The sequence below is a fragment of the Dipodomys merriami genome, unplaced genomic scaffold (assembly GCF_024711535.1).
Source record: "Dipodomys merriami isolate MVZ:Mamm:240054 unplaced genomic scaffold, mDipMer1.0.p SCAF_25, whole genome shotgun sequence".
In the NCBI taxonomy this organism is placed as follows: Eukaryota; Metazoa; Chordata; class Mammalia; order Rodentia; family Heteromyidae; genus Dipodomys; species Dipodomys merriami.
This window is the reverse complement of record NW_027203937.1, coordinates 24,705,434-24,776,344: the sequence shown is the minus strand read 5'-3', so window position 1 is coordinate 24,776,344 and position 70,911 is coordinate 24,705,434. Positions and strand designations below refer to the sequence as shown.

At 42.5% G+C, this 70,911-nt stretch overlaps 2 protein-coding genes and 1 non-coding gene across 3 annotated transcripts; 2 read left to right on the top strand and 1 right to left on the bottom strand.

Moving 5' to 3' along the window:
- The first annotated feature begins 4,793 nt into the window (after positions 1 to 4,793).
- Positions 4,794 to 15,145, top strand: Eif4g2 (eukaryotic translation initiation factor 4 gamma 2). Its single transcript, XM_070035401.1, has 23 exons — positions 4,794 to 4,837; positions 5,435 to 5,886; positions 6,415 to 6,541; positions 6,730 to 6,795; positions 7,377 to 7,517; positions 8,015 to 8,117; positions 8,642 to 8,773; positions 8,852 to 8,918; positions 9,022 to 9,173; positions 9,468 to 9,578; positions 9,753 to 9,836; positions 9,933 to 10,031; positions 10,114 to 10,255; positions 10,568 to 10,728; positions 11,072 to 11,185; positions 11,733 to 11,858; positions 12,099 to 12,203; positions 12,285 to 12,500; positions 12,591 to 12,849; positions 13,149 to 13,353; positions 13,474 to 13,685; positions 13,775 to 13,896; positions 14,319 to 15,145. The coding sequence occupies exons 1-23, from the start codon at positions 4,794 to 4,796 to the stop codon at positions 14,382 to 14,384; spliced, it is 3,306 nt and encodes a 1,101-aa protein (XP_069891502.1). The 3' UTR covers positions 14,385 to 15,145.
- Positions 11,238 to 11,380, top strand: LOC138836669 (small nucleolar RNA SNORD97). The gene has a single exon (XR_011374988.1). It is a non-coding gene; the product is annotated as a small nucleolar RNA SNORD97 (small nucleolar RNA).
- Positions 15,146 to 31,154: 16,009 nt separating the features above from the next.
- Positions 31,155 to 63,051, bottom strand: Ctr9 (CTR9 homolog, Paf1/RNA polymerase II complex component). Its single transcript, XM_070035318.1, has 25 exons — positions 62,818 to 63,051; positions 61,049 to 61,147; positions 57,001 to 57,240; positions 55,974 to 56,091; positions 55,241 to 55,330; positions 54,295 to 54,443; positions 51,327 to 51,434; positions 49,673 to 49,780; positions 49,349 to 49,585; positions 49,060 to 49,149; positions 48,824 to 48,952; positions 48,530 to 48,713; positions 46,454 to 46,542; positions 44,060 to 44,245; positions 43,891 to 43,978; positions 43,561 to 43,709; positions 40,079 to 40,195; positions 39,786 to 39,931; positions 38,215 to 38,286; positions 37,580 to 37,715; positions 37,315 to 37,461; positions 36,234 to 36,391; positions 33,948 to 34,044; positions 33,603 to 33,715; positions 31,155 to 32,201 (listed from the first exon to the last, which is right to left on the bottom strand). The coding sequence occupies exons 1-25, from the start codon at positions 62,860 to 62,862 to the stop codon at positions 31,763 to 31,765; spliced, it is 3,534 nt and encodes a 1,177-aa protein (XP_069891419.1). The 5' UTR covers positions 62,863 to 63,051; the 3' UTR covers positions 31,155 to 31,762.
- Positions 63,052 to 70,911: the final 7,860 nt, after the last annotated feature.

Genomic DNA, 70,911 nt, shown 5'->3' with positions numbered 1-70,911 from the left:
CCCAAAATTTCACAGTAAGTGGAAGAGAAGATATTTTGAGCTCCACTGGTCTGACTCCTTTTCCTTATATTAGGAAAATAACCATTTACATACTGAATCGGTTGATAGTTAACAATTCAAAAACAACTCAAGCCAGGTTGCTGGGTACTTATGGCTTACAGATGGTCCCAGCTACTTGGTAGGCGGAAAATGGGAGGATTAAAGTTCAAGGGCAGCCTTGGCAGAAAGTTTTCAAGACTCCAAAGCTGAGTGCACAGCTATGTGCCTGTTATCATAAACTACATGAGAGGCTGGGATTGCCAGGATTGTACTTTCAGGTCATTCCACTCCATAAGCTGGATTCAGAGCCAAGGGTCTGTCATACTGGAAATTACCATAAGTATAAAATAGGCATATCACAGTCCAGTGACAAGCCAGTGCAGGAAGCTAGACTCATAAAATAGCCACAAATGGCTGGAATCGTAACTTAGCCTGCCTTAGGGGTGAGACCCTTAGTTCTAGCCTCAGAACCACCAAAATAAAGAAAAAGCAAGCCAGGCATGCATGGTGCATACTTGTAAGTCCCAAGCTATGGGAGGCCGAGGCAAGAAGATCATGAATTTGAGACCTGCCCAAGGAGATAAACAAAAAACCCTATATCTCAAAAACAAAAGGACTAGGGGCATGACTCATGTGATAGAGCTTTGCCTAGCATTCTTGAGGCTCTATCACAAAAAAGAAAAATATTAAACTGTCTATAAAAGCTAGAAGAGGCTGGGAATGTGGCTTAGTGGTAGAGTGTTTGCCTAGCATGCATAAAGCCCTGGGTTCAATTCCTCAGTACCACATAAACAGAAAAAGCCAGAAGTGGCGCTGTGGCTCAAGTGGTATGGTGCTAGCCTTGAGCACAGAGAGGCTCAGGGCCAGTGCCCAGGTCCTAAGTTCAAGCCCCAGGACTGGCAAAAAAAAAAAAAAAAAAGCTAGAAGAGAGCACAAACAAATGAGTGGAATAAAACAGATTTAATTGTGGAAAAGTTTGTGTGTGTGTGTGTGTGTGTGTGTGTGTGTGTGTGTGTGTGTGTGTGTGTGTGTGTGTGTGTGTGTGTGTGTGTGTGTGTGTGTGTGTGTGTGTGTGTGTGTGTGTGTGTGTGTGTGTGTGTGTGTGTGTGTGTGTGTTTTCCTGGGGCTTGAGACTGGAACCCAGAGCTTCAGAAACAAGGGCAAGGCTTTTGCCATCCAGTATATCCCTATCCCCTTTAGGGAAAACATCTAGAGGAGGCAAATGCTATTCAACTACAGCTGAATGTTGCCCTATGATAATGCCCAGATTTTTTTTCTTTCATGAAAAGATAAAAATTGCCTGGAACTGGTGACTCATGCCGTAATCCTAACTACTCAGAAGCTGAGATCTGTGAAGCATGGTTTGAAGCCAGAAAGGAAAGGAAGGGTGTGAGGCTCTTACTTCCAATAAACTACTCAAAAAAGACAGAAGTGGGGCTGGGAAGGTGGCTCAGTGGTAGAGCGCTTGCTTTGCATGCCTGAGGCCCTGGGTTCGATTCCTCAGCACCACATAAGCAAATGAAAAAAAGCCGGAAGTGGCGCTGTGGCTGAAGTGGTAGAGCGCTATCCTTGAGCTGAAGAGCTGAGGGACAGCGCCCAGGCCCAGAGTTCAGACCCCATGACCGGACCCAAAAAAAAAAAAGACAGAAGTAGATTGTGATTCAAGTGGTACAGTGCTGGCCTTGAGCTTTAAAGCTCAAGGACAGTGCTCAGGCTCTAGGGTCAAACCCAAGGACCAGGAACCCGCCTATCCAACCCCACCCCCCCCCCTTAAAAATCCAGATATACACATAAAATAGCCTATGTGAATGTCAACTATTCAAATGTTTAAAACTACTGTGTGGCTGGGCACTGGTGGCTCATACCTGTAATCCTAGCCATTCTGGAGCCGAGATTTGAGGATCAAGATTGGAAGCCTACCTAGCCAGACAAATCTGAGAGACTCTTATCTCCAATTAACCAGCAAAAGGCCAGAAGTAGACTTATGGCTCAAGTAATAGAGTCCCAGCCTTGAGTGAAAAAGTCAAGCTAGAGCATAAGACCTTGAGTTCAAGTCCTAGTGTGTGTTAGGGAGGAGGGGGAAGATTACTGTGTGGCCTAAACAAAATAAGGCTGCACATTTGCCTCTCTAATCAGTAAACTGTTGGAAATTCAGAAGTGGATTTAAAATGAGAAATCTAAGCTTGAGATACCTGAATAGCGAATCCTTAAGCAGAGGATGCTGGATGCTCCAGTGGGTGCTAGAATAACAACTAGTAGCTTATGGTGGTTCATGCCTGTAATTCCAGCACAAGGATCATGAATTTGAGACCAGGTAATCAAAGCTACAATCTCTTATCTCCAAAAAACAAGCATTTAACATGATTACTTAAAACAATGCAAAAATATATTTAGTAGGAAAATTAGTTTTTCAGACTTATAGAAAAATGACAAATGTAAAAGCAGCAGTTTGAAGTGAGTATATTTAAAATTCAATTTTCCATGAGCTTAAAGCTAAATTCCAAATGGTGACTTGGATTTTCAGGTATTTAAGATGTGATAGAAACATTTCAAAATTGTGAATTTTTATCTCTCACTGACTACAATGTAATTGAAAGGTTTTATCTTTAGTTTTACTTGTTCTAATGTTGATTACTCCCTTTTAGCCATGTACACAGACCTGCAAATCCCACAGCAGAACGATCCACAATTCATAAAAGATTGAGTGGAACCTCTTTTAGTTTCAATCATTGGAGTTTCAGGTTCCTTAGTTATTATAACAACCAGGTATTAGGGTGACTAGTCTCTAACATTTACACTAGCATGATTTTTTTTTTTTTTTTTTTTTTTTTGGTCCGGTCACTGGGCCTGAACCCTGGGCCTGGGCGCTGTCCCTTAGCTCTTCAGCTCAAGGCTAGCGCTCTACCACTTGAGCCACAGCACCACTTCCGGCTTTTTTTCTTTTTGCTTATGTGGTGCTGAGGAATCGAACCAGGGCCTCAGGCATGCAAGGCAAGCACTCTACCACTTAGCCACCTTCCCAGCCACTAGCATGATGTTTTTAAATACCACTCTTTCTCCCATACAAATGTATTTTGTAGATCTGAGCAATGTCAGCCAACTGTGTAAAAATAAAATACCATAGATATGAAATTTCTCATATACTGTTTACAAACAGTAAAACCCTACAGAAATTATACTCTAATATTATTTTGAAACCAGAAGTGTCCTAAAATTACAAAGTGAAGCCTCCTGTATCTGAAACAAAATTGGTCCTTTCTCAAAACTATTATGTTCCCTTACTATTTGTTATAGTAACTAATTCCACGAATAAACTTTCCCCCCCCCCTTTTTTTTTTTTTTGTCAGTCGTGGGGCTTGAACTCCGGGCCTGGGCGCTGTCTCTGAGCTCTTCAGCTCAAGGCTAGTGCTCTACCACTCGAGCCACAGCGCCACTTCTGGTTTTGAGTGGTTTTTTGGAGATGAGTCTTATGGACTTTTCTGCCCCGGCTGGCTTTGAACAGCTCCGGGATCCTCAGATCTCAGCCTCCTGAGTAGGATTACAGGCGTGAACCTCTGGCGCCGGCCCCCACTTCTTAAAGTTCAAATAAAATTGACTTCCTAGCAATAACTATAGTAAACCTAGTAAAATGAGGGGAATAACATATTCTATGCTGAAGATCTAAGGCCGTGGGAGTCTTAAGAACCACACCACACCTTCCTATTATCAGATTTAAATATCTGGGAGAGTGCTGTTCTCCTGAAAATATATGAACTGCATCAATTCAAGAGGTGTTCTGACATGTCAAACTAAGTTTGGGCTTTCGAAAATCCGGCCCTTTATTGAGCACTCCAAGTCATGCATATTAACACACATTTTGTTTTGGTTATATATTGTATCAAGAACTGTAGGTTCACGGTGGAGATAGGAATACTTCTTGTTTAAATACATGAAACACGACTCCATTTTTGCAAAGCTATGTCACAAATGATGGGACGCATGTGCCCATGCTTTAAAATATTACCTGAGAAGTATAAATAGCTGCGTGCGCCAACGTTAAAGACCCCTTTTTACAAAAAGGGCCCTTCACATAAAATGATAACACAATGCCAAAGACTGAGCGTGCTTGTTAAAAAATGAAAACAACAAAAACCAAGAGTTAGCAATGTAAAATCCTCCAAACGCCCGCGCTCTGCAAGCACTTTTCAGAAGTCTGGCATGACATTCTCTGGGGGAAAGCGTTCCTGACCTGAGGAACAGAAGCAACCTAACTGACCCTTGGTCCTTTCCCCTCGGTCTCCCGGGTCCTGCCGGGCTGGATCAACAGCAGCCGAATGCGTTCACACCTAAGAGGTAGGCCCGGCTCCTCCACCCCATCTCCTCCAGGCTCCTGGCTCGAGGGCTGCCAAAGCCCAAGACCCGGCGGCTGGTAGCTATTCCCCACGCTGCGCCCCGGGGGCGCCAGGCCTTGCATGCAGGCCCGGTCCGCGAGGGCAAAGGAAAATCAGTGCTGACACTCCAGAGACCGAGTCACATCAGGTAAGAGAAAGCGCGCTCTCTTCCAGTTCCCCGAGAGAAAGCGAGGAAGGAGGAGGAGACGGAGCTTGCACAACCCGAGCCTGGGAAACGGACTCAGGAACAAAGAGCCAGTGCGAGATGACCGAGGGGCCACAACGCAGACTCTTAAGGGCTCTGGGCTTTACGCAAGCGTCCCGCAACGCGGCAGCGCTCCGCTCCCCTTACGCCACTGGCTTGGCCCCAGAGCTTTCGCGAATATGGCTTTGCGCACTGCGGCGGGGCTGCGCTGCAACCGAGCTTGGTGTGTGGCTCCTCCCCTTCGCCCCGTGCGGATTGGTGGCGGACGGCATCCCGGCTGCTGATTGGGCGAAGAAGGAGCCACTCGGGGCGGCTCTGGTGGGTTCGTCTGCCCCAGAGTGATAAGTTCGGCTTCAGACACGCCTCAGCGCCAGCAGCGAGTTGGAGCTCTATGGAGGTGGCGGCGAGTATCGGGTGGTGGCTGCAGCAGCGACTCCTCTGAGCTGAGAGTTTCAAGCCGTCCCCGACTCCTTCCTCCCCCTCCCTCCCCTTTTTTGTTTTCCGTCCCCTTTCCCCTCCCTTCCCCGTCCCCGACGACCGGATCCTGAGGAGGCAGCTGCGGTGGCAGCTGCTGAGTTCTCGGTGAAGGTGAGTGGAGTCGCCGCCGCCGCCGCCGGGCGGAGCGCTCTAAAATGGCCGCCGTCCCTGGCCGCTTCTTCTCGAGCGATACAAAATGGCGGCCGCAGGCGGAGCCGGGCGGGGCGGCCCTTCTTAGCGCTTCCTCTGCGCCTCGGGGGCCTGGAAATCTGTGGCCTCTGCTCCCGCGCCCCGTTGCGGGGGGTTAGAAGGGGAGCCGCGGCCGGGGCTGAGCCGTCGTCAGGTCGTGGCCGGGGGCCGTCGTGGCCGCGGCTGGACGGGTCGACGCGCGGTGTGCCGGGACGGCAAGCGTGGCGGGGCGCGCGCCCGCGCGGGGGGAACGTGGCCCGCGGCAGGGCCCGGCCGTTGGCGCGGGACCAGCGAGGCGCAGGAGTCCCGGAGCCCGGCCTCCGGCGGGGCGGAGGTGTGCAGGGCCCCGTCCGGGGAGGCCAGGGAGGGCTCGCCGCCTTTGTGGGCCCCGGCGGCGGTGGCGAGGCGGCTGTCACCTCGGGGATTTATGGGCGGGAGGGGCCGCCTTCCTGCCCCGAGAACAAAGAGCCGGGCTCGGGGCCGGTGGGGGCGGCCTCCGCGACTCGCGGCCTCGAGGCGCGCCCGTCGACGGCACTTCCCTAACTCGGGCCTGGGTGTGGAGGACTCGCCGCTCTTTTGTTCCCAGGAAGGGAAAACGGGGCGGAGGTTCGCTGCCATGTTGCGTCCCTGGTCTTCCGGCGGCCGGGCCAGGGCGGGCGCGGGTCCTGGGCCTCCACGGGAGGGCGGGGGATAGAGGGCCGTGCGGGTAGCCGCCCGCCGCGGCTGAGCCCCGGTGAGCCGGGCGGCCGGCGCCGAGGCCGCACCAGTGGGGCGGCAGACATTTTTCCACCGAGGCCGCCGCCGCCGCTGCTGCCCGCGCTCATAGTGAGCGTCTCGGTTCAATTCCAAAGGCCGTATGAAGGGGCTTCGGTGCAGTTTGGATGTTGTATTTCTCTGTGAAAGCCGTTCTTGGCATCATTGAACAAGTGTTCCGTCTTTGGGAATTTCTAAGTGGCTAACAAAAGATTTTGTCCGTTTGTGTCTGTTGAGTGCATTCTATTTTGGTTTTATGAGCTCTGCAATGCAGTGGAAGTTAAGTAAACTGCAGTGCCAAGATAGGAGATAGATTGTGATTGAAAGTTTTAAAACCTGTTTGTTAGCAGTATCTAATTTTGGCGCTTTTTCTCGTTCTAGGTTTTTCAATTCTCCCATCCCCTCCCCTCCCCACCCCATCCATTACTATTATTCTTTTGAAGATTCTTCGTTGTCAAGCCGCCAAAGTGGAGAGTGCGATTGCAGAAGGGGGTGCTTCTCGTTTCAGGTATGTAGAGATTTGTTTTGGAGGTGCTTTTGTAAAACCCAATGACAAAAACAAGTAAGTGTAATTGGGTTCTAGACTCAACCTCAGTCATAAATCAGTGGTGCAGATTTTAAAGTACAAAGTAATCTTTAGCCCTTTTGAAATTAGACATAATTGGTATACTAAAAAATGACTTATTCTTCAAACAGTGCTTCTTCGGGCGGAGGAGGAAGTAGGGGTGCACCTCAGCACTATCCCAAGACTGCTGGCAACAGGTATGATAATTGCACAGAAACAGTTTTCAAAAATAATTGATTCATATTACAGGTCATTTCCAAATATAACAGTGAAGTTACAATAAAATATATTAGAAATTCTAATTTTACTGTGGTGGTTGCTAAACTTACACTAAATGTAGAATATTAGCTTATGACCAAACCTTCCAGTCTGTTATTTTTTTCCTGTCTTACTGAGTTTTTACTATGTTTCTAATACCAGTTATTAACCCAGCATTTGATACTACAATGCCATAAGACATTTTGGAGCTGGTTCTCTGGTATGTGGCTCCTAGGTCAGCATTATTATCATCAAATGGAAATATATACTAGACGGGTAGGTATAGGGTAGGTCATACCCTACACCTACTAAAGCAGAAACAGTGGGCCCAGAAATGTTTTTTAAAACCTAGGTGGTTTTGGTATGTACTTTTTAAGGACCAATGATAACCAAAGTTGCTTTGTTGAGGAAGTTGATAAACCTCAGTTTTTCTGTTTCTCAGTATGACCTTTGGTATGTGATTAGAGGCTATTTTACCTTTTTAAAAAAAAAATTAAAAGCACTTTTTTTTTTTAATTAGCGAGTTCCTGGGGAAAACCCCAGGGCAAAACGCTCAGAAATGGATTCCTGCACGAAGCACTAGACGAGATGACAACTCCGCAGCAAACAACTCCGCAAATGAAAAAGAACGACATGATGCAATCTTCAGGAAAGTAAGAGGGTAAGTTTCAAGGTCATTTTCTTGGAAAGAAGTATGGATTAGCTCAGTTTCTGTAGTGTGTACTATACTACTTACTTACCAAAGCAGGGTTGGTGTCCAAAGAATGTGTTGGGGGACTATGGCTTATATTTTCTTTTTTAGACATTTATTTACAATCTATACACTTTGACATACTGGCACTTCTGTCTTGGGCTGGCATATATAATCCAGTGAAATGGGAAATGCAATTGTGTTAGCTTATGGTCCAGCCCTGATAGCCCCTTGACACCTGGGATTTGAAAAAAGTTGCTTGTCAAATAGCTGGGGCTCCACATCTGATGTGGATTCTAGTCATAAATAGGGAAATTAATTTCAACATCCTTTTGGTTGGGTAAGTATACATCTTGTTATTAAAGGGAAAAAGCAGGAAAATCATGTTTTTAATAGTGTTTTCAACTCAGAAAAAAAAATAATTGTTGGCCCACACTTCAAATGTGATTCTTTTTTTCTTCCCCCAGCATACTAAATAAGCTTACTCCTGAAAAGTTTGACAAGCTATGCCTTGAGCTCCTCAATGTGGGTGTAGAGTCTAAACTCATCCTTAAAGGGGTCATACTGCTGGTAAGTTTTAAAGGTTGGCTGTAAGTGGTTTTTACCATTAAAGAAAAGTTTATCTCTAAATTGTATTATAGTTGGTAGAACCCCAACATACAGCATACATAGGGTTTTTTAATAACAAAATTGAATGATAGTTGGTAAGACGTTTTGTGGTGCTAGGGAACTAGAACCCATTGTCTCTTAGCATGTGCTATGCAAGTGCTGTGCTACTAAGCTACCTCCCTAGTTCTCTAATGCCATATATTCTAGTTCTAGGGACAAGGAGGGGTGTGACTCAGTAAGGTGTTAACTGGATGGTTCTTACACTATTAAGAGCTTAAGTGGTTACAGTTTTCAGGTTGTGTGCTAAGCATTAGTTTACATGTACTGTCTAACTCAGCTCATCATAGTAGTAAAGTGCCCTTTTTGATTTAGAAATAAAACAATAACTTGTGGAGTTTAAGCCAAAAAGACTATAAAAAGTGTCCAGTTAAAAAGGAAGGATCTTATGAGCCCTTAAATTTGTTCTTAATACCATTTTTCTGTAGATTGTGGACAAAGCCCTAGAAGAGCCAAAGTATAGCTCACTGTATGCTCAGCTATGTCTGCGATTGGCAGAAGATGCACCAAACTTTGATGGCCCAGCAGCAGAGGGTCAACCAGGACAGAAGCAAAGCACAGTAAGTATAGTTATTTTTTAAATAGTTTGTAAGAGAGTTCATTAAGAAGGCCTACAAGTAGCTTTTGTTTCCATACAGACATTCAGACGCCTCCTAATTTCCAAATTACAAGATGAATTTGAAAACCGAACCAGAAATGTTGATGGTAAGAATTTCTATTTGATGCTAAGTAATTACTATATATTTTCAGTTTGATAATTCGAAGTGTTGAGTTTGGGGTTTTTTTTGGTGTATTTTTCTCCTTTCAGTCTATGATAAGCGTGAAAACCCCCTCCTCCCAGAGGAGGAGGAACAGAGAGCCATTGCTAAGATCAAGATGTTGGGGAACATCAAATTCATTGGAGAACTTGGCAAGCTTGATCTTATTCATGAATCTATCCTTCATAAGTGCATCAAAACAGTAAGTATAATGGATATCTACTGGCCTTAAATTGAAGTCATCAATGGAATTATTTGGGGGAACTTGAGGCCATTTAGAATTGCTTTGTACCATCTGAAAGGGCAAATGGCAATGTCTAGTTAACTTGTATGACAGTCAAAATTTACTGAAACGTAAATCAGTAATATGGAAATACGTTTTACAAAGTAGAGGTAGAACTTTATGTTGAAACTGCTTCATTAGGAGGGATTTCTAGACAGAAGGACCAAAGGTGCAAGTAAAGTTTTCAGTATGTGGCATTTCATTCTTTGGTAGCTTTTGGAAAAGAAGAAGAGAGTCCAACTCAAAGATATGGGAGAGGATTTGGAGTGCCTCTGTCAGATAATGAGGACAGTGGGGCCTAGATTAGACCACGAACGAGCCAAGGTATGTGTGTGCATGACAAGCAATATATGGTATGTCTTAGTATGTTCTGTTCAAATTAGTTTATTTTTGTGACACAAGATTTCCATATTTGGTCATTCTACCTTGTCTAGAAGTATTAAGCCTTTAGTGTAGACATGTGGTTTAGTTCTCATACTTTTCTTTTTCTTTAACTAGTCCTTAATGGATCAGTACTTTGCCAGAATGTGCTCCTTGATGTTAAGTAAGGAATTGCCAGCAAGGATTCGTTTCCTGCTGCAGGTAAAACTTTTAAGTATTTTTGGTTAGCTTAGGTTCTTTCTGTTTAGTAATATTATCTGTTTAGTAATATTAAAGTGAAATTTTTTTCACCTAAAGGATACAGTAGAGTTGCGAGAACACCATTGGGTTCCTCGCAAGGCTTTTCTTGACAATGGACCAAAGACGATCAATCAAATCCGTCAAGATGCAGTAAAGGTAAGATTTTTGTTGTCGTTTGTTATTTAAGTGACATAATGTTTAGAGAGGAAAAGCACTTATTCTCACTTCATTTCCAAAGGATTTAGGAGTGTTTATTCCTGCTCCTATGGCTCAAGGGATGAGAAGTGACTTCTTTCTGGAGGGACCGTTTATGCCACCCCGGATGAAAATGGATAGGGACCCACTTGGAGGACTTGCTGATATGTTTGGACAAATGCCAGGTAATATTGAATAAAACAATGGTTTGATAACAAGTCTTTTTAAAGAAATGTGAGTGGATGGGCTGGGAAGGTGGCTCAGTGGTGTAGTGCTCACCTTGCATGCATGAGGCCCTGGGTTCAATTCCTCTGCACTACCTGAGCAGAAAAAGTCAGAAGTAGCACTGTGGCTCAAGTGGTAGAGTGCTAGCCTTGAGCTGAAGAGCTGAGGGATAGCACCCAGGCCCCAAAGTTCAGGCCCCACGACCAGCCAAAAAAAAAAAAAAAAAGTGAGTGGAGTTCAGTTCAAAGATTTGACATTGTATGTATTTTAAGGTAGCGGAATTGGTACTGGTCCAGGAGTTATCCAGGATAGATTTTCACCCACCATGGGACGTCATCGTTCAAATCAACTCTTTAATGGCCATGGGGGACACATCATGCCTCCCACACAATCGCAGTTTGGAGAGATGGGAGGCAAGTTTATGAAAAGCCAGGTAAGACAATTGATACTGCTTCAGGAGGATGTGTTAAATCCGGCCTTATTTTTGTCTTGTCTTTAAAAAATTGCAGCTATTTCAGGTGTATTTTCCTACACTAAATTTACATCTGACAGTTCACATTGAATGAAATGCTTACCTCACGATTAGTAAAGTACTAGTAAAATCACCACTATTTGACAGTTAGGTTAGATTTTTATTCTTTGTTTCATCTTTTACTTCTCTGGGCAATTTCAGTTAAGCTTTCCTTATGACTTGACTCATCCCTTTGGTACTTCATTACCATAATTTGTGGACCCCCCTTTTTTATCTAGACTTTCTTTCTCCCTTTCTGAAATAGGGGCTAAGCCAGCTCTACCATAACCAGAGTCAGGGACTCTTATCCCAGCTGCAAGGACAGTCGAAGGATATGCCACCTCGGTTTTCTAAGAAAGGACAGCTTAATGCAGATGAGGTACATTTGCCTACGTTATTTATATATGGTAGTTTGTCAATTCAGAAATCTATTGCCCGATGATTATAAAAAAAAGACGCTTTAAGAGGACTTATGCTGGAGTTCTTTTCTTCTTTCTCTTTCTTTTCTATACTACTATTTCTTTCTTTATATGTCCAGCGTCCTATGAGCGAAGATTATGAGATATGAGGGCAAATCTCTTTAAAAAGTCTTTAAATTAGTTAGTGTGAGGAAGATGATTGTCCAGATACTGTTTTGTGATTTCCCTGTAAGTAATGTAACTGAGACTAAAGCAAGGCATTTTTAACTCATTTTTTATTTGAATATTTTAATACTAAACACAGGAGAAATGTACAAATAAATGTAAGATTTATAATTTGTGATCAGGGTTTTAGATTTTAAGAAACCAGCTAACATAGAGAAGCCTTTTTGTTTTCAAAGAAAAGTACTATTTCAGCCCCAGATACACAGTTAGAGGATTTTAAGAGTTTTAACACTGTTAGCCAGCTATGTACTATTAATTTGGATGATCTGTTTTCCATTCCAGATTAGCTTGAGGCCTGCTCAATCGTTCCTAATGAATAAAAATCAAGTGCCAAAGCTTCAGCCCCAGATAACTATGATTCCTCCTAGTGCACAACCACCACGCACTCAGACACCTCCTCTGGGACAGGTAATGCCCTAGTAGCATATCCCCATTTGCCATTGTTCTGTTACTTCCTTCCTAAAGATGTGTGAGGACCTTCTTTTGAGTTTTTGTGTTGTCAGGACTTTTCGAAACAAGTACAAGGCCTGGAATTCAGTTCCCAATACTACCAACCTCTTTCCCCACACACACACACAAAAATGTGAATGTTAATCTTACATCTACCTCAAATACTCATTTTTTTAATCACATCTGTTTGTTTTTTAGACTCCTCAGCTTGGTCTCAAAACTAATCCACCACTTATCCAGGAAAAGCCTGCCAAGACCAGCAAAAAGCCACCACCATCAAAAGAAGAACTACTTAAACTAACTGTAAGTTTCATAAAGTACCATAGATATCTCTAGTTCTTGGGTTGTACTTATGACACTAATTGCATTATTTTTTTTTTAAAGGAAACTGTTGTAACTGAATATCTGAATAGTGGAAATACAAATGAAGCTGTCAATAGTGTACGAGAAGTGAGAGCTCCTAAACACTTTCTTCCTGAGATGTTAAGCAAAGTGATCATCCTGTCACTAGATAGAAGTGATGAAGATAAAGAAAAAGCAAGTTCTTTGATTAGCTTACTCAAACAGGAAGGAATAGCTACAAGTGACAACTTCATGCAGGTAGTACACTTTGCTGACTCTATAATAAGGAAATTATGCATTCAAATATGAAAAATTAATAAACTGATAATGTTATATATTCCTTCTAAGGCTTTCCTGAACGTATTGGACCAGTGCCCCAAACTGGAGGTTGACATCCCTTTGGTGAAATCATACTTAGCCCAGTTTGCAGCTCGTGCCATCATTTCTGAGCTGGTGAGCATTTCAGAACTAGCTCAACCACTGGAGAGTGGCACACATTTTCCTCTCTTCTTACTTTGCCTTCAGCAGTTAGCTAAGTTACAAGATCGAGAATGGTTAACAGAACTTTTTCAACAAAGCAAGGTCAATATGCAGAAAATGCTCCCAGGTAAGAGAACATTAATTTGTTAACACTAAATTTAGAGACTCTTAATACCTTGACTTGAATGGATTTATATGAATCAGACAGCTTGGTCATCCTGTCCAAATAGTGATAAACATCTGAATCCACACTACTAATACCTTTACATAAAAAGATTATGACTTAATTTTCAAATGCCCTGTATGTCAAAAGATTGTTTTGCTGGGTTCTTCAACCTTTTGTGAATTGTATACACTGGAGAACCATTTCTAAGTGGGCCAGCTGGGTAAAATGGACTTAAGTAATGCAGATCTTTTTTTCTTCAGAAATTGATCAGAATAAGGACCGTATGTTGGAAATTTTGGAAGGAAAGGGACTAAGTTTCTTATTCCCACTCCTCAAATTGGAGAAGGAACTTTTAAAGCAAATAAAATTGGATCCATCCCCTCAAACCATATATAAATGGATTAAAGATAACATCTCTCCCAAACTTCATGTAGATAAAGGATTTGTGAACATCTTAATGACTAGGTAAGTTGAATGGTTTACGTACAGAAAGTTACACTTTAGAAAGAAAAAATCAGGGGCGGGGCTGTTTTTGAGCCAGAGATCTTTTGGGGATTCTAGCTAACAAAACAACTTTTTGTCTAGCTTCTTACAGTATATTTCTAGTGAAGTAAGCCCACCCAGTGATGAAACAGATTCTTCCTCTGCTCCTTCCAAAGAACAGTTAGAGCAGGAAAAACAACTGCTTCTTTCTTTCAAGCCAGTGATGCAGAAATTCCTTCACGATCACGTTGATCTACAGGTCAGTGCCCTGTATGCTCTGCAGGTGCACTGTTACAACAGCAACTTCCCAAAAGGTAAGGTGACTAGTCTGTGGGAGAAGTGGGTGAATGAGGGACAGTCTGAAACACTCTGAGTAATGGGATTATTTTCTTTTGTTCTTTAGGCATGTTACTCCGTTTTTTTGTTCATTTCTATGATATGGAAATTATTGAAGAGGAAGCTTTCTTGGCTTGGAAAGAAGATATAACCCAAGAGTTTCCAGGGAAAGGCAAGGCTTTGTTCCAGGTAAGTTTTTCTTAAAATTAGGGTTTTTTTTTTCCTTTTCCAGTTTTTTGGGTTTGGTAGTATTCCAAATGAATAGCACTCTTTCAACTGAAATAGGAGCAGAAGGGAGTCCTACTAGTTTCCTTTGCACAGTAACAATTTGGGGGGAATTACAGCTGCACAAAAGTTTGGATTTAAGATTTGGGCTTTCTTTTTTAGACCCTGCTGAAAAGATTTTCAGAGCACTCCAAAATTAGTGTTAGTGCCCCGGAGAATAGTTGAAGGGCAGGCTTTATGGGCAAGTCACAAAGGTTCTGATTTAGTAGGTGTGTGGAAAAGAATACAGTCTAGATTATATTGGGCAGGGTGGTGGGTTCAGATGTATTTCTGGTTTCCTAAAACAAAACAGCTTCCTGTTAATAAATTACAAACCTATTTTGCAGGTGAATCAGTGGCTAACCTGGCTAGAAACTGCTGAAGAAGAAGAATCAGAGGAAGAAGCTGACTAAAAGAACCAGCCAAAGCCTTAAATTGTGCAAAACATACTGTTGCTATGATGTAACTGCATTTGACCTAACCACTGCGAAAATTCATTCCGCTGTAATGTTTTCACAATATTTAAAGCAGAAGCACGTCAGTAAGGGTTTCCTTCTGCATAAGGTTTTTTTGTAGTGTAATGTCTTAATCATAGTCTACCATCAAATATTTTAGGAGTATCTTTAATGTTTAGATAGTATATTAGCAGCATGCAATAATTACATCATAAGTTCTCAAGCAGAGGCAGTCTATTGCAAGGACCTTCTTTGCTGCCAGTTATCATAGGCTGTTTTAAGTTAGAAAACTGAATAGCAACACTGAATACTGTAGAAATGCACTTTGCTCAGTAATACTTGAGTTGTTGCAATATTTGATTATCCATTTGGTTGTTACAGAAAAATTCTTAACTGTAATTGATGGTTGTTGCTGTAATAGTATATTGCCTGTATTTCTACCTCTAGTAATGGGCTTTATGTGCTAGATTTTAATATCCTTGAGCCTGGGCAAGTGCACAAGTCTTTTTAAAAGAAACATGGTTTACTTGCACAAAGCTGATCAGTTTTGAGAGATCGTTAATGCCCTTGGTGGTTTTTGTGGGTGTGAAACAAATGGTGAGAATTTGAATTGGTCCCTCTTATTATAGTATTGAAATTAAGTCTACTTAATTTATCAAGTCATGTTCATGCCCTGATTTTATATACTTGTATCTATCAATAAACATTGTGATACTTGATGCATTTGCATTTGTTCATGAATTTAAATAGCACCTACCTCCATTTAAAGAAATAATTTTCTATTTCAGAAAATGGTGAGAGGGCTGGGAAGGTGGCTCAGTGGTAGAGCACTTGCCTTGCATGCATGAAGCCCTGGGTTCGATTCCTCAGCACCACATAAGCAAAAAGAAAAAAGCCAGAAGTGGTGCTGTGGTTCAAGTGGTAGAGCACTAGCCTTGAGCTGAAGAGCTGAGGGACAGTGCCCAGGCCCAGAGTTCAGGCCCCACGACCAGACCCAATAAAATGGTGAGAGCCAAAATTCAAGCTTACTAATTCCTCTGAGTCTGCTTACTAAAATATTTTAACGAGGCACCTAAACAGAGTTTGGAGAAATACCACTGAATTGTGTGACATTGACATTGTCATGCTGAAGCAGATTGCTGATGTCTAAAAGGCATAGCTTCTACTTGGCAGACATCATTCCCAGTAGCTGACCTATTCCCAGAAAGATTGCTGTTCCCTCAAGATAATCATACTAGCCCTGTAAAAGTACCTGGCTAATCCAGATGGAACCCATATTCCCAAGCCATTGTACTGTATTGGCAAGTCTAGGCCTTAACATTGGCTTGGCTAGCAGTGCATAAAGTATGCTGCTGTTTCAGCATGTAATAACAACCTTGTCTTAGTTTGTGAAAATCCTTAATGCAAATGTTAATAAATGGTTATTGTTGAATCTGTTGGATAGTAGGTAGATGCTCTACTTGTTGTTTGGTCGGTCTTGGGGCCTGAACTTGGCCTGGGTACTGTACCTGAGCTCTTCAGCTCAAGGCTAGTGTTCTACCACTTGAGCCACAGTGCCACTTCTGGCTTTTTTTTATGTGGTGCTGAGGAATTGAACCCAGGGCCTCAGCCACCTTCCTAGCCCCTCTCTACCTATTTTTAAAAATGGTGGCAAACATTCTTATGTCCTACTTGTGAAAACTTGTGTAGTCTTGTGGATAGTTTAAGCAAATGTTAAATATCAGAAGACTTAAACATGAAGTACCTGAGCTGTAAATTGCTGTCTCTTGCCTGACTCCCTATCAAGGAGCGAAAAACGTGATTTTTAATCTAGCAAAGCAGTAACACCTAAGGTAGGTTGGCTCCAAGTTTAGTTGACAGAATTTAACGGTTTAGCTAAGGTATTGAGGTGCTAAATTTGGGGTGCAGTAGCTACATAAATTTTGTATTCCTTTCACACCAAACACTTCAAAAGTGCTTCAAATATTAAGCTTAATAGTACCACTGTCACATTCCTTAAAAGTTGAACAGTTAGAACAATGCTGTGATACAGCTTGTACTCATGAATGACGTGATGTTTTAATAACAGTATGTAGTGATTTAGAAATAAGATGAGCTTGGGTGCTGGTGGCTTGGGCTTGTAATCCTAGCTACTCAGGCTGAAATCGGGATTGTGGTTCAAAGCCAGCCCGGGCAGGAAAAGTCCGGGAGACTCAAATCACCAGAAAACTGAAAGTGGCCTGGCTCAAATGGTAGAGAGCTAGCCTTGAGCTGAAGAGCGCAGGGACAGATCCTAGGCCCAGAGTGCAAGCCCCACGACTGACAAAAGTTTATTTCAAGTTTGCTGCTTTCCTTTCTGAATTGTTCACCAACCCCATTCTTCCCAGATTTAAACCCCAGTGAAAGTGTTCCAACACTTCATTCCCTCTCTGAAGATTACAAATAAGCTGAGTACTACATCCAATAGGTTTTGTCTGCTACTATGCTGACAAATATCTACCTCGCTGGCTGTTCCATCTCAGCCTCCAATGGAAACTGTTCTCAAGAAAACCAATTGCTCTCAAACCCTAACGCCCCCAAAATTGATACCAAAGCTTCTTAGTTTGTCTTCCAAACAGAAATCAACTCACCCGACTAAAAACCGATTCTCCAGTTTGTTCTCAACAGCAGCAGCCTGTGCTCTAGTTCTCATTTTAGCATTAAGTCCCACTCGAAAAGCTTGCCTTCCTCTGCCAAGGCAAATGTAGACCAATCATTCTTGGCTATCAAGAAGAGAAAATCCTGGGAAGTAGAAAAGCAAATTTGAAGAACCATCTGGGAGCCCAAAGAATCACTTGATAAACTGGCAGCTGGCCGCCGGTGGCTCACGTCCGTAATCCTAGCTAGTCAGGAGGCTGAGATCTGAGGATCACAGCACCACAAAAGCGAAAAAAAAAAAAAAAGCCGGAAGTGGTGCTGTGGCAGAAAAAGAAAATTTCAACAAAATTAAGACAAAAAAATAGACAAACCTTTAGCTACACTTAGAAAAGACAAAAATGGACATGAAAAAGGAGACATTACAACTGATAGACTAAAAATACAAATGAGGAACTACATCAGCTAGACCTGATATATCTAAACAGTATTCCTATATTTGTATTGATTAAATCGTAACAGACTACTAAGAACAATTATATGTCAACAAATTGGATACCCTAGAAGAAATGGATACATTTGTTGATGGAGAAACAGAAAACCTGAACAGACCAGTAAGTGATGAGATTGAATCAGTAATAAAAGCTGGTTCTCTACCACTAGAGTCACAGTTCCACTTCCAGCCTAATGCTGATCTGTAGGTGATAAGATTTTCCTTACAGACATGAGCCATTCACACCTGGCATATACTTTATTCTTGGTGCTCCTTTTATCAGAGAAATTCAAGATTTAAAAAGATATATAGCCAAGCACCCATGATTTCTTGCCTGTAATCCTAGTTACTCAGGAGGTTGAGATCTGAGGACTACAGTTAAAATCTAGCAGGGGCAGGAAAGTCAGTGAGACGCTTATAACCAATTAACTACCAAAACACTGGTTCAAGTAGTAGAGCACTAGCTTTTTTTTTTTTTTTTGGGTCCGGTCGTGGGGCCTGAACTCTGGGCCTGGGCACTGTCCCTCAGCTCTTCAGCTCAAGGCTAGTGCTCTACCACTTGAGCCACAGCGCCACTTCCGGCTTTTTTCTTTTTGCTTATGTGGTGCTGAGGAATCGAACCCAGGGCCTTGAGCATGCAAGGCAAGCGCTCTACCACTGAGCCACCTTCCCAGCCCTAGAGCACTAGCTTTTAGCAAAAAAGCTCAGGGACAATGCCCAAGCCCTGGGTTCAAGTCCCAGGATGAGGCTTGGAACTAATTATTATAATGATAATACTTCAAAGCTGAATAGCATTATTTTTTTGAGTAGTTCAAAACACTTCCCCATATTAGATCTTAATATACTTTTTTGGGGTGGGGGGGTCCGGTCGTGGGGCCTGAACTCTGGGCCTGGGTGCTGTCCCTCAGCTCTTCAGCTCAAGGCTAGCACTCTACCACTTGAGCCACAGCAACACTTCCGGCTTTTTTCTTTTTGCTTATGTGGTGCTGAGGAATCGAACCCAGGGCCTCATGCATGCAAGGCAAGCACTCTACCACCGAGCCACCTTCCCAGCCCGAAACTTTTTTTTTGGCTGGTCGTGGGGCTTGAACTCGGCTTGGGCACTGTCCCTGCACTCTTCAGCTCAAAGCAAGTGCTCTACCGCTTGAGCCACAGTGCCACTTCTGGTTTTCTAATGGTTTATTGGAGATAAGAGTTTCACGGACTTTCCTGCCTGGGTTGGCTTTGAACGGTGATCTTCAGATCTCAGCCTCCTAAGTAGCTAGGATTACAGGCGTGAGCCACCGGTGCCCAGTGCCCAGCAAGTCTGTGAGACTCTTATCTCCCAATAAACCATCAGAAAACTGGAAGTGGTACTGTGGTTCAAGTGGTAGAGCACTTGCCTTGAGCTGAAGAGCTCAGGGATAGTGCCCAAGCCCAGAGTTCAAGCCCCAAGGCTGAATAAAAAAAAATAAACGGGCTAAGCAATGGTGGCTCACACCTGTAACCTTAGCTACTCAGGAGGCTGATGTCTGAGAACAGTTCAAAGCCAGCCTGGGCAGGAAAAGTCCATGCAACCTTTATCTCCAGTTAACCACAGAAAACTGAATTGGCACTGTGCCAGCCTTGAGCAAAAGAGCTCAGGGATGGCACCCAGGTCCTGAATTCAAGCCTCAGATGGGTGCCTGTGCCTGCCTGTGCATGCATCTCTCTCCTTCTCCCCCGCCCTTCTCCCTCTCCTCTCCCTTTCCCCTTCCCCTCCCCCCCTTTTCAGGTGCATGCACACACAAGGTGCTAGGCCAAATTTATGATGCAGAAGATGGTCTCTTCCATTGGGAAGACAACCCTGGAACAAACAGGCTGAGATGGACCAAGGTGATAGAGCCATACCATAACTGTGACAAGGTACCAGGTGAGCAGGGAGGAAGAAACATTTTGGATAAGGAGAAACCAAGGAAGAGCAATGTTCTTGGTATAGGTGAGAGGCTGTCTGCGCAGAGACAGCTTCTCGCTCCCTTCTACCCTCCCCAAACTGCTCCCCACCCCGTGCCTTAAGGATATGGTCTTTCCAATGCCTCTGACTAAGGGAGCACACTTCACATTTTGTTGGAGGGGTACTGTGGGACAGCGTGGCCATCTGTCCTGTGAAACCAGGAGACCATGATTTACAAAGCTCTTCCTCAGCTGCCTCAGATACAAGCTGCCAAAGAAAAGCAGGAGCTACAACCAGGAGATGCCTGGGCACAATCACATGGTCTGCAAGCCACTAACCCAGGGAAGAGGGCTGTCTTACAGTGCCCTCTGCTGGACCTCTGGAGGGCATCCCTGGCAGGTTAAGATTTAAAAGGTTCTTGTTTTAACATCCCAAAGGAAAGCAAGATGGGGCCTGGTGGACTCATACCTAGAGAAAAGGTGTGAGAATTTCACATCCGCCTGTCAACTGAGTGTCTGCTCAGGTCAGCCAAACACATGGAAGACAAGATCTTGTGGAGCACACATTCTGGGTGATTAGTGGAGACAATCAATAAAAACATCCAGCCTGCCGGGCGCTGGTGGCTCACGCCTGTAATCCTAGCTACTCAGGAGGCTGAGATCTGAGGATCACGGTTCAAAGCCAGCCCGGGCAGGAGAGATCGTGAGACTCCTATCTCCAATAAAACCACCAGAAAACCGGAAGTGGCGCTGTAGCTCAAGTGGTAGAGCGCTCGCCTTGAGCTGAAGAGCTAAGGGACAACGCCCAGGCCCAGAGTTCAAGCCCCACGACCAACAAAAAAAAAAAAAAAACAAAAAAAAACATCCAGCCTGGCACTGGTAGTTGTCCCAGCACCATTGCCCACGATGCCTTCTAGATCTCTCCATCGGCCTTCTTTCCCACCCAAACCCTATGAGCTTCTTCATGGTGCATGTGACTGCAGAGTGAGAGGAGTTGGGACAAGCTAAGGAATAAATGAATGATATAGTGAATGAGTACATGAGTAGAAAAATTCTATTGAGTTCTTAAGAAGTCTCTGAAGAAACTTGGTGCACTAGTGATCCACTTTAGCACTGAAAATAAGAGAAAAAATCCAAAATTATTAACATTAACATTTTCCATAATTTGGGTAGAATAATACTTCTTAGTATCAGGTGAAATTCTAGATTGTGTCAGGCTTAAAGTATACTTTTCATATATAGTTAAAAAAAATACAAAGCCAGGTGGTGGTGGTAGCTCACATCTGTAATGTTAGCTACTTAGGAGGCTGAAATCTGATGATCGTGGTTTGAAGCCAGGCCAGGTAGGAAAGTCTATGAGATTCTTATTTCTAATTAACCAGCATAAGTCAGAAGTAGGGGTTTGGATCAAGTGGTAGATTACTAGCCTTGAGCAAAAAAGCTCAGACAGTGCACAGAGCTCAGGGATGGTGCTGAGGCCCTGATTTCAAGCTCCCAAACCACCAAAAAATCCAAAGAACCCTGGATGTGGAGGTGTGGCTCAAGTGGTACAATGCTATCCTTGAGCACAAAAGCTCAGAGACAACACTGGATCAAGGAACTGCATTCAAAGATCCAAAGGTCAGCACACATGCAAATGCACACCTGAGTGTAATCACCACTCTGGGGGAGAGCATGGGAGGGCAGCATCTCAGGAGTCAACAAAGACTACAATCAAACATACTGAGGATTACTTTTTTTTTTTTCCTTTCTGTCATGAGGCTTGAACACGGCCTGGGTGCTGTCCCTCAGCTCTTCAGCTCAAGACAAGCACTCTACCACTTGAGCCACAGCACTACTTCTGGTTTTCTGGTGGTTTATTGGAGAGAAGAGTCTCTCGGACTTTCCTGCCCAGGCTGGCTTTGAGCCTCAATCTTCAGATCTCAGCCTCCTGAGTAGCTAGGATTACAGGCATGAGCCACTGGTGCCCGGCAAGTCTGTGGGACTCTTATCTCCCAATAAACCACCAGAAAACTGGAAGTGGTGCTGTGGCTCAAGTGGTAGAGCACTTGCCTTGAGCTGAAGAGCTCAGGGATAGTGCCCAGGCCCAGAGTTCGAGCTCCATGACTGATAAAAAAAAAAAAATTTTTTTGGGGGGTTGAATTTGAATGAAGTCACTTTATGAAACATGAGTGGAGGAAAACACTAGTTGTTGAGGTCTTATGTATTATATGACTTTAAATATGCACTTAATAAAGTTATTAGTAGACCTTGAATTATTCACTTACATCCTAAAAGTTAAGCATTTGGGGGGAGAGAGGAATAGTTCTGGACTATGACCTTGATGGGAAGGTATTCTACTATTTTGCACACTTCTAGCCCTTTTTGCTCCAGTCATTTTTCAGATAGTCTTTTTTTTTTTTTTTTGCTTGTGCTGGCCTCAGATGGAGATCCTCATACTTGTGCCTCCTGAATAGCTAAGACGACAGGCCCACATCACCTGGCCTAGCTTATGTGCTGAAAAGGGGTCTCATTAACTTTTTACTGAGCTAGCAACTCTTTGTCTCTGCCTCCCAAGTGGCTGGAATTACAAGTGAGTTATCACACTCCAACCCACAAAAGATTATAAATGAAAATAATCAAAAATTTGGGAAGTTGGAGTTGTGGCTCAAGTGGTAGATCACTAGTCTAGCAAGAGCACAAAACAAAAATCTTCTGGACAGAGAGAGATAGGAGACCTTCAATACATATGTTGTCACCTATTTAAGACACCTTATACACCGCCATATGTGGTATCTGGGGCTCAAAAAAGAACTATTGCTTTGTCTTGAACATGGTCAGCAGCAAGCACAAAGTCTTCAGCATAATGTGGGGACAGCATTATGTAACTACATTATCTCTTTGTAACTCAGAGCCTGGGCACTGTCCTCAGGGTTCTTTGTGCTCAAGGCTCGCCCTCTACCACTTGAGCCACCGTGTCACTTTTTTTTTTTTTTAATAGTTTGGAGATAAGCATCTCCTAGGGACTTTTCTGCCAGGGCTGGCTCCAAACAACAATCCTCAAATTTCAGCCTCCTGAGTAGCTAGGATTACTGGCATGAGCCACCAGCACTTGGCTTAACATTGTGTAACAACATCTTTCAAGGGCTACATCGATGATGTGCCATGGAGAGCCATAGAGATTCACAGATACACATCTGTTCTACCAACATAGTAGGGCCCTAGAGAGGGGCACCTCAGCTTCCTGTGCCAAGGGCAATGCCTCTCCTGAAGTTCTTATGACTTCCCAGTTTACCCTTTACCCCAGTACCACAATGCCTCCAGAAAAATACCTGTGCAGGGCAGGGCTGCAGGAGAAAGCATCTTCTATAGCCCTGCCTGTGCAGCCAGGATTGGTCCCCATCTTCCCATCATGCCTCACTCCCACCTTAGCTCAGCAGAAATCCAAAAGCCTCAGCTTGCCCAGATGGATTCTCATCCCGAGTTCCCCCACACATCTGCTATTCTGTCTCCCCCTCCCCAGATCTTTTCCCCACACTCTCAGCTTCATAGTCAATTGTCAGAAAGTTACCCCATAGATGATCCCCCTCTGAACATTCCCACCATCTTGCTTTAAAGAAAGTCTGGTTGTCTCTTGATGTCCTCCAGACCAGTGGCTATTTCACTTCCTACCAGTGCTTTCTAACTATTCTCCTCCAAAAATGCAGCTCCTTTAACATTTGTGTCATCTAACTTCACTACCCACCATCATTCACTTTCCCATTCCTCAAAACAAACTTTCACTTCTCTTCTCTTCTAGTGCCTCCTTCTTGCCCTCAGACACTCTGTCTGCTGTCTTACCTCTCACTGATGAAATTACCTTATCAGATTCTTTTTTTCATTTTTTGGTCGTGGGGCTTAGACTCTGGACCTGGGTTCTGTCCTTCAGTTCTTCAGCTCAAAGCTAGTGCTCTACCACTTGAGCCACAGTACCACTTCTGGTTTTCTGAGTGGTTTATTGGAGATAAGGGTCTCACGGACTTTCCTGCCCTGGCTGGCTTTGAACCACGATTCTCAGATCTCAGTCTCCTGAGTAGTTAGGATTATAGGCTTGAGGCACCAGTGCCCAGCTCCTTGTCAGATTCTTTAAGCCCCACTGAGAAATCGAATGGGTCTCTCAGTGAGGGCCCATTTACAATGCTTTACAAGCCTGCTTTCTCTGTGGTCTTTGATTAGGACACCTGCAAGCTTGTGTGCGGCTGGTGTCACATTACAACCTTCCGACTCAAAATCCTAGTAACTCATAAGCCCATGAGACTTCAATGAGCTAAGACAGCAACATACTCATCCTGGCTTTTATGCTCACCACCAAGGACTCTACTGTCTTTCCAGCTATGGTGCCCCTGAGCCTCAGCTTCTGTCATACTTAATTAATTCTCTCCCCCCTATACCTTCCTACCATCAGAACTACTGACTTGCCCACAGTTGCACTGTCTCTCCTCTTTTCACAGGGTTGAGGGGTCTCAGCTCTTCCCAAAGCCAAACCCTCTCCTCACACTTGGATCCCATTCTCTATAACTAATTATTTGCAAAGATTTGTCATCCTTACCCAGGGGAATAAAAGCTCATTGGCCCTAGTGTCTAGGGATCAGACCATCAGCTCATGTGACATCTGAAATCTTCAAAGTTGCCTTGAACAGGGGTTTGGGACAAGATCAGCTGTCTGCAAAGTAACATTCCCAAAGAAGATCCTCTTGAAAGATCAGGAGGCTTAGAACCTGAGTTCTGCAATTTCTGTGAACCATGAAAAGGAAGTGCATGGTTCCAGAGTTCAGAGGAGATGGGTGGGAGCGCTTCAGGCTGCTGAGGCAAGATTTAAAGGTCCATCAAACTAGCAGATCCATCTATCCTCCTGGAATTGTTCCAGGCTAGGGACCTGCTGGCCTCCCTTTCCCACTGCGTTGGTCCAAGGGCACTCTTCACACTGCCTTCCTTAGTGCCAGTCCAGGCTAGAAAGCAGTAAAAGGTGAGATAAATACAGAGCAGCTCATAAAAGCTAAGACAATGGCAGGGACAGAGGCAGGAAATGAAGTCTCCCCTTCTTTTCAGTTAACTAAATTGGAACACCGGCAACCATGGGAAAAATCAAAGCAGCATTATTTCAAGGTACAAAGCCTTTGGTGCTTTTGGCATTGGCCCCTCTCTGGACAAGCTACTGTCATAGACACTCTGCCCCACTGAGGCCAAACCTTCCTGTCTGGGACTAAAGATCAACTTATAGGCTTATTTATTAGGCTTATGCTCAAGGGTAATGAATTCTCAGTAGTTTGACTAATATTCAATGTTTTCACTACTGTCAAAATAAGAAGAAAATCTGGTGAGCAACAAGAGACTCTAAGATGATTGGCAACCCTATAATCTACAGCCACAGAGAGTCTGGCAGCATACATGCTGATGGTCACCATGTTTATGTAAGTTGCTGGACTCATGGCTATGGCTGCCATGACCCCAACAAACTGTATTTGACACAGTGAGAGAGAAATACATAGCAAATACATTGACACTCAAATGCTTTTCCACAACCTTCATTTTAAAATAATTTGTGTGTGCATGTGAGTGTGTGTGCACGCATGTGTGCCAATAATGAGGCTTGAACTCAGGACCTGAGCTGAGTTGTGCTCAAGACTAGTGCTTTAGCCGGGCGCTGGTGGCTCACGCCTGTAATCCTAGCTACTCAGGAGGCTGAGATCTGAGGATCGCGGTTCAAAGCCAGCCCGGGCAGGAGAGACCATGAGACTCCTATCTCCAATAAACCACCAGAAAACCGGAAGTGGCGCTGTAGCTCAAGTGGTAGAGCGCTCGCCTTGAGCTGAAGAGCTGAGGGACAGCGCCCAGGCCCAGAGTTCAAGCCCCATGACCGACAAAAAAAAAAAAAAAAAAAAAAAAAAAAAAAAAAGACTAGTGCTTTATCACTTGAACCACAGCTCCACTTCCGGCTTTTTACTGGCTAATAGGAGAGATTAGAGTCTTACAGACTTTTCTGCCCATGCTAGCTTCATATCCCAGTGCTCAGATCTTAGCCTCCTGAGTAGCTAGAATTATAGGTGTGAGCCACCAGTACCCAACTGAGATAAGAAATTTAAGAACAAAATACAAATCAGCACTTCTTATCAAGACTTATGTCTGGCCCTTGGAAAATAGATGAAAATATATCAGCAGGCATATCCTTGCTTGACTGGTGGGGAAGTATCAACAGATCATTTGCATCAATAGTGTAAGCACACACAGGGCCAAGTCAGGAAGCCCTGGCAAAAGAGTTAAGTCTTAGTTAAGTTCAATCTTTCCCACAAGAAGCATCCTGTGGGGAAAGAATGGAATGATTGAGAAAGTGTACACTGGAGCACTGGTATCGAGGGACTCATTTTTTAATTTTATTGCTTCATACATACATTCTGTACCTGTGATAAAACGAAGGAAGGAAGCTGAGTCTCTGACAATACTAAACCTTCTGATCGATCCATACCTTACTCTCAAGATTCCACACACAGCCATTTCCTATGTACAATTATCTAATCTTCTTTTTAATTAGTTTCTGTGATTTGTCATTAAAAGCTTTCTTATTGCCATAGGACTATAGAATGTCATGTTTTTGTCACTTACTTGATTTGTGGACTTCTCTTTGAAGGAGTGCATTTAGGGATTAGTGTGCTCCGGAGAACATTCTGGAAACACATTGGATTCAAGATCTATTGGGAAGACAGAATAGACAAGAAGGTGAATTCAAATTTAGTGACTTCAGGGTAAGATACATAAAATTTAGCTTCCAGATACCTTTATCTAAAAAAATGTTCCCTTCACTATTTAGTTACGGGTTTAGTGAGCAAATACTAATTTGTCCCTGGGTGGCATAGTCATGTCAATCTAGGATCAGCTATCTCATGAGAGATGGTGGCTCACACCTGTAATCCTAGCTACCCAGGAGTCTTGAGATTTGAGGATTGCAGTTCAAAGCCAGTCTGGGTAGGAAAATCTTTGAGACTTTTTTTCCACCAGTGGTACTGATTTTTTTTTTAATTGTGAAAATACTGTACAGAGGGTTTACAATTACATGGGCAAGGTAATGAGTGCATTTCTTATCAAGCATTGTTGCTTCCTCCTTTGTTTCCCCTTCCCATCCCTTCCCATCTCCCCCCCACCCCATGCCAAAGTTATAAAGTTCATTTTTGACATAACATCTTGTAGATCTCCAATTAACCACCAAAAAGCCAGAAGTACGTGTGTAGCTCAAGTGATAGAGCACTAGCATTTGTGAAAAAGTTAAGGAACAGTGTTGCCGGGCGCTGGTGGCTCACGCCTGTAATCCTAGCTACTCAGGAGGCTGAGATCTGAGGATTGTGTTTCAAAGCCAGCCCAGGCAAGAAAGTCCATGAGACTCATCTCCAATAAACTACTCAGAAAATTGGAAGTGGTACTGTGGCTCAAGTGGTAGAGTGCTAGCCTTGAGCTGAAAAGCTGAATAGATGAGGGACAGCACTCAGGCCCAGAGTTCAAGCCCCATGACTGACAATACAAACAAACAAACAAAAAGAAACAGTGCCCAAGCCGGGCGCTGGTGGCTCACGCCTGTAATCCTAGCTACTCAGGAAGCTGAGATCTGAGGATCGCAGCTCAAAGCCAGCCCGGGCAGGAGAGACCATGAGACTCCTATCTCCAATAAACCACCAGAAAACCAGAAGTGGCGCTGTGGCTCAAGTGGTAGAGCGCTCGCCTTGAGCTGAAGAGCTGAGAGACAGCGCCCAGGCCCCACGACTGACCCAAAAAAAAAAAAAAAAAAAAAAAAAGAAACAGTGCCCAGGCTTTGAGTTTAAGTGCCAGTACACACACACACACACACACACACACACACACACACACACACACACACACACGTGCCTTTTACAGATCATAAAAAATTGAATTATTTTTTGTAACTCAGGACTTTAAAAATGGAAAATGTTTTCCCAAGTATTTCTTCTCTGAAGCAGAAACAAAGCAGAAAAGCCAGACAGGTATCTCACATCTGTAATTCTAGCTACTCACTCAGAAGGCTAAAGCAGTTCAAAGCCAGCAGGTGGGAAAACTCTATGAGACTTTTTTTTTTTTTTTTGTCGTGGGGCTTGAACTATAGGCCTGGTGTTGTCCCTCAGCTCTTCAGCTCAAGGTTAGCACTCTACCACTTGAGCCACAGCACTATTTCTAATTTTTTGGTGGTTTATTGGAGGTACTCATCTCATGGAGTTTCCTGCCTGGGCTGGTTTTGAACCGCGATCCTCCGATCTCAGCCTCCTGAATAGCTAGGATTACAGGTGTGAGCCACCAGTGTCTGGCTTGTGAGACTCTTATCTCCAATAAACTACCCCCAAAATACTGGAAGTAGAGCTGTGGCTCAAGTTGTAGAGTGCTACCCTTGAACTAAAGAACTAAAAAAATGTCAGGGAGCCAGAAGCCAGTGGCTCACCTTGAGCTGAAGAGCTCAGGGACAGCACCATGCCCAGAGTTCAAGCCCCAAGACGGAGAAGGAAAAAAAAAAAAGGTCAGGGACAACACCTAGGCCCCGAGTTCAAGCCCCAGGACTTGCAAAGAAAAAAGAAAAAAAAAAAAAGCAGAAAACAATAGCCACGTAGATATAGGTACTTTATAAAGTATCTGTATCTATGAACATTTAGGCCTAAAATTGCAGATATTCAATAGGGTATTCAATTACTCAAAACAGAAATATCTTGGTTATCCACTGAATTAGAAGATTAAAAATATTTTTCTCAAAGGGGACTTGAAAAATCAATCAATCGATCTATCCCAGTACAGGGGGCTTGACCCCAAGGCCTCATGCTCTTGCTTGGCCTTTTCACTTAAGACTGGCACTATACCACTATACCACCTCTCCACTTTCAAGGAAGATTTTTTTGTCAGTCATGGGGCTTGAACTCTGGGCCTGGGCATTGTCCCTGAGCTCTTTAGCTCAAGGCAAGCGCTCTACCACTTGAGCCACAGATCCACTTCTGGTTTTCTGGTGGTTAATTGGAAATTAGAGTTTCCAGGAGGGCTAGGAAGGTGGCTCAATGGTAGAGCGCTTGCCTTGCATGCCTGAGGCCCTGGGTTCGATTCCCCAGCACCACATAAGCAAAAACAAAAAAAGCCGGAAGTGGCGCTGTGGCTCAAGTGGTAGAGCGCTAGCCTTGAGCTGAAGAGCTGAGGGACAGCGCCCAGGCCCAGAGTTGAGGCCCCACGACCGGACCCCCCCCCCCCAAAAAAAAAAAGTTTCCCAGACTTTCCTGCCAAGGCTGGCTTTGAACCACGACCTTCAGCTCTCAGCCTCCTGGGAAGCTGTGATTACAGGTGTGAGCCACCAGCACCTGGCATGGAAGAGGACCACCTATCATTAGCTAACCCAGTCCCCACTTAGTCCAAACAAGGCTTATCTTAGGCCATTCAATCATAGGGGTAATTTTATTGGGAATGTGTCTATCTCTTAATCGACTTTAACTTCTAGTCTTTGTCACTATCATGTGAGTTTGGTGTAGTATTTGGCTATTACAGAAATCGTCTGCTTAAAAAATTTACTGTAAAAATAGTAATTGCAGGAAGCCAGCTTCTTAAGGTTCCAGTTTTTTGTTTCCCCCTCAAAAAAAGGTTTCTCTTGCATAAATCCCAACAAAATTTAGTTTTAAACTCCACAGTTTAAATTTTGTGGTTTTGGTGCTTAGTCTGGTTCTGAATTAACATCAAAGATGACATAAATAATTTTCTCTGACAGCTTCAACCATAGATTAAAATAAAAAAATCAGTGTAGGAGAAATGGCTTGATTCAGATGCGGACAGTGGCCTGTCTAGGGGTGGGAATGCGGGGGAGTACCTTGTCCAAGGTCACACCGATTCTGAGCATTAGGAAGTGAAGCAATTCCAGTTCCAGAGTCCTGGCTCCAATGTCTCTGCTCTTGACGATCCTTCACTGCCTGCTGCTGAAACCAGCCCCATTGAGAAATGGGGCTGATCCTGTTGTGCGAGCCAGGACAACCAGGGGCTAGGCTTCCGAGTGCCAGAGGGCACTAGGCGTGGAGCTCCCGCAGGGAGCTTGTTCTTTCTAGTAGGGTTTGTCTCACACCCAGGTCTCCTTTATGTGGTCTGGTGATAAGCTGCAGTTGTGGGAGGAAGGGGCCCTGGAGAAACCTGTGCCCTTATGGGGGTTGCAGGCCAGGAGAACACAGCTGTTGTGCTAATCTGTGGGCATGCCTGAGAAATTCCTTTCAAAGCAGAACTAACTCCCAAACTGCAAGGGTGGGTGATCCACCAAGGCATCTCCAGAGCACCACTGAGCAGGAGCAGGGGAAAAATCCTTGGAGAAAGCATTAGGTCCATTAAGTATGGCTTTCCAAAGTGCTTTCTGGTGCACTTCAGCTGGTTACTGCTTAAAGGTAGTCACATGGGTGGGAAATCTACTTTTACATGGATTTTGTTGCTTGCAGATTAACTTTGGTGTAGACACACTGGAAAACAGGGAGAGGTGACAGAAAACCAAGAACCTAGTCTGAACTTCATCAGATACAAGCTGCACTGGTATCTGCACTACCAGGCTGTCTACAGGTCTCTCACGTGGTCACTGTAGTTCCCAAGTGGCCCACCACCGACCTCAGGCTGCAGCACCCTCCCTAGAATCCTCAGGACTTGGCCTGAGTCCCCTCAAGCACCTGTCTTCCAGCAACTCTTTTTGATTGGGTGCTCCAAATGGGAGTGGAACCTCCTTGATGCCCCGATTCCCTGTGATGATGTGGGCTCCCTCAGTTCTTATACCACAGGAACAAGCTTCTCTTCATTAGGTTTTAAAGGATGAGGGCATTTTACCTCTTCATTTTCAACTGGGTAACTTAAGTGTGTTTAATAAGACTACTTAAAAGGCTTCTTTCCAACACTCCCTCCCCTGCCTGGGGAAGAATTAGAGATTGAACTCAGGGTCATAAGCTTGTTAGGTAAATGCTCCACCATCTGAGCTTTGCACCAATTCTTTTTGTTTTGCTTATCAGATAGCAATGTTAACTTTGCCTCGGCTGACCTAGAATGGTGAATGTCCTGCCTCTGCCACCCGGAAGGGTGGGACCACAGGCAAGTACCACCAGGCGTAACTAGTTTCTTTTCTCTGGTCCTCCTGAGACTTGAACTCAGGGCCTGGGCACTGTCCCTGAGCCTCTTTGTGCTAACGGCTCACACTCTACTACTTGAGCCACAGCACTACTTTTGGCTTTTTCCGAATAGTTTATTAGAGTTAAGAGTCTCACGGACTTTCTTGCCCGGGCTGGTTTTGAACCATGATCCTCAGATCTCAGCCTCCTAAGTAGGCTAGGATTACAGATGTGACCCACCCGGCTCCTGAACTGTGTGATCTTCCTATCCTTGAGGATCTCGTTTTTCCTGAGTAGCTGTAACTACAGACATGCACCACCACACCTACTTCCTAAGTTATTCTTAAATTATTAATGGCCAAAATGCTGAAAATAAAAGTTCATACTTAGTTTTCCTGTATCTGAAAAAAAAGCTTCCAGAAATCTATGCTTAGTTTTCTTGTATCTAAAAAAAAAGCTTCCAGAAATCTATGAAGAATTACAGAAAATTGAGGAAACAAACCTTTGGCTTAACGCATGTTTTACCAAATATTCATTTTATATATTGAGCAAATATATAAATTGATATTATCGAGCAAAATGACAGGTTATTCACAAAAGTTGGTAAAAGAATTTTATTAAGTGGCTTTGGGGAAGTTTTTGCATTCTACTAACAGAAAAAGCATTTTCCACATCTTATTCAACCTAGCAAAGTATGTACCTGTGGCTGTACCAGCATTGTTGCATTACACTTTGAAGAACACCTTCTTTTCATATGTGCTTTGGTGCAATTTATACAGGAGACACCTCTTCCTCCAACAAATAAAAATATCTTCAATCTTAACTCAGAGAAGAAAAAAAAGACTATTAATACCAAGTTCCTGCTTCACTTGGTAAAGTAACTTTGCAAAAACCAACAGTACATTACCAGACACAAAGATAGGCACTGCCAGCTTTCAGCCAAGCCTTTGTAGGAACACCTAGCATCTCAGTTTTTACTGTGGTTTTCGCACAATATGAATAGTCTCATTTGCACAAGCAATTCAGTTACTGGACTCTAGCACAGGAAATGTCTCTTGGGGCTTAGCAATATACAAACAGATAGAAAAAAAACTGCCTTAAGAAAAATTTCACAATTTTTTGACTAAACATCTCAGAACATCTTTATCACAGCTTTTATATATTAAAAAATTTTTCCTCCAGAGAGGAAACTCCTTTATGAATAAAACCTAGTCACTATCCTCTGATCCTCGTTCCGAGCCTCGATCTGAGGCCTCATTGTTGGATCCCTCTGGTTCCGATTCATTTCCAGAGCCTTGGCCAGAACCCTCATTATCAGAACCCCGCTCCGACTCATGCTCTGACTCGGCGCTCGGAGAGGCCGGGCGAGAATCATTCTCTGAAGCCCCAGATGGGCTTCGCCCTGACTGTGCTGACTGCACAGATTCATTGTCCGACTGCTCGGAGCCGGAGGGCCGTCGCTTTCGGGATGGCTGGTCGCTGTCTGAATCTTCATCTGACCGCTGTCTTCGGGGCCTCCGCGGGCTGCCAGCCTCACTGCCAGACTTGTTCTGGTTGTCATCTGAGTCACTTTCAGATGAGGTGCGTCTCTTTGGCTGCTCCTCCTCCTCATCTGAGTCGCTGTTGCTGTTGCTGTTCCTGGGGTGCCTGGCAGAGACAAGCATGGCTTAGACCTAAGACCCTGTGCTATTAGAAAAGAAGGGTCCTTAAAGTTCTAGACCTTGAGCTGGGTAGCGTGAACAGGTGTTCATAGGGCAAGAGTTGTGGGGTGCTCCTCTGTGAATAGAGATTATTTTATGTACACCAGGATTAAAAGTGGAAAAAGGTTAAGGCATTCAGCACCAAGCCAGCATATGAACAGGCCAGGATAACTGGAGCTGGGCCAGGGCAGGCATCTGCATTAGGAAACGATGACACACACTACCACGAAAGGGCAGGGTCACCTCCTTACAGACAACAACAGAGGTAAAATCCTAGATTTCAGGTGGCTATCAAGACTGGAAGTCCCAAGGCTTTAACTGTTGAAAACTTCCCTATCCTGTGGCCAGCTGGGCCCACAGACCTCTGAAGAAGTGTGAAGTCACTACTGCTGTCCTGAGATTTGCTGTTACACCATGATAAGATTTAATGAAGATGGGCTAAAAGGGTTCTGCATATCTTTGTCTTTGTTCCCATAATGTGGAAGAGAAAGGGAAGCTGTCTTATGCTGAGAATGGTAGGGGGTAGCCAGGGAGTCTTGACTTCCTCTGGGGGCAAGAACATACCCTTCACTAGAGACTGCTGCTCTCCAGCACATGTACACTGCCAAGCACCTTCCAAGAAAGGCACAATGACCCCTAGGTTCAGTCTAAGTTCAGTCTAGGGAGATGATGTGTCTAACTCCTCACAAGCCAAAATATCCCTACTAACTGAGGAAAGGCTGTGTGTCTGAAAAAGGAAAGTGGACACAAATCCTGTAACCCAGGTCACTGGGAGAGAACGTGAAGAGTGGCTGAGAGATGTACTGTCTTCACTCTGAACTTATTATTATAGGCCTGCAATTTCTTTCATCCCAGCAGGCCAAATATACAACACAGAGTTCAACAAACACCAAGGGCTCAAGTAACCTTGGTCTTGACCTCAGACACAGGCCTAGGAACCTAGGCCTCCCACTGGACCTTTCCACCTTCACTTTTTATTTTTATTTATTTTTTGTTGTTATTGTTTTTGGTCGATCGTTGGCTTGAACTCAGGCCCTGAGATTTTTTGCTCAAGGCTAGCACTCTACCACTTCGAGCCACAGTGCCACTTCTGGTTTCTAGTGGCAAATTGGAGGTAAGAGTCTCTCAGACTTCTTTTGCCTGGGCTGGTTCTGAACCACAGTCCTCCTATCTCAGCCTCAGGAGTAGCTAGGATTATGTGCAAGAGCCAACAGTGCCCAGCTTTTATTGTTATCTCTAACCAAGTTTCAAAAGTCTGTTTCCCTTCTAACTACAAGAAAGAGGAAGAAAGTCTGTTTCCCTAGCTACAGATAGGCTGACTAGCAGCCCTTAGGGGAAAAATTCCTACCCTTCATCAGCAATCTTCAGTTTATCTTCATCTGAAGAATCATCACTTGATGATATTATGGCTTTGGATTTTATTTTTCCCTTCATTGAAGGAGGCAGACGTTCTGGCTTGGGCTAAAGAAAGAATATTGAACATGACAAGATTAGTCAAGACTCTTGCATTAATTAGGACACCTTATATTAAATTGGGTTTTCATGATAATGACAATAAGTAGCCACCAACAGATTATAAGAACAAGTATAAGAACTATGAGAACTAGAAGCAGCTGTAGAGAGAGAACTCTGTAGAGAGAATTCTCTAGTCTCTTGTGTACAGATGGCAGGAACACATTATATGTAAACTTACAGCCTTCTTCTTCTCTGATCTTGGTGGACGGCGCTTCTTTGGTTTGGGGCCATTTTCTGTTTCATCATCATCAGATCCCTCTTCACCCTTTGGAGCTCTTAAATAATGAACACCAACGTTTATCAAAGGTTGAAACATAGCTCAGAGGTAAATCACACTCCTACCATGTGTGAGGCCCTGGGTTCAATCCCTAGAAATCCTCCCCCGACTACACACACAAAAATATTTGTCAAGAGCAAGGGGATAAGAAAGAGAAAAGAGGGAGTAAATCTGATCAAAGTAAAATATATGCATATGAATATGAGATATTACAATAAAACATCTCTGCACAATTAACATTTGCTAATAAACAGAGTGCCCCTCTGAAAAACAGAAGTCTAAGACTACTTTGTCACCACAACAGTCCCTTTGTGCATGGCCACCAACTTCAGCAGCCACACTGTATCCTCCTCTAGAGCACGGCTATGCTTTCTTTCCTTTTTTTTTCTTTCTTTTATGCCAGTCTTGGGGCTTGAACTCAGGGCCTGGGTGCTGTTCTTGAGCTATTTTTGCAAGGCTGCTCTACCACTTGAGCCACAACTCCATTTCCTGCTTTCTTTTTCTTTCTTTTTTTTCTTTTTTTTCCTGCTTCTAGTTAACTGGAGATCAGAATCTCGTGAACTTCCCTACCCTGGCTGGCTTTGAACCTTAATCCTTAGACCTCAATCTCTAACTAGCTAGGATTACAGGTGTGAGCCACCAGTGTCTGGCAGGCTATGCCTTACTCTTGCTGCACACGTGACATCTGCTGATTAACTTGTCACTGCTGGGCTCCCTTGCTCATCCATGTTAGAACACTGTGCTTGTGCTTGGAGTGACAGATTGTGGGCAAAATCCCAAGCTCCTGACCTCCACATTTTCCCTCTCCTTACTACTACTACTGTCACAGATCATTTACACATGCTTGGTTTCTCTCCCAAGGAGTGGATGCTGAATGGAGGCACCATGCCTGGGGTTACAGACAACTTGAGCTCCTCCATGTGGAGGACAGGCAGGGCCGCCTGGCTTACCACAGAGGACAGTGGGTCGTTGAAAGACTTTGATACAGTCACACTGTAGGCACTCAGAAAGGGCATGAGGCAGGCAGCACACTGCTGTTTCAGGATAAACAGACTCAATAACTTTGCAAACTGCATGTGCAATGAGTGCACACAATGGTGCAATGAGTACACCTCACATATACTGTCTAAAACATAGGACCTTCTTTTTTTTTTTTTTGTGACAGTCCTGGGGCTTGAACTCAGGGCCTGGGAGTTGTCCCTAACCTGTTTTGCTCAACACTAGCACACTCTATCCCTGGAGCCACAGCTCCACTTCTAGATTTTTTTTTGGTGGTTATTTGAGTCTCATGGATTTCCCTGCTCAGTCTGGCTTTGAACCACAAATCCTTGGATCTCAGCCTCATGAGTAGCTAGGATTATAGGTGTGAGCCATAGGGACCTGACTTGAGATAGGGCAATTTTTTTTTTTCCCCCAGTTGTGGAGCCTGAACTTTGGGCCTGGGTGCTATCCCTCAGCTCTTCAGTTCAAGGCTAGCGCTCTACCACTTGAGACACAGTACCATTTCCAGCTTTTTCTGCTTATGTGATGCTGAGGAATAGAATCCAGGGCCTCATGCACGCAAGGCAAGCACTCTACCACTGAGCCACCTTCCCAGCCCCAAGATAGGGCAATTTTTAAGACATAAGAAAGACAACAATCAAGATGTACTATATTCATAAAACTGTTTTGTTGAATGGCAACTCTTTGTACAACTACTTTAAAGATAATAAAAATATATTAAAAAAAAAAAGGGCAAGGATGACTAACATAGCTCCCAGGAGGAAAGATGTAGAGATGCATGGAAGCAAAGGACGCAGGGGATTGGGAAACCAGTTTCTTTCTGGATTAAGGCAGGAGCTGCGTTACAAAAGCTTCACTTTACCCCTAAATGCAGAATAAAGATCCAGATGTAAAAGGACTTTGGTTCTTTTTTTTTTGGTCCGTCATGGGGCTTGAACTCTGGGTTTGGGCTTGTCCCTCAGCTCTTCAGCCCAAGGCAAGAGCTCTACCGCTTGAGCCACAGCGCCACTTCCGGTTTTCTAGTGGTTTATTGTAGATCAGAGTCTCAGACTTTCCTGCCTGGGCTGGCTCTGAACCATGATCCTCAGATCTCAGCCTCCTGAATAGCTAGGATTACAAGCATGAGCCACCAGCACCTGGCACTTTGGTCCTTTTACAAAGTTATTAAAACATTCAAGAACCTACCTTCTCCGCTTCTTCTTCTTCCTCTCCCCACCCTCCTCCTCTTCACCTTCTTGCTCACTCCCGCTGCCCTTCCTTCTTTTCTTCTTTTTTGACACAGGCAGGTCATCATCGGTGTCGTCATTAACAAATTCATCGAATTCACCTCCTTTCTTAGATCGCTAAAATGCAAGCAAGAAACAGCTAGTTATTTCCATGCTCATGTAATACAGCAGGATCACTGCACTGTGCTCTACCATTCATTTGACAAGCGAAATGCTCTATTAGTCACTGACTTAGACTCATGGAAGAGGCCTTGACTATATCTGGGGTTTGAACTCAGAGCCCTGCACTTGCTAGGCAGGTGTTCCACCATTTTGAGCCATTCCCCTACTCCTTCTCGTTTTAGTTGTTTTTCTGGTCGGATCTTGAATTTTTGACTGGGGTTGACTAACTTTTTGCCTAGGTTAGCCTCAAAGTGCAATCTTCTTGACCTTTGTTTCCCAAGTAACTGGGATTACAGGCATGAGCCACCTTGCCTGGGAAGAATGGTTAAAACTTTGTAAAAATTATTAACTACTTATGAGGTCACTACAAAATAAAAGGCACTTAGCTAATCTAAGAATACTCTTGTAAATACAAATATCTGACTTAGGATAGAATTATGGTCAATTTACCCCAAGTTAAAGATGCATTTAACACACATATTGAAGATGGTGGCTTAGTCCCATTAGCATACAGCAGAGGACTTCTGCTCACCCTTGTGAGCCTGTGGCTGGCCAGTGTCACAGGAGAGTGTCATGTTATGACCCTAGTTTGGAAAGAGATCTAATCTCCAAATTCTGAATACGTTTTTATTTTCCACCATTGCAAAGTTAAAAAAGAAAAACTGCAAACCGAACCACTGTTAAATTACAATATGGCCACATCATATACTTCATGAGGTGCCCCCAGGGTTCTACCTCAGCATGTTCTCCTCCCCACCCCCTCCCTGGCCCTCACCACAAGCACACACAGAGCCCAGGACTTACATGCTGGATACTACTTTAACAATTTGGGGTTAGAATAGAGCGCAGTTACCAGTGACAGCAGGCGGCCATCTTACCCGTCCACCACCACCTCCTCTCTTCTTCTCTTTTGTTGCTTCCACTTCACCAGTAAACATAAGGATATTTTTAGTCTTTTCCACATACTGGGCCCGTTGTTCCAAAAGTTTCTTTTGCTCTTCTTTTTCTCTCAGACGTTTCTCTTCCTATGGGGGAAAAGGTAGGGAAAATAACCCATGGCCATAATTCCAAGCAGAACTTCTTCCTTAACTTACACATACACAGATACACACAAATGCTGTAAGAGAAGGACATCATGGATACCTGTTCTTTAAGAAGTTTCTGCCTCAGCAGCTCCTTTTCTTGCTCTTGCTTGGCCCGCAACTCCCGCTCTTCTTCATCTTGCTTCCGTGCCCGGGCCACATGGTACTGGGCCTGGCTCAGTAAGTCAGAGCACTGCCTAGAAGCATCACCTCAGTTAGTCTACTTTGTTCAAAACCTTGGCATGTCTGTTTTCCTTATGTATAGTAAAAAATTTAAAGCAGATGATTAACTGCTACTTATGGAAGGTTTTAATTAGCAAAATTAACTTGATTGTACGTCAACACTCTTAACTGTTATGCTTCTAAACTATAAATGCTCTCCCAAAACACAGCTAAAAATATTCCCCAACATTATCCCTGAATATGACAACACTCATGAATCCTATCTTTGATTCTGGTGACAAGGCTGACATTAGGAAAACAGAAAGGTAGTTTTCCTTACAATTTAAGTACTTGTGCTAAGTCAATCTTGCCAAATTCCCTGATAGGAGGTGGCCTTGGTATAAGTAAGGGAGTTTCTGAGGAGGAATATGAAGAACTGAGCCCTGGTGGCCAGGAACCTCTACCCACCACTGTGATTTTTCAATCCACTCAGTATCATTCTTCTAACAGCATCTTCTGGAGGTAGTGGCTTACCTGGCTTCTGTAGCAGCCAAGGCCAAGTCGAATCTCATTTTATCTCCCACTTTACTCAAGTAACTGAAGTATCTGAAAGGAATGAGGAAACAAAATATTTGAAAGAACGTTCTACTGAAATATTTTCCCTCCCCTCCTGCGTGCGCGTGTGTGTGTAATATGTGTGTGGATGCCAGTTTATGTGCTTAAACTCAGGACAAGGATACTGTTACTGGGCTTTTGTGCTCAAAGCTAGTTCTCTATCCTTTGAACCAAAGCTCTATTTCTAGCTTTTTGGTAGTTAACTGGAGATCAGTCTCATGGGCTTCAAAACCTGGGCTGGCTTTTAACTATGATTCTCAGATCTCAGCATCCTTAGTAGCTAGGTTTACAAGTATGTAAACCTATTTTAGCACTTGCTAAAATAAGACTCTTTAGATTTTTAATCTGTTCTACAAAAACAGCATGAGTAGCTGGGTGTTGGTGGCTCATGCCTATAACCCTGACTACTCAGGAGGCTGAGATCTGAGGACTGCAGTTCCAAGACAGCCCAGATAGGAAATCCTGTGAGACTGTTATCTCTAACCACCAAGTAAGCCTTGAGCAAAAAAACCTCAAGGACAGTGACCAGGTCCTGAGTTCAAGCCCCAGGACAAGCATGCACAAAAGCAATTTATATGCTATTTATTATTTGTTTAATGCATAAAGGATACATTAAATGAATATATAATAGAAAAATCATATAATAAATTCAAAAATATCTAAATCAAGCAATAAACATTAAATGTACTAGACATGTCAGCATGGAGGTTGGGTTGCCTTAGGTCAGAAAGCACTTACAATCTCCCACACTAGGCAAGAAATGTAAATATGGTTGGATAAAACCTAAAGAGATGCCAGGTTTTAATTTCACATACACTAAATTACCAACTAAATACTATATGGTTAAATACATTTGGAACTGAGCTCAATCATCTATTAAACAACATTTAAGTGGTAAATTCTCAATCCTAGCTCAACAAAAACCAACAGCCCATACATACATAAACAGAAACACTGGTTTGAAAAGTTAAACCAAAATAGGTAGAGTCTAATCATTGTACTTGTGTAAATATTGGGTCATATAATTGTCAAAGCAATGAAAAAGCAAGGACAAGCTTGCACAGCCAGTTTCTTTTTCTTTTTTCTTTTTTGCCGGTCATGGGGCCTGAACTCTGGGTCTGGGCGCTGTCCCTCAGCTCTTCAGCTCAAGGCTAGCGCTCTACCACTGGAGCCACAGCACCACTTCCGGCTTTTTCTGTTTATGTGGTGCTGAGGAATGGAACCCAGGGCCTTATGCTTGCAAGGCAAGCGCTCTACCACTGAGCCACCTTCCCAGCCCTGCACAACCAGTTTCTAGGAGTCAGTTTACATGATCCAAATCTGGTAGGAGTCTGACTAGAGTAGCGCCACCTGCTGGCAACTGTCTAGCCTCTACAGTGCTTGAAGGATTCTAATAGTAATTTTTTGAGGAAATGACTTTCTGCATTTTTGAAGACAAACAGTTTTAGAGAAACAAAATAGTTACAATAATTGTTTCTGCAAGCACTTACCTGTGTGCCAGCTCCAGTTCTTTCACAGCATTAAGTACTTCCTTCAGATTACTCTTTTCATCTTTCAGGACAGAGGTAGCTAATCTTTGCAAGACCAGTGCCACGTTAAACATAAGAACTGTATCACTGGGTGCCACATGTCTAGCCTGTAAACAAAGAGCAAAGCCAATGACGTGAAAATGATTATAGCTGAGTAAAAGTATTTGTATTTATGTAAAGCTGCATACAAGGTAATTTTAAAATGCAATGCAGTGCAGGCATGGATGAGAGCAATAGTCAATTCTTGCTTTTACCTTCAGCAAAGTTTGCTTGCATTCCTGTAACTTGCCACACTTGAAGAGTGCCCGGGCCAAATACAATACCACTTCAGTATTTTGGTGCTTATAGAACTTTCTGAGGCAGTTCTCATACTACAAAAAAAGGAAAAAGTTAATTAAAAATGCAACAGGTATTTTTTAGCAAAATTTGCAGAGTTTAGAAACTTTGTAGAGCTGGGCACTGGTGGCTTACACCTGTAATCCTAGCTACTCAGGAAGTGGAGATATAAGGATTGTGGTTCAAAGCCAGCCCAGGCAGGAATGTCTGGGAGACTCATATCTCCAAATAATCACCTAAAAACCAGAAGTTGAGCTGTGGCTCAAAGTGATAAAGCACTAACTTTTAGCAAAAAAGCTCAGGAACAGTGCCCACCAGGCCCTGAGTTCAAGCCCCATGACTGACCAAAAAACCAAAACATACCCAAAACCCTCTGTAGAAAGGGTTTCAGAGAATAATAGGGAAATGATTTTTGAAATTCATCAGAATGCTTTTTACCAATATAAAAATCTTATCAGCGAAAAACCAGACACTTGAGAGAGGTTTTTTTCAACTTGAAATTTAGATTAACAGATTAAGAAAGGGTGAACAAATTAGAAAACTTTTTCCTTCTTAGGCAGGTGCTCCATCACAATCAAACCCTCATCTCTGGAAAGCCTCTTTCCAATCTTTAGCAATACTACTTAAGATCTACTGATCATTTATTAGAAGTCATATACTTGGACTGGAGTAGTGACTTAAGTGGTAGTGCAGGGAAAAGAAAAAGCTGAATAACAGCTCAAGGATCTAGGGCTGGGAATGTGGCTTAGTGATAGAGAGCTTTCCTAGCATCCAAGAAGCCCTGGGTTCAATTCCTCAGTACCACATAAATAGAAAAAGCTGGAAGTGGCACTGTGGCTCAAGTGGTAGAGTGCTAGCCTTGAGCAAAAGAAGCTCAGGGACAGTGCCCAGGCCTGAGTTCAAGCCCCAGGACTGGCGTGCGTGCGCGCGCGCGCGCACACACACACCCACGCATGCCACCACACACACACACACACACACATGCCACCACACACACCCACACACACATCCACACACACACACACACATCCACACACACACACACACACACACACACACACACACACACACACACACACACACATGCCACCAAAAGAGGAAAAAAATCATGCTCTTTATCTTTTGGATTATACTCTCTATATCTTAGGATCTGTAGAACCTACTGGCAATGCTTAATGAAAAACCTTAACAGTTCCACTTGCTAGCTGGGGAAGAAGAACCTATTAACTAGCTGGGGAAGAACAACCTATTAACTGGTGCTAATTTCAATTTGAATATGGAACTTTTTGACCAACACATCTTGTTATGAATAACGATGATTTTATAGGACCTGGTTAACAGTTTGTATTTATTTAAAGGTAGTATTATTGTTCTGCAGATCAGGAAGGCTTATCTCAAAGAATACAAACTGTGAAGGTCCCTAAGTCTCAAAATTCTAAATGTGGGTAATGACCCCCAGGGCCTTATGCATGCAAGGCAAGCACTCTACCACTGAGCCACCTTCCCAGCCCTCGACTACCTTTTGAAAGAAGTCTATTCTTTTTTATTTTGTTGGTCATGGGGCTTGAAATGTCGGTCTGAGCACTGTCCCTCAGCTCTTCAGCTCAAGAGCACTATACCAACCACTTGAGCCACAGCACCACTTCCAGTTTTCTGATGGTTCACTGGAGATAAGAGTTTCACAAGCCCAGCACCAGTGGTTCATGCCTGTAATCCTAGCTACTTAGGAGGCTGAGATCTGAGGATCACTGTTCAAAGCCAGCCCAGGCAGGAAAGTCCGTGAAACTCTTATCTCCAATAAACACTCAGAACACCAGAAGTGGCGCTGTGGCTCAAGCGGAAGAGCACTTGCCTTGAGCTGAAGAGTACAGGGACCAAGTGCCCAAGCCCAGAGTTCAAGCCCCATAACCGACCAAAAAAAAAAAAAAGAGTTTCATGGCCTTTCCTGCCCAGACTGACACTGAACCGCGATCCTCCTATCTCAGCCTCCTGAGTAGCTAGGATTATAGGCATGAGCCACCAGCGCCCGGCAAGAAGCCTATTCTTTCTGACCATAATACAGCCTGAAGAACCCAAGAACCTTTTTATTTTATTTATTATTTTGTCAGTCATGGGGCTTGAACTCTGGGCCTGGGCACTGTCCCTCAGCTCTTTAGCTCAAGGCTAGCGCTTTACCTCTTAGCCACAGCGCCACTTCCGGTTTTCTGAGTGGTTTATTGGAGAGTCTCTTGGACTTTCCTGCCCAGGCTGGCTTTGAACCACAATCCTCAGATCTCACTCTCCTGAGTAGCTAGATTATAGGAGTGAGCCATCTGTGCCCGGCTCCTTTTTTTTGACAGTTGTGGGGCCTGAACTCTGGGCACTGTCCCTCAGCTCTTCAGCTCAAGGCTAGTGCTCTACCACTGAGCCACAGCACCACTTCTGGCTTTTTTCTGCTTATGTGGTGCTGTGGAATCGAACCCAGGGCCTCATGCTTGCGAGGCAAGCACTCTACCACTGAGCCAACTTCCTAGCCCGATGCCCGGCTCCTTTTTATTTTTTAATGTTATAAATGCTGATGCTGAATTTAAGTTCAAGCAGTCAACAAATATGATAAGCATAACAAAGTTCTGCAGGCACAAAATATTATCTCTATAGTTTTTCTTTTTAAAAACAAATTGGGTGTAGTTGTATAAGTGGTAGTCCCAGCTATTTGGAAGGTTATGTGAGGGTCACTTGAGTCTAGACATTTGAGATTAGCTTGGGCAAAATAAAAAGACCTTATCTCAAAAATTAAACATTATTTTAAAAGACTGCTAGATACAATCCTAGTTAATTAGGGGGCTGAGATATGAAGATAGTGATTTAAAGCCAACTTGGGCAGAAAAGTCATGAGGCTTTGTATCTCCAATTACAAAAAATAAAAATAAGAAGTGAGCTATGGCTTAAGTAGGAGAGCATCAGCCTTGAGCAAAAAAGCTCAGGGACATTGCCCAGGCCCTGCGTTCAAACCCCAGGACATTTAGCTTTTCTGAAATTCAGTTGTTTCCTAAACCAACTGAATAAATATTAAGCCCTCCTATTTTTTTAGTACTTACTAGGCATACTGGCATATTTTAGGAATGCTATGGCCAAGTACTTTTTATGCTGTATCTTCCCCAAATTCTATGAAGTTAAGTTGCAATGAGCTCCACTTTATAGACAGTAAACCTGGGTCAAGAGGATGCTCTTACTTCAGGGGTGCAGTTACTCACATCTGCCTGGACACCAAAGCCTGGCCTACTTAAGTAATTATAAACCTCTATGGACAAAAAGTATCAACAGAGATGGCATACAAGTCTAGACAGGGCCACCATGGTTAAGAAAATATCTGTTCATCAATGAACATGGTATACAAATATCTTGAGAGGCAAGACTTTACCATTTGCACGGCGCTGATATACTGCTTTTGCTCCACATAGATGTGTGCTAAGTTCAACCAGACATCACTGATATCTGCTGTTGCTTCTCTTACTTGGGCAAATACATCACGTGCTTCACGGAAATATCCTTTGTGGGCCAAAACAGCTCCTGAAGTTATATAAAAAGGCTTACATTTAAGAACTTCCTAATTGCAGCCAGAAAACCAACGCAAAGTCCAATTTGAAAACAACTACATTGATTACATTGGGCAGGAAAGACTGATCAACAAACATTCCTCCAAAAGCATTCATTTCACAAGTCACTGTAGATACCCCAGTCTTATAATCACCTATGCCATTAGCAGCATACAGATTCTTTGCATCATTTCTGAGAACTTGTTTATAGATGGCCAGAGCACGGTCTTGATGACGCTTTTCCTATAAGAAACAAGTGTTATTAAAGAATTCAAACTAGGATGCAGAGTATCAGTTTTATTTCAAAAGACAAAAGGAGACTACCTTTTCTCTGTCTCGGGTAGGCTGATGCAAAGTTTGGAGCCACACATTGCCAAGGGCTAGCATGGAGTAAGTGTCACTCTGTGTGGATGGCTGTTTTAATATCCTCTCAAATTTCTTCTGACCTGGTCCCCATTCTTGTTTAGCCAAATGAAGATTACCAATCAAAGACCAAGCATCTGGATGATCCTAAAACATATGCATAAAGATATTGAGGGAGATTAATTACCTTTACATAACAGCTATAACAGAAGAGTTTACAAGTATATTATAATAGTAGTTTTTTTGGGATTTCAGGCCCACCTGAGGTGTATAGAAAGTTTACACATAACATTCAACAAAAGGAATAAAGTAGCTGAGTACACTGGCTCAAGTCTGTAATGTTAGTGGAGTCAGAGCTTGAGAAATTGAGATTTGAGGTCAGCCTGGACAAAAAAAAGTTCAAGAGTTCCATGTCAACCAATAGCTGGGTGTGGTGGTATGCATCTGTCATCCTAATGACACAGGAAACATAAATAGGAGGATCCCAGTCAAGGCTGACCTGGGCATAAATTGAGACTTATCTTTAAAATGACCCAAACAAAAAGGATAGGTGGCATGGCTGAAATGGTAGAGTTGTCTACCTAACAAAAGGCTTGACTACAAACCCTTGTACCACACAACAAAATGAATAGAATAACAAAACAATACCAGTATACTGCCCATCAGCAAGAGCAAATGATGATTTGCAAAACTTTCAGTTGTTTGTATGCACACTTACATGATGGTAGATATGTATTGAACTCTATTGTAAAATCTATTCGTATTGTGGACCACAGTGAGGAAGTTTAGATAATATCTCTGGTTCCATTCGAAATGCCAAGATACTATGACTCCATAAACTTTTCTCATGTAGTACAAACTAAATTCCAAGTGAAACAAACTCCAGAAGATAAAAGACATGAATCAAGTGATAGTGTTGAGTACAGCTGGGGTAAAAGGACAGGATGAGGGAAATGAAGAAAAAATAAGAGGGAAGGAAATAGAAAAGCCCTATGATTACATGACCAATAAATCGACTACAGTAGACAACCTGTCTGTGGTATCCTCAGATATATAGTTCTACTGAGGAAAATTCATGAATGCTCAGGATGCATAGACTTCAGTACTCTAAAATTGCTCAAATTTACCTACACTATTATGTACAGCTGTGACAAGTTACTGTTATTTACATTAATTCTGCGCAGCCAAAAAAAGATCTTATTTCATTTTTTGGGGGGGAAGAATTGGGGTGCTTGAACACAGAGTTCCATACTTTCAAGACGGGCATTATAACATTGGAACCACACTTCTAGTTCCATTTTGTACTCTTTTCTCAATAATACAGATGCTTGATTCAACTTTCCCATAACACCATCCAACTTCCACTAAAGACATGCTGCCTTTCTATAAATCTAAAATTTCCACTTTATACATTACATAGCCTTCCTGCTTAGAAGGATTACCTTAAGTTTTAATTAGCCTTTTGGGCATCATTTGCTTTTTTGGAGGCAGATTCTCACAAAATTAAGGGCAGGGAAAGAACAGATCATATGATTTAAACCCAACTGATACTAACCAAGAGCTTCTCTTCATCAACTGAGCTGTATGATCTGTGTGCAGGAATTTAACATATTTGTTTTTGAAATTTCTTTTTTAGAAAAAAAATTTGTTTTGACCAGACTAGGCCAAAACCTCATATAATGAATCCATGAAAACAAAGGCTTACTGGCCAGGTACTGGTGGCTTGCACCTGTAATCCTATCTACTCAGGAGGCTGAGATCTGAGGATCTTGGCTGGAAAGCAGCCTGGTAAGAAAAGTCCCTGTGAGACTTATATCCAAGTAACCACTCAAAAATCAGAAGTGGCATTGTGGCTTAAAGTGGTAGAGCAGTCTGGAGCAAAAGAGCTCAGGAACAACATCCAGGCCCCGGAAGTCAAGCCCCTGACTGACAAAAAACAAGTAAATAAAGGCTTTCTATATAATCCTTTAGTATCTTTAACAAGTAAATGTAAAAACAAAAACAAACAAACAAACGAAAAAGGAAATAAAGTTACTACCAGAAACATGATGGTCATAAAAAAGAAAAACTGTGGGTCTGGGAAGGTGGCTCAATGGTAGAGTGCTTGCCCTGCTTGCATGAGGCCCTAGGTTCGATTCCTCAGCACCACATAAGCAGAAAAAGAAAAAAGCCGGAAGTGGCAATGTGGCTCAAGTGGTAGAGTGCTAGCCTTGAGCTGAAGAGCTGAGGGACAGTGCCCAGGCCCAGAGTTCAGGCCCCATGACCGGACCCAAAAAAAAAAAAAAGAAAAACTGATTTTGGAGGGTAAACGGTGAAAAAAATTATTTCTCAAACCTAAGTCTTAACATTACCAACCTGATTAATCTGAAGAGCTTCCTTAAACCAATCTGAAGCCTCATAAAAGTTTCCTTTATCTCTAGCCATGGCTCCTAGGCGCAAATAGCCTGAAAATATACATTTAAAAATAAACATTAAAATAAATATTAGATGGAAGGATTTTAATTTTAAGTTTATGTTTTAGAACCACTGTCCTTTTGTTAATACATCAACATGGAATAGAAAAACCTCACAAAGAAATAGCTACATCAATCTAACAAGAGTAATTTTTATCACCACACGATCAAGTCTGATGTTTGAAATCTAAGATTCATCTCTTTCACTCCATTCTCAATGCTAAAAACCCAGCTGGGAAGTCCTTAACTCAAGCAATGTTATTTAAAAAGTTTGAGGCAGATGCCATTGGCTCATACCTGTAATCTTACCTACTCAGGAGGCTGCCATCTGAAGATTGAAGTTTGAAGCTAGCCCAGACAGGAAAATCCATGAGACTCTTATCTCCAATTATCCACAAAAAACAGCTAGAAGTGGAGCTGTGGCTCAAGTGATAGAGCACTAACTAGTCTAGTCGAGCAAAAAAGCTCAGTCCTGAGTTCAAGCCCCTGGATTAGCACATACATACACAAAGCTTAAGCTGGTCTGTTTCCAATTTCCATACAACATACACCTATCAGTTACTTTTCTTTTTTTTTTTTTTTTTTTGGTCCGGTCATGGGGCCTGAACTCTGGGCCTGGGCGCTGTCCCTCAGCTCTTCAGCTCAAGGCTAGCGCTCTACCACTTGAGCCACAGCGCCACTTCTGGCTTTTTTCTTTTTGCTTATGTGGTGCTGAGGAATCGAACCCAGGGCCTCAGGCATGCAAGGCAAGCGCTCTACCACTGAGCCACCTTCCCAGCCCCTCAGTTACTTTTCTTAAAGCATTACATTCATATGACAAAATAGTGAAAGACCAGACTACTAGGGACCAGTAGTTAGGAAACCCTAGTTCTAACAGTGGCTCGTCTACTTAACCCTTCAGTGTAAATTGTTTTCTATAGAAAATGTGTCCTCATGAAATCAATAATGTTGGGGGTGGGAAGATGGCTCAGTGGTATAGGGCTTGCCTTGCATGAACAAGACCCTGGTTCAATTCCTCAGCACCACATAAGCAGAAAAAGCCAGAAGTGGTGCTGTGGCTCAAGTGGTAGAGCACTAGCCTTGAGCTGATGAGCTGAGAGACAGTGCCCAGACCTAGAGTTCAGGCCCCACAGACCAACAAAAAAAAAAAAAAAAAGAAAGAAAGAAAAAATAAAGAAAAAAAATCAACAATGGCAAAATAAAAAAAGAAAGAAGCAAAGCATGGATCACTGCTACCTATCAAATCAATTTAAATTCAGTCTGGTAATTAACCAAAATCTTATTTATAACTGAAAATAAATAAAGTTTATTTACTCTGAATGACTTTTGAATCCATAATGTACATTACAGATGCCAAGTTAATAGCTTTTTTTAAAGTCATTTGTAAGGCTTGAATTCAGGGCCTAGGTGCTGTTTTACTCAAGGCTAGCACTCTACCACCTTGAGCCACAGCTCTACTTCAGGTTTTTGAGTGGGTTAATTGGAGAAAATAGTCTTGTGGGGACTTTTCTGCCTGGGCTGGTTTTGGACCATGATCCTCAGATGTCAGCCTCCTGAGTAGCTATGACTACAGGCATAAGCCACTGGTGCCTGGCTGTTAACAGCTTTTAATATGGACTAGAATCAAAGTATCATGTTTTAAGTTATTTTATTTTTTATTAAATTTGTTTTGTTTTGGTGCTAGTACTTGAACTCAGGACTGGACACTGTCCCTGAGCATTTTTCCTCAAGGGTGGTACTCTACTACTTGACCCACAACTCCAGTGGCTTTTTACTAATTAGAACTAAAAGTCTCATGGATTTTTCTGCCTGGGCTAGCTTTGAACCACAATCCTCTGATCTCAGCCTCTTGAGTAGCTAGGATTATAGGTGTGAGCCACAGGTGCCCAGGTAAGAAAGATTTTTTCGCCCCGCTAAGCTTGTGCTGCAATTTTTGCAATTTAGGACTTTTCTAATATGAAAGGTTTAAAATTCTTACAGTCAACGTAATTCGGATGTTCTCTTAGGATATTTTTATATAGTTTCTCAGCTTCATGGAATTCACACATGGCTTCATACAGCCTGGCTAAGTTATATGAGGTGGTGACAGAAATGGCATTGTAATAGTGTTCATCATGCTCAGCCTCGGCCTTTGCACGATCCAGGGAGGCCAAAAAATATTTCTATGAGGAAGAAAAGAAAATTACCTTGTTGAAAGATATAGTTGATCCTCTAAAAATGTATGCATGCACTTAATCAAGGATGAAATAAAGAAAGATTTCTATTTTCCTACCTTTGCCTCCCCTAGGTTTCCAAGTCTAAAATGAAGGGCACCAACATTATTCAGAATCTCAGGGGGGACATCAGCCTGCACCTTCTCCTGAAGGATTCGTGTTGCTGTTCCATAGGCTGAGAGGGCCCCCTGTGTATTTATGGTAGATAGTAAAGGTATGCATGTAAATCATGGAGAAATGTTACCACCAGGCTTATATAAAACTACACATGACAGAAGAAATCATGAGTACAAACCTGTATATCAGTTTGTTCTAAGATTTGTGCCAATTCAATCCAAGCTTCAACATCATCAGGATACTGTTCTGTGACCTTCTTCAAATGGCCCTGGGATAAATGACAACATTAAACTAATAATCTCAAGGTAAAAATGGTGGCCACTGTAACCTGCTTAATAAGCCAACTATTTGTTTTCTAAAGTGGAACAAACTCAGCTTCTAGAACTGCTTCCACCAGAGTAACAAGGAATCAGGGCTGGAAGTCTCCAAGTAACTCATAGGAAACAGGTAAGATCTGAAAAATGTACCTTGGCAATATCACGTTTTTCTTGATCTTCTGAGGCAGCATAGAGAGAGCCAAGAATTTTCATAGTTTCATAATTGTTAGGATAAGCTTTCAAAACTTTCTCAAAACACTGAGATGCATTTTCTTTGTCACCTCGATAAATATACATCTGTCCCAAACCAAAAAATGGGAGCACAAAAGAGGATGAGGCAAACTGTGTGGCTTGATAGTAGTATTGAAAAGCTTGGTCATAATCTTCCTAAAAGATGAAACAAAACAAGACAACAGTATTAAGAAGACCTGAAGCTACAAATAAAGACTAGCTATTTAGAGAACTTTGGCTTACCTGAACATGGAATGATCTAGCCAACTGATAACAACTTTCTGCTTGCATAGCCTCCACTTCTGTATTATGGAATGCATGGAGAGCCAGGTGCTGGACTTTACTATAATCCTGAATAATAAAGATCAGGAAATTGATTGATGTCAGGAGAGTAGCACAGATAGCTGCTTTATCTTAACCACTAACACTTCATTTATCTATAGGGTATATTTCCATCTTTTCCCTAAATGGTTTCCTTTTAGTGTTGTATTATTTATAACCTATCAACAATTGTTGAAGCCTATCAACAATTCATTGTAACTGTCAGAGAAAAGCACGGTGGTTAGTAGCTGTGTAGGTCATTAGCACCGCCTCAGTTTACTCATCCACAAATGAGGACAAGATTATTTATTTCATAAATTATGGAGATTAACTGCGTGGAATGTACTTTTAACTATGATTAAAGTGCATAAGCATTAAGTACTTATTAGTAATCATAACAATAACATAATAGCTCTTATTAATGATTGATACCTGTCAACTTTTGCCTAACTAGGTTAAAATTGTTTCAACTCATTATTTAACTAGTGTAAAGTTCTTAGTACATTTCGGTTCCTGTTTCAGAATGGTAGATTAAACTTTTGTATTTATTGGATAAAAATTTTGTCAGTGAAATCTTGGGGCTTGAACTCTTGGCCTGGGTTCTGTCCTTGAGCTCTTCAGCCTGAGGCAAGCATTCTACCACTTGAACCACAGAGCCACTTCTGGTTTTCTCGTGGTTAATTGGAGAAGAGTCTCATGGCCTTTCCTGCCCGGGCTGGCTTAGAACTTCGATCTTCATATCTCAAGCCTCCCGAGTAGCTAGGATTATAGGCTTGAGCCACCAGCTCCTCACGCTTATAATTCTAGCTACTCAGGAGGCCAAGATCTGAGGATCATGGCTCAAAGCCAGCCCAGGCAGGAAAGTCTGTGAGACTCTTATCTCCAATTAATTATCAGAAAATTGGAAGTAATGCTGTGGCTCAGGTGGTAAAGTAATAGCCTTGAGCAAAAAAATCTCAGGAATAGTGCCCAGGATCTGAGTTCAAGCCCCAGGACTACACAAAAAAGACAATAAAAAAATCTATTATGATCAACATGCAAAAATACCATGGCTTCTCACTGCCTATGTAAGTACACACAAGTTGGATTACAGTTTCTACCTTTGGGCCTAATGTACTACCTATGGTAAGTCTACTACATGCTATGTTCTTATTGCACCAAACTGCTCAGACTGTCTTACTGATCTGTGCTCTTCCTTAAGCTTGGAGACAGTCACTTGACTACCTTCAACCAACAATGCTACTTCTGTGTAAAACCCCAACGCATCTTAAACACTCCTTCATTCTCTACTGTAAGTGAAAGGAGATTTTTAGGCTCATGTTTATGTTTGCTTAGCTGCCTGTGCTCTCTATGAAATGACTCAGAGTGCAGAAACTATTTACAGTGCCGCACACAATACATAAGGTCAATAAATATTAAGTAGGTGAACAGAACATAAATGTATGTACCGCAGATAACTAAAACAAGCTCTAATTTTGAAAAAAAAAAAAAAACCTGACATTTCTCTCCAAGTTAAGGAACAAAAGTACTGATATCATTCAGGAAAAAAGAGAGGACTTAAAACAAAAGACTATACCTTTTTGAAGAAAAAGTGATTTGCTAAGTGGTTCAATACCATAGGATTGCTAGGATCAATAGTATAGGCTCTGGAAAGAAGCTGGACACCGTTTTTTATAGAATCGGCCTAAAAGAAAACATTGTAATAGAGTAAAAATATGACTTCATTAACACTTTTCCAAAATTTTCTTCCTAGTCTCAACTGTACAACCATGGGTTCAGACATCAAACTTTTGCATTAGTTCATCTTGACCAAATATGACAAATTTCAAATGAATTACCAAATTGTTAAAATTTAGTACTCTGTAAAAAAAGCACCCATTATAAAGAATTCTTGAACTTTGATAATGGATGCATGAAATAAGTATATTTTATGTAATAGTCTTAAAAGTAATTTATATGGACTCCTAGGGCAAATTGTAGAAAACATTCTAAAACACTCATTTTATTGAATTGTATTGACACTTAGTATGTATGTTAAGAAAGATGGAAACTTGTATCATTTCTCATTGTAATGGGAACTAGAAGCCTCTTGATTTTTTTCTTTTTCTTTTTGGTCATGGGGCTTGAATTCTAGACCTGGACGCTATCCCTGAGCGATTCAGTTCAAGGCTAGCACTACCACTTGAACCACAGCACCATTTCTGGTTTTCTTTTTTTTTGGGGGGGTCCAGTAGTGGGGCCCGAGCTCTGGGCATGGGCACTGTCCCTCGGCTCTTCAGCACAAGGCTAGTGCTCTACCACTTGAGCCACAGTGCCACTTCCAGCTTTTTTCTTTTTGCTTATGTGGTGCTGAGGAATCGAACCCAGGGCCTCATGCATGCAAGGCAAGCACTCTACCACTGAGCCACCTTCCCAGCCCCCCCCCACTTCTGGTTTTCTGGTGGTTAACTAGAGATAACCGTCTCAATGGCCTTTCCTACCTGAACTGGCTTTGAACTATTATCCTCAGATCTCAGCCTCCTGAGTAGCTAGGATTACAGGTGTGAACCACTGATGCTGTGGCTGTTGTTGGTACTATGGGGGAGGGGGGTCTGGTCGTGGGACCTGAACTCTGGGTCTGGGTGCTGACCCTTAGCTCTTCAGCTCAAGGCTAGCGCTCTACCACTTGAGCCACAGCACCACTTCCGGCTTTTTTTCTTTTTGCTTATGTGGTGCTGGGGAATCGAACCCAGGGCCTCATGCATGCAAGGCAAGCGCTCTACCACTGAGCCACCTTCCCAGCCCCGGTACTATGTCTTGAACTCAGGACATTATACTATTTTCGCCTGCCTTTTCTGTTTATGGCTGGTGCTCTGCCATTTAAGCCATGCCTCCATTTCAGCTTTTTTGCTGGTTAAGGAGAGATGGAATCTGGTACTTTTCTGTTTAGCTTGGCTTCAAGAGTTGATCCTCAGCCTCTTGACTAGCTAAAATTTCGGGTATGAATCACCAGCACCCAGCTTCTTAGTGATTTTTAAATATCCATATTGCTTGTGTAATGAAATCTCTATTTTAATCCTCAATACTGTTTGTGGAGGGTGTGGGGTGGGAAAGATGTGCCATTTCCCCCCTTTTTTTGTTGTTCAGCTTTTGCTTGAGCTTTATTTACTTTATTACTCCATGCATCAGATGTCTTGCTGTGGTTGATATTTGTAGGTTATCCAATAGCCATGTCACCCCTCTAACATTGCTAACAGAATGGAGTAATTTTATTTATTTATTTTTATTTTTGGGGGGGGGGGTCCGGTCGTGGGGCCTGAACTCTGGGCCTGGGTGCTGTCCCTCAGTTCTTCAGCTCAAGGCTAGCACTCTACCACTTAAGCCACAGAGCCACTTCTGGCTTTTTTCTTTTCGCTTATGTGGTGCTGAGGAATCGAACCCAGGGCCTCAAGCATGCAAGGCAAGCGCTCTACCACTGAGCCATCTTCCCAGCCCCCTAGAATGGAGTAATTTTAGTAGCCTGTGAGACCTTTTGATTTTTAGGAAGGAAAATCCAGGACATGAATTAAGACTGACTTAAACTAGCCAAGAAAATCTATTTCCCTTCTCTGGAAATTGGCCTAAAGGTGAATGTTCTCAACAGGTGACAATGCCACTTTTTGATAATTATACCTAGGGAGATGCTACTGGTATTTAGTAGGTAGAAGCCAGGGATGCTGGTAAGTATCCTAGGACAGGCAGGATAATCAACTACAATAAACAATTTTCTAGCCAAAACAAAAATATTCTGATCTTGGGAAACACTGGTAACAGTGTTTTGGATGATTTTATTTAAGAAGCACAAGGGTAAGTTTCTTTCTCAGAATAAGAGAGTTTCTCAGACTAAGTTCTGTGGTCAACTGTTAGAGCACTTACCTAATAAGCAGGAGGTCCTGGGTTCAAGCCTAGTACTAATCCTCCTATCCCAATAAAAAGAACAATAGAGCTCCTTTAAGTTGAAATAATGAGATACCTGGAGATATAGCAGCCATCTTGTGACTATGACATGACAGATATAATGAAGAAAGGCCACATATTAATGAAGGTGGTAATGAAGGGTGGAAGATATTTTTAAAACCCTGGGTTTGATGAAACTGAGATGCAAAATCTGATACTTTAGACATCTAGTCAATACTATAAAAACTTCTTGGCTTAAGTCACTGGGTGTTTTTTGTTACTTATAAGTAGAAGCATTCCAAACTTATACACTGTGTCTATACCTTAACTAAGATTCTGAAATTTAAAAAAAACTCTATAGACTTAGAGAAAATTCATTTGATAGAAAATACTTTTCCTGAATTGTGAAGTTATTCTACTAGTCTGAATAGTGACTAGTGACTCATTTTGCCACAGAAATATGTTTGCTTTTGGGGTGTTGCCCTAATAACAGGAGTGTTATATATTGTGCAGACAGGTGCCATTTTGCCTTTCTATACTCTGAAACTTTGACTTCTAAGACAGATCTGACCCTATGAGTTTCAGATCTGACATTATCAGTCAGAACTAGGTAATTTCCCCCCATATACCTCCTTATTGTTGAGTTCGAGAACAGCCAGTCCAACCAGTGCTCCCACACATTTAGAATTAAGTTCCAGGGCTCTGCTGAAGGCCAGACGAGCCTTCTCCAGTTTGTTAAGTTTCACAAAGCAATGGCCCATTCCTAAACGAACTTCAGCTAAAAAAGAAAAGGTTTCAGATATGAAAATACTAAATAAAAACATGTTAAAAACATGACTTAATTAGCATTTTCCTAAAGTTTTCTTTCATAATCTCAACTCTACAGTGTACAATCATGAGTTCAGACAACTCTTGCCTTATTTCATCTTCATCATATATGACAAAGTTGGGCTGGGAATGTGGCTTAGTGGTAGAGTGTTTGCCTAGCATGCATTAAGTCCTGGATTTGATCCCTCAGTACCATATAAACAGAAAAAGCTGGAAGTGGTACTATGGCTCAAGTGGTAGAGTGCTAGCCTTGAGCAAAAGAAGCTCAGGAACAGTGCCAAGTCCCTGAGTTCAAACCCCAGGACTGGCCAAAAAAGAAAAAGAAAAAAAGACAAAGTTCCAGTGAGTTACCAAATTGTGGAATTCAGTTTTTTATTTATAGGCTGCAAACTGTTCTAAATTAACTTTGGTGATATGTCATATATATACACACACATACATATATATGCCATACATATATATATATATATATATATATATATATATATATACACATACATATAAATTAGTATCTTGCCTATAGTATCATCACAAATGACTTCATATATATTACACACAGATCTCAGCCTCCTGAGTAGCTAGGATTACAGGCATGAGCCACTGGTCCCTGGCTATTCTATCACTTTAATAATCACTTCAATATTCTAACAGTATCTTGCCACAATTGACTTCATGAACAACTGCCAAATTCTTGAATTTTAAGCTGAATCATGCACAGCTTAACTTAAAACAAAGCTTATCTCTTACCTGGACACCCTGGGTTAGTACGCAGTGCTTTCTTATAGTAAGCAAGAGCTCCTCTGTAATCCTTCTTGTTGAATGAAATACAAGCTTTACCTGTAGTGATTTTTAAAAATAAACAAGCACTATCTGATTAAAGAACATGAATTTCCTCTGCTTTATATTAACTTACCTAAGTTAAATATATCTCAGTAAAAGCTTGAAAACAGTGAACAGGATTTCATATAAAAAACGTCTTCTATAGGGTTTATAAATTTATTCCAAAAAACAGAACATGCTATTTTTTCTTAAATGTTATAAAGTAACAATTGTAACAGCTTGTAGTTGTGCAAGCTGACCCTTTGAAAGCAAAAAATAAATCATTCTTAACTGAAACATACTGTATTTCTGCAGTTTCAACAATACTCTATTGTGGTTTCAAATTTAACTCTTTCTTCTACTTTGCTGTCCAGCTCAACTATTAAGGCGCTATAGTTTTGGGTATATGTTAAAAATAAAGTAGAGGGGCTGGGAAGGTGGCTCAATGGTAAAGTAATTGCCTTGCATGCATGAGGCCCTGGGTTCGATTCTTCAGCACCACATAAGCAGAAAAAGCCAGAAGTGGGGCTGAGGCTCAGGTGGTAGAGTGCTAGTTTACAGCTGAAGAGCTGAGGGACAGCGCCCAGGCCCAGAGTTCAGGCCTCATGACCAACAAAAAAAAAAAAGTAGAATCCTAAAATGATTTCCACAGACCACTCACCAAGAAGGGCGGGAATGTTATTTGGAGACTGGTTGAGTACAAAATGAAACTGTGCATCAGCTTGATCCATTTTGTCACCTTCAAGTAGGCAAAAGCAGGCTCTTCCCAACAAATGGTTCTGTAATATACAGACATTATAAGGACTGCCATAATTCACAACAAACATGGAAAACTATTAACGAAAACCACATCGGGAGGAGGTAGAGACTGTAATACAAATTCATCTACCAAGCATAATGTGTGTAAGGAACCAATGAGCAATTCTTAATTGCAAAAATGAGAAATGATCCTGGAACGCAAATCTTCTGTGCCAGTAAAAAGGAGAGAAAGCTCAAATACCTTAAAATATACTTGAAATTTGAGTGGAAATGTTGGAATTACTGGTTCAACATGAGTTTAAGTTTTATATACTAAATCTGCCCATATTATGTCAAAAGTAGGATGGAAACAATTCTACTTTAATGAGGAACCTTTCTTCTATGATTATATAGACAATTAGTATTTTAAGAAAAATTCTTTCAAAGTATCTGCTATCTATGATACAAATTTTACATTCATGTGCTTTTTCCCTTTATTTATTTATTTTTTTATTGTGAGAATACCGTACAGAAGAATTAACAATTACATGGGCAAGATAATGAGTACATTTCTTATCAAGCATTGTTACCTCCTCTTTGTTTCCCCTTCCCATCCTCCCCCCCCCCCAACAAAGTTGTAAAGTTCGTTTTTCGACATAACGACTTGTACATCTCATTGTTGCAATGGGTCCACCTGTATCCCTAGTTAAACGATTTTTTTTGCCCTTCCCCTACACAAATTATACTGTCTGAGTCAAGCAGAAAAAGTCAGATAAGTTGATGTTAGGGGAATGAACCCCAAGATAAGTATTCAAAATTTTTTTCTTTCATGCAATTGTTTCTAATATATTTATAGGATGATTTCTATGTTGCTTTGTATGTCCCTCCCCCAGGGTATAACCCCTGCTTTTTCCCTTTTTATAAGTTCTAAGAGATTTGATTTATTTTACCTGATCATACATGATAATCTTATCAGCCATTGTATACAACAAGGTTGCTTGAGTGATAAGATCTTTCTTATTGTCCTTATTCTTTTCTTTCCGGGCCTGTTGTACATAATAGGCTGCCAATGTATCCAAGCAAGTCATCTGGTCTTTTTCATGGTCTCTATAGTCCAAATTGCCATCTATACGTGCTGCTTCCAATAACTTCACAAACTCCTCTGTTTTTCCTTGCTTGTAATATTCCAGCTATAAGATAAAGGCTCAAATTAGAAAAACTAAAGCATAAGACCAGATAAACCAATGCACATTCCAAATATTGATTAATAAGGGAATGGTAAAGAAGCTATAGAACATCTGTACATACTACTCTGAAATAAAATGAGTGAACTATTGATACACACCACAACATGGGTAAATCTTAACATAATTAGGCTTAGAGAAAGAAGCCATACTAAAAAAAGAATATACATGGTCTGACTCTGTTCATATAAAACTCTAGAAAATGTATACCAATGTTTAGCAAGGAAAGCAGATCAGGCTGGAGGAGGAACAAAAGCAGATGGGTGGCTGTGGTACAGGGGAACAGGAGTTAGGAAATTTTTAGGGGAATTGATATATCAATTAATCTTGAATTGGTAATGGTTCATCAAGTGAACACATGTCAACTATGTGCAATTTGTAATAGTTCAATTAGACTTCAAGATAGCTGTTACAACAGCTCCAAATATGCTATCTACTTATCCACCAATAATTGATCCTAAACTAAAATGTTCAAACATGCAGCATTTGAGAAAACAATAATGGGAGATATAAATAACTCTAAATTAAACCAAAACAAACATGAATTCTGGTTCTAAATCTACCAAAAAGTATCTGTAATTTTGGTCTTCTTATATAACTTCACTGGGTACCTGTTTCATTTATAAATAAAAGAGGAATACCATCATTTATAAGCAAAAGCATAGGCTACAAACCATGCCATAATCTTCAAATATGTTTTTTCCCCTCATCTGTATGAAATAACTGTTAACATCCCATATTTTCAGTGGGAGTCATTTGTCCTAGGTCATAAACTTAGATTTTAAGACATTTCATGTTAGACTACACTCTTTCCTCTGGAACAACCTGTAGCCCACAATCTTTCACTTATTTATACTACTGAGAGTGCCATGCTACCCTTCAAACATTCTAGTTTTTGGATAAGTATTATCAAACAAGGCTTATATAAAAACAAACAAACAAATAAACAGCTAAGTTCTCTTCTAACTGAAAAAAAATGTGTGAGAAGGGTTAATGACTTGGTTTCCAGTGAGTAGAATGAGTAGACAAATACTGTACTTCTATAGGCACAACCATTCTTGTTTGCTTTCTTGTCGTTTGCTGGTACTAGGGCTTAAACTCAGGAAAGGTCTCGAGCTTCCTGGGCTTCTCACTAGGCTTGAGGGCTAGGTTGCTCATGGATATTGGGCTATAACTTTTGAGTCATAACTGTTGCTGTGTGTGTGCGCGCGCCCTGAGCTTTTTTATTCAAGGCTAGCATTCTACCACTTGAGCAACTCCATTTCTGGCTTTTTGGTGGTTAATTGGAAATAAAGAGTCTCACAGACTTTCCTGCCTGGGCTGGCTTTTAACCATTATCCTCAGATCTCAACCCCTTGAGTAGCAAGAATTACAGGCATGAGTCACTAGTGCCTGGAGTACCCTGCTTTTTCCTGGTTAATTGGAGATGGAATGTGGTGGACTTTTCTGTGGACTTTTCTGCTGAGGGATGGCTTCAAAACCTTGACCCCCCAGATCTCAGCCTCCTGAGTAGTTAGAATTATAGGTATGAGTCACTGGCATCAGCCTTGTTTGATTTTGAAACAGTATCTTGCTATGTATCCAGTTTGACCTCAAACTCATGAGTGCAGGGATTTCAGAAGCATACCACTAAACTGGGCCGGAAGGAAAGACACTCTTTTTTAAAAAAGAGATTTATTTATTTTTATTGTAAAGATACTGTACAGAGGGGTTGTAGTAATGGGTAATGTGATGAGTGTATTTCCTATAGAGCATTGTTAGCACCTCTGTTTTTTTCCTACTATCCCTTCCCCTCCCCCCTCCAAGTTGTAAAGTTTGTTTCAACATAGTGTCAACATGGAAAGACACTCTTTAAAAGCATGAATTTACATATGAAACTTTAACAAGATGTTTTGCTTTGCTTTCTGGCCCAACAAAGAAAAGTCAACAGAATGAACATACAGCCTACAGAATGGGAGAAAATTTTGTCAGGATTCATCAGACAGAGGGATAACTTCTAGAACTATAGGAGTTCAAAAAGGTAAACAATAAAAGAACAAGTAATCTAATAAAAAATGGGGAAACGATCTGTATAGATACTTCTCAAAAGAAGCAGTGTAAAGGACCAACAACTATGTGAAAAAAAATGTTTTAACATTTTTAGCCAAGAGGAAACTACAAATCCACACCGAGATTTCATCTTATCCCAGTCAGAATGGCTACTATCTGGGTAAGAAAAAAACAACAACAAACACTGGTGAAGTGGTGGACAAAAAAGAAGCCCTAAACACTGTTGATAAGATGTAAATTAGAACAGCCCTTTATAAGTCTCAGTATGAGAGTCCCCATAAAAAAACTAAAGGTAGGACTGTACCATTCCTGGGTTTATACCCAAAGGGGGGAAAAAAGCTAGCTGGATGCCGTTGGCTCATGCCTATAATCCTAGATACTCAGGAGGCTGAGATCTGATGATTACGGTTCAAAGCTAGCCTAGGCAGAAAAGTCTCTGAGACTCTTATCTCCAATAAACAACTAAGAAAAAGCCAGAAGTGGTGCTGTGGCTCAAGTGGTAGAGCACTAGTCTTGAGCACAAAAGAGACTGAGGGACAGTTCCTAGGCCCAGAGGTCAAGCCTCAGGACCAGGGAAAAAAGAAAAAGAAAAAAAGCCAGCAGACAACAGAGAAACTGCACACCCATGTTTATGGCAGCCCTATTCAGAATATTCAAACTTTGGAATCAGTCTAGGTGTCCACCAACAAATGAATGGATAAAGAAAATATATGTATGTGGGGTGTGTGTGTATGCATACCCCCACATACACACACAAAACAAAAAAAACCACAACAGAGTATCATTTACCCACAATAAATGAAATCATGTTATCTGTAGAAAAATAAATGGAACTATGTTAAGTGAAATAAGTCAGATGCAGAAAGACAAATGTACCATATGTCTTTTCATATATGGAAGCTAGAATGGAAAAAAAAGACAACCTGGAAACAATAGAACTACTAGGGAAGGTTAAGCAGATTGGGGGTAGGAAGGAAAAAGGAGAGGGTAAATTGGGAAAAGGGTACAAGAGTAGTTAGGAAAATGGATACCACTGACATATATCAACTTATAAAAATGTCACATTGAAACCCACAACTGCACAAATATTCACCAATAATTTTTTAAAAAGCCAAGCACTGAATACAAGCTCAATTCTAGGTTTACTTTTCTGGGCCTTCCATACAATTCAGGAGTCTGTTGCTATGAAAGGGACTTATGGCACAACTGCTTAGGAATTATGATGATGGTATTTACATTACCTACTCTCATAGGAAGGAAAAATGGTGTAATATAGAAGAGAGGACACAGAATTTGAGGCTTTCTGATTGGATTATCTAAGGATTTCTAGTTATATACATATTACGCAGAAGACTAAACATGACAAAAAACCTAATACTGAGATAATTGTTACCCCAAAAATGTATACAATGTTTATGGAGCATATTGATGTAGCATATATATACATAAGTCAATCCACTGAATAATCATCAAAGACTCAATATAGAGTACTATTTAACTCAAATGAATTTTGCCTTTAATATATACTAACTTACACATCACTTAGGAAAGTGGCCTGACATTTCTATAAATGGCAATACAATTAATTTTTATACAGATGGTACAATTGATTTATCAATAGCCAAATGAACTATGTATTTCTGAAATGAGAAACTATGTCTTTTCCCAGCCAACAATATAAAATATTTTTTGCATGAATACTTACTGCCAAAGCAATCCATATGTGCAGTTGTGTGTGTTCTTGTTTCAGAATACTGATAACTTCATCTCCCTCTGGTAACTGATCGAAGTCAAGTTCAATAACCTAAAACACAAAATGGGGTAGGCTTTACCTCTTCTTTTTTTTTTTTTTTTTCCTGTCAGTCAAAGGACTGTGGGCCTGGGCTCTGTCCTTGAGCTCTTCAGCTCAAGGCTAGTCTTCTACTACTTAAGCCACAGCACCACTTCCAGTTTTCTGGTGGTTAATTGGAGATAGGAGTCTCAGGCACTTTCTTGCCCAGGCTGGCTTTGAACGGCCATCCTCAGAACTCAGTCAGTCTCCTGAACAGCTAGGATTATAGGTGTGAGTCACTGGTGCCCAGCTCTTATTTCTTTCTAAGACTCATTTTTTTTCCCATCCTTTGCTGCTGCTCTTCTTCTTTTTTTTCAGGTCCTGGGGCCTGAACTCAGGGCCTGGGTGCTGTCCCTGAACCTCTTTTGTGCTCAAGGCTCTCTTACTACCACTCAGCTACAGTGCCACTTTGGGCTTTTTTGAGTAGTTTATTGGAGATATGAGTCTCACGGGACTTTTCTGTTCCGGCTGACTTCCAAGCACGATTCTCAGATCTCAGCCTCCTAAAGTAGCTAGCATTACAGGTGTGAGCCACCAGCACCCGGCTCTTTGCTGCTTTTCTTAAGTATCAGTACACAGGTGCTCACTTTCAACAGACAGAGCTAATACACGTCAGTACTTTGGAAACACATACCAAATGGTGTACTGTATTAGTAAACTAAACGCAGAGAGAAGCAAACAAATCCTGCTAGTTGTCTCCCTATCACTAGTCCCATGAAACTCTGCAAGTCAAATCACAAAATCCTACTTAACCTGTAGTTCAAATAAAAGTGTCTTAAGAATCCTGAAAACAGATGCCCTGGGTCTGCCACTTTGAGAAACATGATCCTAGAGGCCATGCAAACTCGAATGCCAACTGTACACATCAATCACGGGCATGATTTGTGTCACAGGCAATCCTGAATGTGGGCACACACGCACACGCACACACTCACACATAAACGAGAACATGTTCTGGAAATCAGATAAAGGTAATAGTGAACAGACTCAAGACCACTCGGTGAATCATATCGCAATATGACGTCTCAAATGGGCAAAAAGTAGAGTCTGAAATAAGCAAGAATACTTAACATCAAAGCCGAGGGCGCTACTCAGACAAGGCCACCTCAGGAGGAGGCTCTGGTACTATACTGAGAGGGGGATTGATGCCACACAGTGCTAGTCGCAGCGGTATCTTCAGCTCCGTGCGAAGCTTTAGGATACAATTTCCAAGGCGGGGTGGGGGGCGCGATCTCCTGGGAAAGGACGTGGACCCCGGCGGGGGCATCAGCGTCCACCTTCGCCATCCAGGAGGCGGCCCCTCTCACTCCACGGCGCCCGTGGATTCCGAGCCGGCGGCGTGTGGTCAAACACGAGCGGCATGCGTGTGTGTGCGTGTGGGGGGGAGGCGGTGGGAAGACCTGCGGCGTCGGGGCGGGAGGGCGGGGGGGGGGGGACACTTGGAAGAACTTCCCCGCTGACCCGCACGCGGCGGCAGGACATGGGGTTCCCGGCCCCGGAGGGCGCGGGGGCCGAGGAGGCAGCGGTTCGGTTCCGAGCATCGCCCGCGAGTTCCGATCAGGGGCCCCCGAGGAAGGACGGTCCGAAGGGCTCGGGGTCGTCCAAGTTCACGGCCTCCCCCCGCACTCCCGCCCGACACTCACCTCGTCAGTGTCCCGGAGGGGAATCTCGATGGATCCCCGCGACATGATGGGACCGGAGCACCAGCGGGCGCCTCGCCCCGCTGCTCTGCAGTCTACAGTCTTCGCTTCGGGCTCACCCGGAGCTCAGCCACCGCTCGGGATCCGGCTGCGACCGCCGCCCCGCGGCGCCGCCGGAGCTCGGGCTTCTCCTTCCAGTCAGCCGATTAAACAACGAACGAGCGGACGGAGACCGGCCACTTCCGGGGCCCCGCCCCCTCCGCCCCGGAAGCACTGCCCACGGGAGGGCGCGCCCGACGCGAGCTCCACCTGTGGCTCTGGTGGTTCCCTCTTTGGAATGACTGCTCCAACCCTCGCAGTGCGTAGGATGCAGGTGGCGGGAGAACGTTTGGGACTTTACAGTGCGGAAGAAGGAACTTAGCGCAGTCGCGGATTCATACCCGAGCTCGGGAGGCGTAACTGCTCCGACCCAGTGGGCGGGGCCTCCGACGTGGCCGCAATGGGCGGGGCCTCCTACGACATGGCCTCAGTGGGCGTGGCCTGGCCAGCCTTGCTGGCTTCTGGAGCTGGAAGCGGATAATCCGGTTCTGTCATTTTTGAAAAAACATTTGTTGTAAAGGTGATGATCAGAGGAGTTACAGTTACGCCAGTCAGGTCATGAGTACATTTCTTTTTCAACAGTATCCACCCCCTCCCTCATGTTCTCCCAGTTTTTCCTCTTAGCACCAGTCCTTGGTGCGAATTGTGCCGGTGATAAATTCGTGATCACTTTAAATCGCATTGCGGCGAATGCCGTGATCACGGTGTTAAGACTCGAATTTTTTTTTTTTTAGGTATACTTCTTTTGAAACACATTAAAAACAATCTACTGTATTTTTAGTTTAATCAAATTGTGGAAGAATTTAATTACACCTAGTCAATGTTCTGATTAAATTCTAAAATTCGATTAAATTTTAATCTGTAACTTGGTTAAATTGTAGGAGAGCATGCTTAAATTATATCAGTGTCTTTTTCACTACATCAGGGAAGAATCTTATAAACAAATTTGTTTTATTTTCCAAGTGTTCAGTGAATCCCCCTCCCCCCCCCCCTTTTTTAATGCTCATTACCTCTAATGAGCCCAAACCACCCTCATCACTTGTTTGGTTCACTGCAATAGCGCCTGTATTTACCCACATTTCCGTCCAACTCTGGTCCCAAGCACCAATCCAGCATCAGCCATGTTTCAGACTGGTGGTTAATTGGAAATTAGAGTCTCACAGACTTTCCTGCCCAGGCTGGCTTGGAACATCAATCCTCAGATCTCAGCCTTAGGAGCAGCTCTGCTTACAGGCATGAGCCACCTGCAGCCAGAATGGAACCTATTTCTTTGTGGACAATGTCACCCCTCCCCTTCCTCTCTCCTTGTTTTTCCCTCCCATTTCCACCTACAAGTTGTGTAGTTTATTTTCAACATAGTATCTACTGGGCATCACTGGAGTATTTGCTTACCTTTTGTCGGTTTATTCCTATGCCTCCTCTTACCCACCTAAAGACAAATAAATGAACAAACAAGACAGAAAGAAAAGCAATAACAAAGAGAAAACCTCATTTCCATTTTCTGGAGTTCATTTCAATATATATATATATATATATATATATATTTTTTTTTTTTTTTTTTTTTTTTTTTTTGTCGGTCGTGGGGCTTGAACTCTGGGCCTGGGCGCTGTCCCTCAGCTCTTCAGCTCAAGGCGAGTGCTCTACCACTTGAGCTACAGCGCCACTTCCGGTTTTCTGGTGGTTTATTGGAGATAGGAGTCTCACAGTCTTTCCTGCCCGGGCTGGCTTTGAACCGCGATCCTCAGATCTCAGCCTCCTGAGTAGCTAGGATTACAGGCGTGAGCCACCAGCGCCCGGCTTCAATATATATTATTGTATATGATCAAAAATACATAGGTGTTGCACCTTTGTGCTCCTCTCCTAAGAGTATGCTCCTTTATTCTCATTGTATGTGAACGCCTAAAGTCCTGTATAATTGATCATATCGTGGGATATTTTTGACCTAGATTCCACATGTATCATTTGTCTCTCTGAGCTTGCCTTACCTCACTTAACATAGTTTGTTCTACAGTCCATCCATTTCCCTGCAAATGACACAGTATTTTTCTAATGGCTGTGTAAAATTCTATTGTGTACAGGTACACATCTTTTTTGATCCATTCATCTATCGTAAGGCATCTGAGCTAATTCATAACTTGGCTGTTGTGACTAATGCAATAATGAACATGGATGTACAAGTGACTTTATGGTATCCTGGCTTCTGGGTAGATGCCCAGCAGTAGTAAGGCTGGGTCATAGGGAAGATCAATGTTTAACTTTGTGAGGATCCGCCGGACTGCTGTCCAGGGTGGTTGTACTAGTTTACATTCCTACCAGCAGTACAATAGGGTTCCTTTTTCCCACATCCCCGCCAACATTTCTTGTTCGAATTCACAATGTTGGCCAATCTAACTGAGGTGAGATGGAATCTCAGAGTTGTTTTGATTTGTATTCCTTTATGGCCAGGGATTTTGAGCATTTCCTGAAATATTTCTTTGCCATTCTTTAGGAGGGGTTGGTTCCTTGAGTTTTTGTATTTTGGTTTTTACTGATTCTTAATCCATCCTTTTAATAAACATACCACTGTATTCTGGGACTTGCTAGAGCAGAGAAAAAAAAATGCACTCCAGTGAGAATTCTCTTCACTTAGCTGATTTTATGCTTAAAGAAGTATAATTTAAGAAATTCTTTCCTAACACTCCTATCTATTTATCCCCATAATTTGTGTGGAAAATCAGCTTGGCTGTGTATTTGTGGCTGGTGAAATTAGTGGCTTCAACAGGATGCAGAACTTACCTGGTTGATTGGTATGTTTGTCTGAGCAGGTCTCCAAGGCAGGTCTCCAAGGCAGGTCACAGCTATGCACCTGGGGGCTGGGGGGGCGGGGGGAGGAGGGTGCAGCTGACTCTGTTTACAGAGGGAAAAAAAGACATTGGATCAAAATGTCAGCATTATTTTTTATTTGAAGTCCTTTTGTTTTGTCAGGAAAAATTCTTTTCCAGTAGAAATAGCATTTTAAACTCGCTTTAATTTAGGATGGAATAAGGGAGAGGTTTTCAAGTTTCAGAGACAGAGCCATCCCTTGAGCAGTACTCCTGAAGCTTTCTAGTGTTGGAGACATCTCCCAGAGATGAAATTAAAACTGATTTCTGGGCCTCTTCAACATCTGATTCTCAGGTGTGGGGCAGGGTGGATAGTTTTCATTTCTATGGAGTTTGCAACTGAGGGCTCCTTTGGAAATCACTAGTTAGAGAACTCAAGGTAACAGTAGCACAGATTGGGCCAGAGCAAGGGAAGTTCTAGTTGTTTAAACACTGTGTCAGATGCTGTCATGTCACTTTGCACACATTCTATTTAATTGGTACAACACCCTACATGCTGCCTTTACTTCTAATGGACACTTTGAAATTGGCTTTTATAAAAATTCTGCCAAGAAGATTCCTGTCTATCTATACCAAAACTAAATTCTTTGCTATATGAAAGGATCTGTGCCTTTTCAGGCTTGTATGTTTGTCCTGGGGCTTGAACTCAGGACCTAAGCTCTGTGCCTGCACACAAAAGCTCAAGGCTGGGGTTCTCCTAACATTTAAGAGTCCCATGGTCTTTCCTGTTCAGGCTGGCTTTGAACCACAGTCCTGAGATTTCAGCTTCCTAAATAGCTAGTCAGCCACTGGCACTGGGCTTGCCTTTCAGTTTTGATAGTTTAACCTGCAGTAAAATTGTATGTGGGACTGGGGATATGATTCCATGATTGAATGTGTGCTTAGCATGAGCAAAGCCCTGGGTTCTATTCCTGGTGGGTAGAATTTCTTCTCACTGGTTTCTTGTGTGTGCACGTTCCAGTACTGAGGCTTGGACTCAGGGCCTGGGCACTCTTCCTTAATTGTTTTGCTCAAGGCTAGTGGTCTTCCAATTGAGCCATTTCTGGATTTCTGGTGGTTAATTGGAGATAAGAGTCTCACAGATTTTCCTGCCCAGGCTGGCTTCTAACTTCTGTCCTCAAATCTCAGCCTCCTCAGGAGCTAGGATTACAGGTGTGAGCCACCAGAGCTGGCTCTCCCTGTCTCTTATTGAGAGCAGGTAATAATAACTATGCCTCCCTCATATCCCAGCCTAGCACTGAAGCACTTTTGCCAGCTGGATAATGTTATTTACAAGCCTCTGACTATTTTAATTCGCACTTCTTTAATTACACCTGTCTGAAGTAGAGAATCTTTTTGTATATTTACAATCTCTCATATTTTTTTAATGGAACATTCTGTCCTGGGTACAATTTTCTATTGAGTTCTTTTTTTGTGTGCTTATTTATGCCAATTCTATTTAAGTTAAGGAAAAGAACTGTTTGATAAATATGCTTTCAGTATGTTTTCCTTATTTTTGAAGTTAAGGTTTTTATATCATTTTTTTTCTTTTTGTATCCAAGTTTAGATAGCTATTTATATGAATTTATGAAGGATTTTTTATTTTTATTTTTTGTTGATCTTGGGGCTTGAACACAGGGCTTTGGCACTGTCCCTGAGCATTTTTGCTCAAGGCTAGCATTTTACTACTTTGTGCCACAGTGCCACTTTCAATTTTTTGGTAGTTAATTAGAGTTAAAAGTGTCTTGGAGCTGTGCGCTGGTGGCTCCTGCATGTAATCCTAGCTATTCAGGAGGTTGAGATCTGAGGATTGTGGTTCAAAGCCAGCCCAAGCAGGAAATTCTGAGACTCTTATCTCCAACAAACCACCAGAAAACCAGAAGTGGCGCTGTGGCTGAAGTGGTAGAGTGTTAGCCTTGAGCTGAAGAGCTGAGAGACAACGCCCAGGCCCAGAGTTCAAGCCCCACAACCGACAAAGAAAAAAATAAATAAATAAAAAAGAGTCTCATGGACTTTCCCAGTTCAAACTTTGATCCTCAGATCTCAGCCTCCTGAATAGCTAGGATTACAAGTGAGAGCCACTGGGCTGGGAAGGTGGTTCAGTGGTAGAGCGCTTGCCTTGCATGCATGAGGCCCTGGGTTCGATTCCTCAGCACTACATAAGCAAAAAGAAAAAAGCTGGAAGTGGTGCTGTGGCTCAAGTGGTAGAGTGCTAGCCTTGAGCTGAAGAGCTGAGGGACAGCGCCCAGGCCCAGAGTTCAGGCCCCACGACCAGACCCAAAAACAAAAAAAACAAAAAAAAACAAAACAAAAAAAAAAAAACCACAAGTGAGAGCCACCAGTACCTGTCTTTTATGAAGGCCTTTTAAGGCTTTTCAGTGTTTTATAGTCAAAACCCTGTACCTTTCTAGATTATTAACAAATTAACCCACATTTTAAGATTTTTTTATTTATTGTTTGTATTTATTAATCCAGAATGGCTGTAGGCAGTTATAAGGAATGAACTAGGAACTCAGCTTTGTTATCTCAATAGGCACTAATCTGTACTTTCAGCACTATTTATTTATATTATTATTGATTCATTGTTAATAATAGAAATACTTTTTAAATTTCCTGTAATAATCAAATTACTAGGGTTGGAACCAGAGGCCCCACACTTGCTAGGCAGGTGCACTTGACACTGTCCTACTATTTATTTATTTTTTTTAAAATTTTATTTTATTTGTGAACATACTGTACAGAGGGGTTACAATTACATGGGCAAGATAATGCATACATTTCTTACCAAGCATTGCAGCCTCCTCCTTTGTTTACCCTTCACATCCCTTCCCAGCCTCCCCCCTCCCCCCCATCGTTCCCCCCCCCCCCCCGCTCCCCCCCCACCGACATTGTAAAGCTCCTTTTTGACAGGACAATTTGTACTTCTCATTGTTGCAACAGAGTTCTACTATTTATTTACCAAGCTTTCTTTTCCCAGTTGATTTGAAACCCTACCTTTATAATACATTGAACTCTACGTGCATTTGAATCTATTTTTAAATTTTCTTTGGTTCCGTGACTTTTTTTTTTATTTGTACTTTTATTCCTTTCTTTTCTTTTTTTAATTTTAATTTTTTGTGAACATACTGTACAGAGGGGTTACAATTACATGGGCAAGATAATGAGTACATTTCTTATCAAGCATTGCAGCCTCCTCCTTTGTTTACCCTTCAATCCCTTCCCAGTCTCCCCCTCCCCCGCCCCCCAATCCCCCCATGCCCTCCCTCCCCCCCCCCGCCCTCCCTCCCCCCCCCTTTCCCGTGACTTTCTTTCATCCACCTTCTTTATTGATTCTAATTTTGGACTGTTTTGGCATTGGGATGGGGTAGGGCAAGGAGAGCAGAGGAGACCTGGCTGGCTGGGTGAGCTTAGGCTGACATCTCAAGATGGGCAGGAACAGCTCAGGTAGAGGAAGTACATGTGTGAAATCTAGGAGGTGGAAAGCAGCTGGGCCTGTCTGCAAGAACTGCTGAGACTAGTGTGGTGAATGTGGAACAAGGGCGAGAGGGATGGAAATGGGGTTGGAAGGATGGGCCACATTTTGTAGGACCCCATTGATTCCAGTTGGTCCCAGTTTCCTAGAGCATAACAAGGTCACTGTGGCCCTTATATAGAGGTTGGGTAGAGGGGAGTAAAAACTGTGTGAGGAGGCCAGTTCAGAGTTGCCTATGTTATGCTAGTTAGCTTGTCATGGAGAGCAAGGAAAGAAAGGACAGTTAAGACACATTCTGGCCTGGGGAAATGGCTCAAATGGTACTGTGTCTTATAGTTGCCTAGAAACCATTAGGATCTTGAGTTCAAATCCCAATACTACCAAGGAAAAAGAAGATACACTGTGGGTTGGGTGCATTGGCTCATGTCTATAATCCCAATTATTGAAGAGGGAGAAATGGGGAGGATCATGGGTTGTGGCCAGCCTAAGCAAAAAGTTAGCAAGACTCCCATCTCAGCAAAAAAAAAAAAAAAAGCTGGGCATGGAAATTCATACCTATGGTCCCAGCTATATAGTTTGTAGTCCAGGATGACTTGGGCAAAACCTAAAAGACACCACTTAAAACCAGGAGTAAAGAGGGATGGGAGAGTGTGGCTCAAGTGGTGGAGCACCTGTCTAGCAAATGAGGGACCTGGAGTTCAAATCCCAGTATCACCAAAGGGGGAAAAAAAAAGACACATTCTGGAGGTAGAATCAAAAGATTTGTTGATAACTCAAATGTAAGGTGAGAAATAAAATGGAGTCCTTGCTGAGTCCCAGGGGGCCTTATCATTTTGTACCTTTGTGGACCACTTGCATTTGCCTATCTTATTTATGCATACATTTTAATGGTAATGTTTTGGAGAGGGTTGAAGGGCTTAAAAACCCACCTTGAGGCTTATTTATATTGTAGTCTCAACAAGGAATGCCATTTGCTGAGATGGGGGAGATTTGAGGAAAAATAGAATCAGGAGTGAAGGGGTAGGGTGGGGTTCAATCAGTGCAGGTTGGAAGAGCTGGGGAAGAAAAACAGGAGGGGTGACATTGATCAAGCTACTTTATACTCACAAACTAACATGTTGAATTAAAACCCCTCTGTACTAAACTAAAACAAACAAAACAGTTGGAAGCCCAAAACAGCTAGAAAACTATTTCATATGTGGATCTGGAGCCGGGAGGTAAGGTCCTGGTGGAGGCAGTAGCCACAGAGGGATGTTCTTTAGAGCCATAACAATGAATGGGGTCTGGGAGAGGGCAGAGAGTGTAGACAGAGCAGAACAGAGAGTCAGGAGGAATCCTGGAGAAACCAGAGATGGCTGCAGGAAAAGGAGCCAGCCAGGCACACAGTGGGTAGGCAGGGTGGCACTGTCTCTAAACCCCACTCCCCAGCCCTCCCTCCATGGCCTGTGTTGCTCTTTGAGGACAAACGAGGTGCCTTTCCATCCTCTGAGCAGCCCTGCTCATGTCTGCTGGGCTGCTTTAGCTCTTCTGTCTCCCAGCCCCCCCATCACCTCCTTTGGTGGGTCTCCTATCTTCTCTGTTTCAAAGCACCAACCTAAACCCCTTTGTCCCTTGGGCGTTACTCATAGTCATTCTCAACTTGCCTCTTCTCCAGGCAGCACCCCATATTAACATTCCACCCCTGCA

Bases quoted from the DNA above. Each gene is read 5' to 3' on its own strand.
- Eif4g2 (XM_070035401.1), top strand. From the start codon at position 4,794: ATGGCTTTGCGCACTGCGGCGGGGCTGCGCTGCAACCGAGCTTG. The intron at 8,774-8,851 runs GTAAGTATAGTT...GTTTCCATACAG, and splicing joins CAGGACAGAAGCAAAGCACA to ACATTCAGACGCCTCCTAAT. The intron at 12,501-12,590 runs GTAGTACACTTT...ATTCCTTCTAAG, and splicing joins CAAGTGACAACTTCATGCAG to GCTTTCCTGAACGTATTGGA.
- Ctr9 (XM_070035318.1), bottom strand. From the start codon at position 62,862: ATGTCGCGGGGATCCATCGAGATTCCCCTCCGGGACACTGACGAG. The intron at 37,716-38,214 runs GTAAGCCACTAC...TGATGCTTCTAG, and splicing joins TTGGCTGCTACAGAAGCCAG to GCAGTGCTCTGACTTACTGA. The intron at 36,392-37,314 runs GTAAGATGGCCG...CTTGCATTTTAG, and splicing joins GAGGAGGTGGTGGTGGACGG to CGATCTAAGAAAGGAGGTGA.